At 42.8% G+C, this 60948-nt stretch overlaps 5 protein-coding genes across 8 annotated transcripts; 3 read left to right on the top strand and 2 right to left on the bottom strand.

Moving 5' to 3' along the window:
• Positions 1-1156: 1156 nt before the first annotated feature.
• On the top strand, positions 1157-7228 carry skic8 (SKI8 subunit of superkiller complex). Of its 2 annotated transcripts, none has more exons than XR_014534307.1 (11): positions 1157-1281; positions 1547-1608; positions 2302-2329; positions 2965-3070; positions 3956-4128; positions 4350-4498; positions 4880-4973; positions 5552-5645; positions 5791-5883; positions 5984-6281; positions 6340-7228. XR_014534307.1 is itself a non-coding variant. In XM_083546491.1 (11 exons), the coding sequence occupies exons 2-11, from the start codon at positions 1597-1599 to the stop codon at positions 6988-6990; spliced, it is 918 nt and encodes a 305-aa protein (XP_083402617.1). In that variant the 5' UTR covers positions 1157-1281; positions 1547-1596; the 3' UTR covers positions 6991-7228. The 2 variants fall into 2 exon arrangements, 1 of the variants encoding a protein (XP_083402617.1); XM_083546491.1 differs by having other exon boundaries at positions 5984-6062; positions 6901-7228.
• Positions 7229-7940: 712 nt separating this feature from the next.
• On the bottom strand, positions 7941-17237 carry slc25a44a (solute carrier family 25 member 44a). The gene is made up of 4 exons (XM_083546482.1): positions 16947-17237; positions 11085-11777; positions 10244-10371; positions 7941-9275 (listed from the first exon to the last, which is right to left on the bottom strand). The coding sequence occupies exons 2-4, from the start codon at positions 11716-11718 to the stop codon at positions 9084-9086; spliced, it is 954 nt and encodes a 317-aa protein (XP_083402608.1). The 5' UTR covers positions 11719-11777; positions 16947-17237; the 3' UTR covers positions 7941-9083.
• A 106-nt stretch (positions 17238-17343) lies between these two features.
• ireb2 (iron-responsive element binding protein 2) lies at positions 17344-40976 on the top strand. 2 transcript variants are annotated; one of them, XM_083546238.1, is made up of 22 exons: positions 17344-17477; positions 26399-26494; positions 28705-28870; positions 28946-29083; positions 29167-29394; positions 29878-29947; positions 30054-30237; positions 31144-31283; positions 31361-31532; positions 31650-31750; positions 33202-33318; positions 33418-33577; positions 34003-34138; positions 34661-34745; positions 34820-34976; positions 35062-35186; positions 36782-36886; positions 36985-37127; positions 37621-37768; positions 38276-38398; positions 38506-38691; positions 39232-40976. In XM_083546238.1, exons 1-22 carry the CDS (start codon positions 17453-17455, stop codon positions 39343-39345), a joined length of 2919 nt encoding a protein of 972 aa, XP_083402364.1. In that variant the 5' UTR covers positions 17344-17452; the 3' UTR covers positions 39346-40976. The 2 variants fall into 2 exon arrangements, with proteins under 2 accessions (XP_083402364.1, XP_083402363.1); XM_083546237.1 differs by lacking the exon at positions 17344-17477 and adding an exon at positions 17708-17848.
• A 1644-nt stretch (positions 40977-42620) lies between these two features.
• psma4 (proteasome 20S subunit alpha 4) lies at positions 42621-47150 on the top strand. 2 transcript variants are annotated; one of them, XM_083546681.1, is made up of 9 exons: positions 42621-42688; positions 43694-43719; positions 43858-43900; positions 44079-44241; positions 44853-44930; positions 45021-45109; positions 45197-45327; positions 46484-46607; positions 46863-47150. In XM_083546681.1, the coding sequence occupies exons 2-9, from the start codon at positions 43717-43719 to the stop codon at positions 47015-47017; spliced, it is 786 nt and encodes a 261-aa protein (XP_083402807.1). In that variant the 5' UTR covers positions 42621-42688; positions 43694-43716; the 3' UTR covers positions 47018-47150. The 2 variants fall into 2 exon arrangements, with proteins under 2 accessions (XP_083402807.1, XP_083402808.1); XM_083546682.1 differs by lacking the exon at positions 43694-43719 and having other exon boundaries at positions 42621-42701.
• Positions 47151-48840: 1690 nt separating this feature from the next.
• Positions 48841-56711, bottom strand: oaz2a (ornithine decarboxylase antizyme 2a). The gene is given in 6 exon segments (XM_083546679.1): positions 48841-49865; positions 49948-50033; positions 51334-51506; positions 52646-52726; positions 52728-52794; positions 56444-56711. Coding segments are annotated over 6 exon segments (648 nt in total). The 5' UTR covers positions 56554-56711; the 3' UTR covers positions 48841-49734.
• Between the last annotated feature and the right edge of the window lie 4237 nt (positions 56712-60948).

The raw sequence follows: 60948 nt of genomic DNA, 5'->3' as shown, positions 1-60948 counted from the left end.
CCACACCTGATAGTAAATGAAAATAAAAATAATCAGATTTAAACAGGTCGAATTTGGTGTGGACTTGTAAAAATAAAAAAATAAATAAAAACAGCTCTGGTATAGAGACACTAATTCTTTATAGACACATTCTCAATTCTCACTTGTTTATAAACACATTCTCAATCCTCTATAGACTCATTCTATATAGTATCGACTCCAATGTATGTTTTATAAATCCAATGTATGTGTAATACTTGTTTTCTTTTTTGACAAACTCTCTAATAAAGTAAAACATTGACCCTAATAAATGCTGTCAATTTTGAATACTTTTTTTTAAATACTGAAAATAGATTTTTAATATGAAATTACTTTCAAGAATGTGGCTGTTCTTCCCGTGGGCTCACCACCTGCAGGAGGGACCGTAAGGGATGGTGCTGTAGAGGATTGGGCAGCAGTCTAAGGCAGGGGCCTGCTTTGACTGCTGCCCCCGCGACCCGAATTACGGCTAAGCGGGAGAAAATGAGTGAATGAATGAATGAATGTGGCTGTTTGTGTCCTATTACATATATTTTTTATTTATTAAATTCCATTGATATTTTCTGTATTAATTCATCATTATTTATTTCGGAGGTTCAGTTATTCCATATACAGTATAAACTATTAGTTTAATTATTTTTTGTATATTATATTTAGTAAAAGGCGCACATTCATATGACCTTCACTATATAATATATATAATATATTTAAGAAATGTATTTATTTATTTTTTCTTTTTTTACAGATGACGTTTGTAATGGGGTGATTTTTGTCTATATTCACAAAGCCCCGCCTTCCGGACCTATGATTGGCCCGTGGAGCGTCTCTAAAATGATTGACAGGAGGCGGATCCAAACCACAACAGAGCAAGCACTCAATACAGGAAGTCTTGTTTCCCAATAGGTTTTCTCGTCTTTTTAACTTAATTATAATTATTATTGTTTTGTCCGAAATATCTTTACAACTATAAATAATTGCACCGATTCATTTAATGTATGAATTTATTTATATATAAAAAAATTATTTTATATCTTGATCGTTTAAATATTTGGATATAAAGCAGATTCAAACAACAAAACAACACAATTTACTTTTTTTTTCTTTAAAGTGACCTAAAAAACAAAACGAAACTGAAAAAAAACCGAGATTTTAATTGAAAATAAAGCGATGCAGTGAAACCCGGAACTACTGAACCGTGCTTATTTGATTCACCCAGAATGCATTGCGGCAGCCATCATGGCGGCTTACTGACAAGGAAAAGCGGTGAGTATCTTTTCATCAATCATGATTGTTTTATTTATTAGTCAGCTTTTTTCTGGTTTATTTCAGCCTCAGGTCAGTGTGTGTTTATTAGTAGTTAATAAAAGCGAGACAGATGGTGAAGATTTGCAGCTCAGTGTGAGGAAGAGGTTCAGAAAGCGGTATTTATGTCCTGTGGATTCTCCTGTATCCTGATTACAGAGGGATGATTTATATGTTCCTTTTCTGTCTGAGCTTTATTTTAGAGTTTCTTTTTTATTTCATACAGCAAAAAGACACATATAAGGCGGATAAAACACCAACCCTCGAGCAGAAACTATGAGCACTCAGGTAAGTGGAGCTGTTTGTCTCTGTGACACTGAGATTTTATATCAGTCTGGAAAAAGTTTAACACTGTGGTTGCAAAATATCAGGAATTTCCCAAACTGGAAACTTTCTATGGAAATAAACGGGAAATTTACCAAATAGCAGCTTTTGCCAATTTCAGGGAACTTATAAATATAGTTAAAAACAATCCTGCAGGATAATTTTGGTTAAAACAACCAGATCAAATGCAGTTCAATGCATTTTCTCTACTGCATATTCATCAATTTCTCCATCGCATAACATTTAATTTTGTCGATCCTGCACAGAAAATCGTCCAAATATTCACATAAATTGCATGAATATAAAAAGTGTTTAAAACCTAATTGTGCTGTGAGTAAGCCAGTGTGCAACAAAATTCTACTAACAATTGTCAAAAATTAAATAAGATTTTTTATTATTTGCATGCATGTCCGCTTATGAACAAACAAAATGTTTGTTTGTATATGATTTTAGTTTTGATCAATTTCCCTAAATTCCTGGTAAGTTTCCAACTTGGTATATTTCCACAATTCCCTAGATGAAGTGACCGTGCAAAGATTCCGGAAATTTCCCGCCCCTTTCAACCCTAGTTAACACCATGGTTTGTATTTGTCCTGGCTCTGAATGTGATTTCTTGTTGTGTTTATTTTTATTTTTTTATTATTTCCTCTCTTACAGTACAGCATTCTGTTCAAGCAGGAGCATGGTGAGTGTTTTCTTTCTTTTTCTTTATTTATTTTTTAATAGGAAATCCACCCTGAAACATCTATATATGCATGATGATGTGTTTTGTGATTCTGCAGTTGATTTTGTTGAGGAATTACATTAATTCGAGCGACTGGAAAACCGGATCATTTTACTGACTTAGTTCTTTGAATCTCGTTCATCAGAATGAACAAATCGTCACCTGAGACATTAAGTTCATTTCGTTTCCTTAATCAGAAATAAAAATAACACAATGTTAGATTTTTAATAAGCAGTAAACATGTCTGCATACACCAACTTTGACTACAGACTTCCAATCACGTGACACAAGAACAAACGACTCGGACTACAGGACTCGTGAGATGATCTACTCAATTCTGTTTCCTGTACGTGCTCTATGGAGGTTTTGCGGCGCTTTGCTCATTCGCGTAGAAAATCAACATAAATCACATTCAACACTCGTTCAAAATGAACGGATCGCTCTCTGATTAAATACCTTTTCTCACGCTGTGAACGTGCACCACGTGATTCAATCTAATGACGTATAATAAAAAAATATATTATATGGTTCTACTTTTCCTTGATTTAATTTGGAAGTTGTTTCTGAGCTCCTGTTTGTCTCGTCTGCGTCCGTAGCCCATGACGATGCCATCTGGACGGCAGCATGGGGGAAAAGCGAGAAAGACGGATCCGAGACCATCATCACCGGCTCTCTGGATGACATGGTGAAAGTGTGGAAATGGTAACATCAAATAAAGATATGAAGACATTACATGCACGTGGATTCTCGGGGAAACCCTTCAGCACATACGTTAGAATCGATCACTTCTTCTAGGTCATTACGTGCTTCATGATGCAGCGCAGTGCATTCTGGGAAAATGGAAGGAAGTAGAGATTTAGGATGTGGATTGAAAACCATCAGGTCAAAAACTATTGGCACTGTTGGGTATTAATGTATTCACAAACTGCTGTCAGTTTAAAGCACTTGTTAAATCTTTAATTGTTTAATAATGTCTAAGTGCCGAGTCTCAAATCGAGCACCAAAATCTGCCGTGGCATGCACGTCCGGCGATTAAAACCATCCGTGTGGAAACATAGCAAAAGTTCCGTTCGGTGTCCCGATGATTTACGTCCTTCAAAACACCGTAGTTACTTTAAAACATTTGCAAAAATATTTAGTCTTCATGCTCCATGTCTAGTTTGATTTCACCAATAATAAACAAACATTTGTGTAAAGCATTATATTTGTTTACATCCGCGTTGATTGGAGTAGTGAACATTTAAAATACATTTTAATTTTTTAATTAAATCAATTGGCATCCATAATAATGACACTACTTGGGGGAGGAAGGTAGGATGGTTGCCTGGACACCAGCAAGACGTCAATTCTACAATTAGACGCATCCATGCTAATTATGTGCCATAAAAAGGATGATTTATTCAGAAAAGAACCTCATCCACATTGTTAAATGTGGTTGAGGATCTGTGTGATTCCCTGTGATTCTCTGTGTTTCCCTATTGGAAAATTGTGGTTTGAGCAAAACATGAACTTGGGACCCTGGAGGATCTGGAAAGATGTTTTATGGCTGGGCGATCTTCTCAGTGGGTTATTGACTGCCTTCTGCAGGTCCGATGAAAAGCTGGAGCTACAGTGGACCCTAGAAGGCCACCAGCTGGGTGTGGTGTCTGTGGACATTAGCCATAACGGCGCCATCGCTGCCTCCAGCTCTCTGGATGCTCACATTCGCCTCTGGGACCTGGAGTCTGGCAAACAAATTAAATCCATGGATGCGGGACCAGGTGAGGGTTTTCTTCGAATCATCTGGATCTGCCTTTCACGTGCTGTGATGATGGAAAAAGAAAAAGACCAGTTACTAAAATAATTCCCAGATTTCCTAGATTGTGAAATGATTATTGATGATTACAGATCGTGTTTTAAACGTAACCTATTTTTTCATTAAATTTTTTGATGAATGCACCGTAATTTTTTTGTTGTTGTTGCTCCTCCTCATGTTTCTTAGTCGATGCCTGGAGTGTCGCGTTCTCCTCCGACTCAAAATACATCGCCACAGGCAGCCATCTTGGCAAGGTGAACATCTTCGGTGTTGAGAGTGGAAAGAAGGAACACTCCCTGGACACCAGAGGAAAGTTCATTCTCAGCATCGCCTACGTAAGACCTTCCTCCACAACACACACATGAAACGGGTTTTGTTAAAAAAATGGCTGGTTTGAACGGTACTTGGCGATAACCGATTAATCAATTAAGTTTTTCTTTCACTGGATAGAACAAACTTCCCCATGTAAAATAGTTCTGGACGTTATTACATGAAAATTAAAAAACGGTACTGAATCAAAAAATGTGCCGAATTAAATAAATATGAATATATTCCTTAATAAATCTCATTATATTATTAATCAATTACGAATAATAATTATAATCCTAACGGCGTAAAAAAAAAAACCAAACAGCACGTAGTGTCAGTGACTAGCCTCTAGAGGCCGCTGTTGTAATGCCGTCTCTCAGACATCTCTCTGTCTCTTTCTTTCCCAGAGTCCAGATGGAAAATATTTGGCCAGTGGTGCGATCGATGGAATCATTAATATCTTTGACATTGCGACTGGGAAACTCCTGCACACGCTGGAAGGTAAAATGACTCCTCAGCTGGAGGACAGTGTGACTGAAAACCATGAAAATGAAATGTTGTGCCTTATACGACCTCAGTGCTGCATGAACAAACAAACATACAATACAAAGAGGTACATAATAGAGATTTATTTATTTTATTTTACAGATAGCTAAATCGTATTTGCCGTTAAACGATAAAATAAATACAAACAAACATAACACTCCATGTAGAATAGTACTGAACTTTAAAAAAAAAAAAAAAAAAAGAAGAAGAATATTATTTCAATTAATAAATATTGAGGAAAATAAGAGCATTGAAACTGGAAAAAAACACAGCACGTGGTGTCAGTGATCTGCCTCTAGAGGCCGCTGTTGTACTTTATAACGCAGCCCGGAAAATCTCTCTGTATGGATATTTGCAGATGGTTCGGACAATCAACTATCGGCGCCGATTTACCGGTTGACCTCTACTCCTGACCATCAGATCCACGTGTCCTTGATAACCAATTAGTTCTCTTTTGCTGTTTTAACACCCTCATCTTGGGGGGAAAAAAATTTCTCCTGATAAATTAAAATGCGTGTGTGTTCTCTCTCCAGGCCACGCCATGCCAATCCGCTCGCTCACGTTCTCTCCTGACTCTCAGCTGTTAGTCACGGCCTCGGACGACGGCTACATCAAGATTTATGACGTGTAAGAGTCACGTGATGAATTTGTTGGAGTCTGTATTATGCTGTTGATGTTTTGCAGTTTTTTGTTGTTGGTGGTGGTGTTTGTGTCCACATTTCCTGCAAAGAGATGGTGTGTGTGTGTGTGTGTGTGTGTGTGTGTTTTACAGACAACACGCTAACCTGGCAGGCACGCTGAGTGGCCACGCGTCTTGGGTGCTGAATGTGTCCTTTTCACCCGACAGCACACACTTTGTGTCCAGGTAAACGTCAAAACACAATCCGTGTCCCAATGTAGACAAATACACACAAACAAAAGTGTGTGTTGCAGTGGAACGAAGCATTTGTCCTTGTTCTTTGCAGCTCGTCAGATAAGAGTGTGAAGGTGTGGGAGGCGAGCACCAGGGCATGTGTGAACACTTTCTTTGACCATCAGGACCAGGTAATGATTGTATGAGAGGATCCTTTCAGAAAAGAGTATGAAAGAGAAGACACTGATCTGATACGATGAATTGGAGAATCATCTGCCCTCAATATCACATCATTACAAAAGTCTCTAAACCACATGATCATTATTAGTATCATTGTCAGGGGTCCAAGCACCAACGGTTATCCGTCATTCTACCTTTTCTTAATTTTTTATCATCTGGTAACACAAAATGTACGAAATTGAAATACACTCAACAAAAACACCGATTATACTCAGTAGGCATCTTCAGGACCATGACCTGGGACCTAAAGTTTGCTTGCCAGCACCACCTACTGATTTAATTGTTTCAGCAACAAGGTTCGATTGTACTTGCCGATAACCGATTCATTGATTATTAGCATTGAAATTTTATATATGACATTTTAAAAAAAGTGAAATTAAAACCGCCAGTAGGTGGCAGCAAGTCACCATTAATAAGTGAGTCATTGTGATTGAGCCGAATCATTTAAACGAGTGATTCATTCCGGAATTAAACACTTGTTTAGAGACACAAATCGGTGCTGTGGGATTATTTTTGATGGTGAAATCGAGCAATGTGGTGTCTAAAATGCGAGTCTCTTTCTATTAATTACTTGTTTATTGAAAATCTAAATCACATCTGTGAACATGCTGATTTTATAGAAAAAAAACAGCACTTTTTCTTGTGATCTTGATTAACAGTATGAAATTATATAAATGTACACCTTTTTCGCCGCCATATCTGATCATTCTATATGCAATTTAATAGACAATCATGCAGTGAAATAAGTTACTTTCGTCTATTCAGCAATTTTTTTCTTTTTTTTTTAAGGTCTGGAGCGTGAAGTACAACAGCACAGGATCGAAGATCATTTCGGCTGGAGACGACAGAGCCATCCACATATATGACTGTCCCATGTGAAGCACCTTTCACCATTCCTCTACCGTGCATCATACCACAGAGCTTCCTCTCCAGATTCCTCATGTCCCTGATGATGTTTTCCTCCACCAGCTCTAGTATCAACCTCATAAAGCTACATAACACACAAAGTCTGCACCCTGCTTCTGTAATCTAATCCTCAAACACACATGTGCAGGTATTGACAAGGCCGTGAGATTTGTTCATGCTCCACTTTCAAAACAATAAAAGTTTTTTTTTTTTAAATATGTTTTATTAGAAATCGACTTTTGTCTTATTTGTCTGGACATTGCGCATTACCCCCTTCTGCTGAGCTCTCATCCTTCTGAGCAGGGAGAACCGCAGGATTAACGGATGTGTAGCATCCTTGTGAGCTCATCTTAGCTCATTCCAAACGTGTGTTTCCTGGTTTTTGAGAGACACAAACTCTCCTATTGTTTCTATGAAGATTGACTGACAAAACAAATCTATAAATATCCAGATGTTCCAAAATCGTCCCTTAGCATGAACAGCTTTCCACACTCAACATCTGAACATTTAATTTCTCCAAACATCCAGATAAAAAACTTGCCAAAGTTGATCTTCACTAGTTGGAGTTTTCTTCTTGTGGTCCAGTTCATCCCAGAGCAGCTCAATAGGACTTGGGTGCGGTGACTGGGGGGGGGCGTTCCACATCCAGACGACTGTTTGCTCTAGAAATAACTCCTACAGGCTCATCGCCTTGTTGTACGGTGAAGTCGGGTCCAATGAACCGCAGTCCAGACGGAACTGCATGGTGTTGGAAGTGTGGAATGGGAGACGTTGGTTCACTTTCCGGAACCTTTCCTGCTCCAAAACAACCCCAAACCATTAAACTTCCACATCCATATGTGAGGATGAGGGAGTCTGATCACATCTTCTCTCCTGTTCTTCTGGTAGAGACACAAATGGATGTTGAGATAATCATAAGAAGGTTTGCAGTAATAGTAATTTGTTTAATCTCTCAAATAATTTTATACACATCATTATACATAAATCAAATGTATCCTACAGAAGGATATTTCACATTTACAAAACAAGTTTGGCCACACCCACATCTTTCTTTTCAACTAAAATACAAGGTGTGTCGGGAAGAAAAAAAAAAAGGCCACCGTTAACGACAAAAGTAGTTATAAAGGAGCCCATGCTCAGTTTCCCCTCATGTTCATGCCTTCTGATGCTTCCTTCATACATCCTGTGATCATCTGAGCTGTTTGTGGTTCAGTGCCAGCCATCTGATTCAGGCGACGGCTAAAGCCATTTAAAAAGTCACGTATCTCAGGGATTAACACGTCACTAGGCATCACGAGTCACAAAGGAACACTTTACGAAGATAAAGAAAAAGAAATCGTCACGCTTACAGTGTAAATACTGTACGAAAAAAAAGTACAGGGTAGCAGGTCACTGGAGACATGAGGAGACCCAGCTTAGCGTTTTCAAATCAAGTTATATGGTATTCATACATCCAGGTTTTGGAGCTGCATCTGCTCCCATCCAGATGATGATTTTTTTGAAGAGAGGCCTTGCATATTTCAGCAGGACCGCATACTGAATCCATGGCAAAAATACAACAAAGAAGACCCAGGACTGTTGAGCAGTTACAATCCTATTTTTTTATCTCATTCCGTCAACATGTCTCAAGCGGAGGCTGGAGATTTTTATTTACTGGAGACACCTTTAACCAGAGCAACTTACCTTTCTCATATTTATACAAGTGAGCAGCTATGGGGTTAAGGGCCTTGCTCAGGGGGCCAAGATTGGCAGCTTGTTGCAGCTGGGATTTGAACACACAGGGATCGGGGCTTAAATCTGTCTGTAAGATTGCAAAACTCTTGTGTGTGCTGTGAGTAACTACTTGACATTTTTGGCACCAAATAGTTAAACGTTCAGCTTCGTTTCCTGAAACCCTCAAAAAATATACTGTTCGTACGATCCGGTCTGGTCCCCGTCCCCAAATCCTGCTCATGCTATAAAACACACAGCCTTGACGTGTAAAACTATTAAAAAGGCAATGTTAAAAAAAGGCAGGAAGGCCCAACCGGCCTTGTGTGTGTTGCGTGTGTTTACACCCTGGTTTTTCACCAGTGTCTGGTGTGGACGAGTTCGGGTCGCAGGCTGAGCCTCTTCAGAGTCTCGTAGCCGATGACGATGAGGATGGAGGTCGGCATGGAGGAGATGATGCGAGCCGAGAGACCCTTGGTCAGGCCCCGTATGCCCTCCTCAGCAATGAGCTGCTTAAACGTTTCGATCACCGAAGAACGGCCTTCAACCTTGTGCAAAAGAGGGGAAGATACGTTTAGGTCAATATACAGAGTGGATAAAAAGCACCTATACCACGGGGCTTTCAACCGGTGGTCTGCGGCGGTACTGCAGGGGGACCTGCTAATTAATGCTGGAAAAAAGAAATTATAATAAATAAAACCATCAAAGATAAAATATTTAATTTTAAAAATATCATTGTTTAAAACTTATGTTCACATGTTAAAAAACACATGTTCTTTAAAACTTAAATCAGGGGTCCCTGCTCCATATCTCTATCGCCTTTTCTTCCATTTTTAAGCCGTTTTGTGACAATTTTAAAGATCTGCTAAGCATAACTCTCCTGCTAGCAACCAAATTTCCACCTTCTGGTTGATGCCATGTGGTTTTCTCCTGGACTGCACCAATCCCTTTTGCAGCAAGTACAAACCCATAAACATGACGCTCCCACCCCCATGCTTCACAGATGGGATGGGGTTTCTAAAAGCCTTTTTGCTAAATAAATAACGCTGGTCATTCTGGCTGAAGAAGAAAACACTCCACACTTCTGTTTTAACCTGGTCTTAATGATGGTGATACAGATGATTTTCTGGAACTGCATACTTTGGTTCCTGATACCTCATCAGCTTCTTTGGTCTTGACCTGAACCCCAAGACAACAACAAAGTCGGTTCGTAAAATCTCATTTAATGTTATTTTGCTCGTATAGGGGTTCTGGGTGGTCTGAAGATTTGGCTCAATATGTTTTTTTTTTTTTATTTCAAATCAATGTGTGAGAGTCCACAGTTTTGAGTGGTCTGAGTACAAGAAGAAATTATAACACGTTGAGGTTTTGCAGGGTGGGAATTTTAACATGAATAAATCTTTACTAACAGGAGGCACTTTGTCTTTGGCAGAATGTTTTTTTTTTCCAGACCAGATTTTGGTTTAGAGAAATGCCAATATTAATAGTGTGTGTTTTTAATAGTAAGAGTTTTTACCTGCACTCTGGCTCTCACTACGTCCATGGGGTTGGTGAGGGTGGAGGCGGTGGCAGCAGCCATTGGTCCAGCCACAGCCTGCAGGAGGAGGTGTGGGCAGTTGGATGGGGCCAGTCGGGACAGCTGTTCTGTTTCAGCACAAAACACACGCTGCGTTAGTCGTCGGCATGGCGACCAAATAGTTTTTTAAACGCGAACAAATGATGCCCTGGCGCCTAAAAACAGGATTCCTGGATTCCTTTTTTAAAGCTCTATAGTCTGTACTACACTCATCCGCTTTTGTGTAAAACATAAAACGACCCCAAACACACCGCCGTGATGACAACTGCCTTGCTGAGGAAGCTGAAGATGATGAAGTGGCCAAGAATTTCTTCAGACAAAGTATTAAAAAAAAGCTGTGAAAACTTACATGTGATTTGTTTAGATTTCATTATTATAATTTTTTTATAAATTTGCTTAAATGTATGTTAGATTTACATGGCAGAGGTAGAGCTGCATATTTCCGCTGCATCAGTAGCTGCTTCGTAATGTATCTGTAATGTATCGTAGGCTATGCAACGGAACGCACCGGCTTCATCGTCGTGCTTCATATTCTACAGCAACACCGTTGAGGACAATCAGAACGGATGAATGAAACCTTCAGATCCATCGTGATGATGATTTTTGAAAAGCGGTTATTAGGTGATGAATGAATGAATGAACGATGATCCTACGTGACCTTAAATAATCTGGATTTCAACACAACTCGCTTGTTATTCACTTCAGGCTCTTTTTTTTAGCAGTTAAAACCCCAAACACACAATAATTCCACTAAACACACCAGGTTTAAAGATAAGCGCACCTGCGTAAAAGTGATAAAAAGGCCACCACACTGCACTGTTGGGGATGTAGGTTAGAAGAGACGCCACATAGCCGCGGTAAAACCCCCGGAAACCGTCTGCCGCAAAAATCTGCACCGCAATGTCTCGGGTCTGACCGAAAGTCACTCTGGGCTTCGACGTGGCGACGGCCGTCTTGGACTTGAGCTTAAAGCGGGTGAGATGTTCCCCCTGGCCTTGCATCATGAGCTGCTGGGAGACCACGTCGATGGGCACCGTGATGCTCTGGGCCACCAGCGAGGCAGAGCCGCCAGCCACCAGCGACTTGAAAGTGTTGTTAGAGGAATACTGCGAGACGTACTTCCTGACCAGCTCGTAGGTGGTGATGTAGGCCTGCCCTGAGATCAGCGTGAAGGTGTTGACCATGAAGCCGCGGTAAAGTCCTTTCACGCCTTCAGCTTTGAGGATCTTACAGAAGGCATCGAAAGTGCCGTTATAAAGCGACCTCCCCTTCTGAACCTGCAGCCGGGTCCGGATCAGGGTGAAGGGGTAGATGGTGACACGTGTGCTCAAAGTCATGAACACGCCGATGGAGTAGAACTTCCTCTTGTCCAGGTCTTCCCATTCGATGATCCGGATGTTCCGTTTCTGCTGCATAGTTCCAGCTGACGGGTTCCTTTCTCCGACAGGCTCCTGCGCTGCACCTGCCCATCAACCTACAGAACCATTAAGAACAAGAACAGGTCAGAGAGAAGCATGCTGGGAACCATGCGATCAAGACAATCAATAGAGCCGCATGGGACTCCTTTAAAACAACATGGATGTGTTGAGGTCAGCAAAACTGCCTGGATTCAGCTCGTATGTTTACAAGGAGTTGTGTCTTCAAATGAACTTTGCTCACCAGAGCAATAGGATTGTGAGATGCATTTCTGAGACCATCGGTCTAAAGGGCAGTACTAACTAGCTATAAGGCGAGATTGCTGGTGGGGGCATTAGGGCTGTGTATCTGCCTGTCTGTCGGTATCACGATACAAGGGTAAGCAAGGCGATATTAGGTATGCGCGGTATATACTGTACTTTAAACGGTAGGATATCGTAATTTTGCTGAATTCAGTATTTTATAAGCTGCTGTTCAGAAATTCACCTGTAGGCAGCAGTGCTTCCCAAAATTGCTGCGAAACCAGTTCAAAGACTGAAAAGATATATATTTATATATATATATATATAAAAAAAAAAAAAACTTTCTAAATTTTTTTTTTACATAAACTATTAAGCATTAAGTTTAACCCAGCCATTAGGGGGGCACAAGCCAGTGCACTCTTAGTGCCGGTCCCAAGCCCGGGTAAATGGGGAGGGTTGCGTTATGAAGGGCATCCAGCGTAAAACATGTGCCAAATCAAATATGCGGATCACAAATGAGAATTTCATACCGGATCGGTCGAGGCCCGGGTTAACAACGACCGCCACAGGTATCGTTAGCCGACAGGGTACCGGTGGAAATTGGGCTACTGTTGGCCGAAGGAGGAGAAGGAGAGGAGGAAGGCGTCTACAGAGACGGCAGGAAAAGGAGCAGTGTAGGAGAGTAGAGGTTCGGGTTGGTACTTTAAATGTTGGTACTATGACGGGAAAAGGGAGAGAGATAGCTGATATGATGGAGAGGAGAAAGGTAGATGTGTTGTGTGTTCAGGAGACCAAGTGGAAAGGGAGTAAGGCCAGGAACATTGGAGGTGGGTTTAAACTGTTTTATCATGGTGTGGATGGGAAGAGAAATGGTGTAGGGGTGATTCTGAAGGAAGAGTACAGTAAGAGTGTAGTGGAGGTGAAGAGAGTTTCTGATAGGGTGATGATCGTGAAGGTGGAAGTTGAAGGGATGATGATAAATGTCATCAGTGCCTATGCTCCACAAGTTGGCTGTGAGATGGAGGAGAAAGAAAGATTCTGGAGTGAATTAGATGAAGTGGTAGATGGTGTACCTAGAAAAGAACGATTGGTGATTGGGGCAGACTTTAATGAGCATGTAGGTGAAGGGAACAGAGGTGATGAGGAGGTGATGGGTAGGTATGGTTTTAAGGAGAGGAATGTGGAAGGGCAGATGGTGGTAGATTTTGCTAAAAGGATGGAAATGGCAGTGGTGAACACGTATTTTAAGAAGAAGGAGGATCATAGGGTGACGTATAAGAGTGGAGGAAGGTGCACACAGGTGGATTATGTTCTGTGTAGGAGATGCAACCTGAAGGAGATTGGAGACTGTAAGGTGTTGGCGGGGGACAGTGTAGCTAGACAGCATCGGATGGTGGTCTGTAGGATGGTTTTGGAGGCGAAGAAGAAGAGGAGGAAAGTAAGGTTTGAAAGAAGAATAAGATGGTGGAAACTGAAGGAGGAAGAGTGTAGTGTGAGGTTCAGGGAAGAGGTCAGACAGGGGCTCGGTGGTGGTGAAGAGGTGCCGGATGATTGGGCAACTACTGCAGAAGTGATGAGGGAGGAAGCTAGAAAAGTACTTGGTGTGACATCTGGAAATAGAAAGCAAGACAAGGAGACGTGGTGGTGGAATGAGGAAGTGCAGGAGAGCATTAGGGGAAAGAGGTTGGCAAAACAGAAGTGGGATCGACAGAGTGATGAGAAAAGTAGGCAGGAGTACAAGGAGATGCGGCAGCAGGTTAAAAGGGATGTGGCGAAAGCCAAGGAAAAGGCATATGAGGAACTGTATAAGAGGTTGGACACTAAGGAAGGAGAAAAGGATTTATACCGATTGGCCAAGCAGAGGGACCGAGCTGGGAAGGATGTACTGCAAGTTAGAGCAATAAAGGATGGAGAGGGAAATGTGTTGACTAGTGAGGAGAGTGTGTTGAGAAGATGGAGGGAGTATTTTGAGCAGCTGATGAATGAGGAAAATCAGAGAGAGAGAAGGTTGGAGGAGGTGGAGTTGGTGAAGCAGGATGTAGATAGGATTAGTAAGGAGGAAGTGAGAGCAGCGATTAAGAGGATGAAGAATGGAAAGTCGGTTGGACCAGATGACATACCGGTAGAAGCGTGGAGATGTTTAGGAGAGATGGCAGTGGAGTTTTTAACCAGATTGTTTAACAGGATTCTGGAAGGGGAGAGGATGCCTGAGGAATGGAGAAGGAGTGTGCTGGTACCGATCTTTAAGCATAAGGGAGATGTGCAGACCTGCAGTAACTACAGGGGAATTAAGTTGATCAGTCACACCATGAAGTTATGGGAAAGAGTAGTGGAAGCCAGGCTGAGAGAAGAGGTGACCATCTGTGAGCAACAGTATGGTTTCATGCCGAGGAAGAGCACCACAGATGCCTTATTTGCTTTGAGGATGTTGATGGAGAAGTATAGAGAAGGACAGAAGGAGCTGCATTGTGTATTTGTGGATTTAGAGAAAGCGTACGACAGGGTGCCGAGAGAGGAGTTGTGGTATTGTATGAGGAAGTCAGGTGTGTCAGAGAAGTATGTGAGGGTGGTGCAGGACATGTATGAGGACAGTGTGACGGCAGTAAAGTGTGCAGTAGGTACGACAGACTGGTTCAGGGTGAAGGTTGGACTGCATCAAGGATCGGCCCTGAGCCCTTTCCTGTTTGCAGTGGTGATGGACAGGTTGACGGACGAGGTCAGACAGGAGTCTCCCTGGACTATGATGTTTGCAGATGATATTGTGATTTGTGGTGAGAGTAGAGAGCTGGTTGAGAAGAGCCTGGAGAGGTGGAGATATGCGCTGGAGAGAAGGGGAATGAAAGTCAGTAGGAGTAAGACAGAGTACATGTGTGTGAATGAGAGGGAGGGCAGTGGAGTGATGCGGTTGCAGGGAGAAGAGGTGGAGAAGGTGGAGGAGTTCAGGTACCTGGGGTCAACAGTGCAAAGTAATGGAGAGTGTGTTAGGGAAGTAAAGAAAAGAGTGCAGGCAGGGTGGAGTGGGTGGAGAAGAGTGACAGGAGTGATTTGTGATAGAAGAGTATCTGCAAGAATGAAAGGGAAAGTTTATAGGACTGTGGTGAGACCTGCGATGTTGTATGGATTAGAGACAGTGGCATTGAGTAAAAGACAGGAGGTGGAGCTGGAGGTAGCAGAGCTGAAGATGTTGAGGTTTTCGTTGGGAGTGACGAGGATGGACAAGATTAGAAATGAGTTTATTAGAGGGACAGCACATGTAGGATGTTTTGGTGACAAGGTGAGGGAGGCGAGATTGAGATGGTTTGGACATGTGCAGAGAAGGGACATGAATTATATTGGTAGAAAAATGCTGAAGATGGAGCCACCAGGTAGGAGGAAAAGAGGAAGGCCAAGGAGGAGGTTCATGGATGTGGTGAGGGAAGACATGCAGGTAGTTGGTGTAAAAGAGGCAGATATAGAGGACAGGGTGGTATGGAGACGGATGATCCGCTGTGGCGACCCCTAATGGGAGCAGCCGAAAGAAGAAGAAGAAGATTAAGCATTAAGTTTAACACCGGCAGATTCGGTGCCCATCATATTATGTGACTTTAGAGGGCGCCATTGCTCAAATAAGTATTTCATGTACAGTTCAATTAGAGTGTCTGATTCTCCGCAGCATGAAAACAGACTGTTGTGCAAACAGAATGTGCAAGGTTCTCGCACGGGCAATTCATGACCAGAAGCCGGCGATGTTCGAATTCACGCTGTTAGCGTAGCGAAATTCTGATTTGAGCAATGGCGCCCTCTATTGGTCACCGAATCTGGTGCAACACTCGTAATGCACCTTTAAGCTAGTAGTAGAAGCATGTTCTGAGCGCTAACTAGTGTTTTCCATCTAAAAGCTACAATCGTAAGGAAGGCAAGAAAATAAAGAGTAAGAAAGACATATTTCTTCTATAAAAGGTAGACAATGCAGTCAGGGAAGGAAACAAGGACATGTGCTGTACTCGTGCAAAGAAAATAAAACCTTCCCCTAAAGTGCCCCAAGGTTTAAAGCACACAATCCTGTACAGAATCTGTGTGTATTACAGTTTCACCTTATTTTGAGCTCCTAATCTGTTCGAGCATGACAACACCTCCGTGCACCATGAAGACACAGCTTGTGCAAAGTGATTAAACACAAGGAATGGACATAAGATCAGTGGTCTGATTAGTCCACATTTGAGAGTTTCTAACTACCGTGTCTTTGACAGAAAGGACGTTCATGAATGTGGGGTTCCCAATGTAAAGCATGAAGGAGGAGGTGTGACAATTTGTGGGACCTTTGTTTGTTTTCCAACAGGACAACGACCCCAAACACACACAACTTAACAACAAATTATGAGTGATGAAGCACTGCATAAGATGACCCGGCCTCCACAATCACCAAACCAGTTAAAATGGTTTGTTTGGAGTTGGATTGGAGAGTGAAGGAAAAGCAGCCAACAACCACTCAACACCTCTTTTGGAAAACCATTCCAGGTGACTACCTTGTGAATCTGACCGAGATAATGCCAAAAATGAGCAAAACTTCTAAGAATCAAAGACATAAAACTGGGTTCCGGTGATTATAATTCTAAATGTGTTTTTTTTATAGTTTGGAAATCTTCATTATTAATGTAAACAAAAAACATAGAAAAATCATTGATGAGAAATTGACAGGTCCTGCAACAATCATTTTGTAAATATCCTTTGCATGGATTTTAATGTTAAAGATGATACTATAAACGGATAGAACATGGGTTGGAATTTGACCTCGTCCATGATACAGGAGGCAGTGAGCTCCAACCCCCTGCTCCCATCATCTCCACCATGTTTGGGTTATTCTGACATTTTTGTGTTGTTTTTTTTTACTCGCTGGTTAAATAATCCGCATGACAAGGAACGTCACGGGATCCAGCTGTGGCTTCCGCCTTGAAAGGAAAATAATGACAGTGGGTTTGACCTCCCTGTGCACAACATCAACTTACCAGCTTTAGCTCGCCATCATTTCCGCCTCCCACATACTCTCAACATAACTCCCGCTGCTGCTGCTGCTGATCGCCATATCATTATTAAAAAAAAGAAAATCTAAATAAAAGTAATATTATTCTTTTTAAACATCTGATCTTTTCGAAATCTCCATGTTTTAAAGAAATGGCATGCCGTCCAAGCATACTGGTCCTCCTCTTGCTACTTCCGGCGCACGTCATTACGTCACCACGAGAATGACAGGAGAGAGAAGGGCGTGGCTTGTTTCGCTGCCGTCGAACGCTGCGTGAAGGAGAAGAGGGCGTGGCTTGTTTAGTGGTTGTCTGTATGGTGATTGGTTGTCTCTCGGTGGGTGGGTTCCACTGCCGCAGAACGCTGTGCGAGGAAAACCTAGAGGGGCGTGTATTGCTTTGACAGTTGTTTGACAGTTGTGATTGGTTGGTTCTCTGAGGGGGCGTGTCCTTGTTGTATCGCCATTGGAGTCGTGTTGGTTTCGGGAGTCATCATGGCGCTCGCTTGCGCGCATCACGGTAAGAGCCTGCGGTCACTCGCTTCATGGTGCCGCTGTCTTTTTTTTCTCTCCGGTTCGAGCAGGTCTTAATGTCCGGATCAAGCGCTTTGTTCTTTATATAGAGCGCGAGCTTAAAGGGAATAGAGCACGCGCGAGTTCGCGATGGACTTCCGCGGCCTTTTTCCTTTGAAGTTGAAGCTAAGTGGCTAGCGTGTAGACAAACTTAGAGCCGGCGGTTAGCTTCGAGCTAACAATCTAACAAACATTCAACAACTTCAATGTAAATAAAATAAAAAAAAAACCAGACACGGAATAAAGACCGGAATCTACAGCTCGCGGTTGTGAGAGAAATGTCAGAAATAAGGCGTGAGACAGGAGGATATTATACAGGTCTCACATCCTTTCTGTCTTATTCTGTGTGTGTGTGTGTGTGTGAAGGTGTGTGTACGCACGCATGTATGTATGTGTTTGTGTGTACGCATGTATGTACGTGTTTGTGTGTGTACGCATGTAGGTGTGTGTTTGTGTGTGTATAGGTGTGTGTACTCATGTATGTACGTGTTTGTGTGTGTATACATGTATAGGTGTGTACGCATGTATGTACGTGTTTGTGTGTGTATAGGTGTGTGTACTCATGTATGTACGTGTTTGTGTGTGTATACATGTATGTATATGCGTGTGTGTATACATGTATGTGTGTACGCATGTATGTACGTGTTTGTGTGTGTACGCATGTATGTACGTGTTTGTGTGTGTGTGTGTACGCATGTATGTACGAGTTTGTGTGTGTGTAGGTGTACGCATGTATGTACGAGTTTGTGTGTGTGTAGGTGTGTGTACGCATGTATGTATGTGTGTGTGTGTGTAGGTGTGTACGCATGTATGTATGTGTGTGTGTGTGTAGGTGTGTGTACGCATGTATGTATGTGTGTGTGTGTGTAGGTGTGTGTACGCATGTATGTATGTGTGTGTGTGTGTAGGTGTGTGTACGCATGTATGTATGTGTGTGTGTGTGTAGGTGTGTGTACGCATGTATGTATGTGTGTGTGTGTGTAGGTGTGTGTACGCATGTATGTATGTGTGTGTGTGTGTAGGTGTGTGTACGCATGTATGTATGTGTGTGTGTGTGTAGGTGTGTGTACGCATGTATGTATGTGTGTGTGTGTGTAGGTGTGTGTACGCATGTATGTATGTGTGTGTGTGTGTAGGTGTGTGTACGCATGTATGTATGTGTGTGTGTGTGTGTAGGTGTGTGTACGCATGTATGTATGTGTGTGTGTGTGTGTAGGTGTGTGTACGCATGTATGTATGTGTGTGTGTGTGTGTGTAGGTGTGTGTACGCATGTATGTATGTGTGTGTGTGTGTGTGTAGGTGTGTGTACGCATGTATGTATGTGTGTGTGTGTGTGTAGGTGTGTGTACGCATGTATGTATGTGTGTGTGTGTGTGTAGGTGTGTGTACGCATGTATGTATGTGTGTGTGTGTGTGTAGGTGTGTGTACGCATGTATGTATGTGTGTGTGTGTGTGTAGGTGTGTGTACGCATGTATGTATGTGTGTGTGTGTGTGTAGGTGTGTGTACGCATGTATGTATGTGTGTGTGTGTGTGTAGGTGTGTGTACGCATGTATGTATGTGTGTGTGTGTGTGTAGGTGTGTGTACGCATGTATGTATGTGTGTGTGTGTGTGTAGGTGTGTGTACGCATGTATGTATGTGTGTGTGTGTGTGTAGGTGTGTGTACGCATGTATGTATGTGTGTGTAGGTGTGTGTAGGTGTGTGTACGCATGTATGTATGTGTGTGTAGGTGTGTGTAGGTGTGTGTACGCATGTATGTATGTGTGTGTAGGTGTGTGTACGCGTGTGTGTGTGTGTGTAGGTGTGTGTATGTATGTATGTGTGTGTGTGTGTAGGTGTGTGTACGCATGTATGTACGTGTGTGTGTGTAGGTGTGTGTACGCATGTATGTACGTGTGTGTGTGTAGGTGTGTGTACGCATGTATGTACGTGTGTGTGTGTAGGTGTGTGTACGCATGTATGTACGTGTGTGTGTGTAGGTGTGTGTACGCATGTATGTACGTGTGTGTGTGTAGGTGTGTGTACGCATGTATGTACGTGTGTGTGTGTAGGTGTGTGTACGCATGTATGTACGTGTTTGTGTGTGTGTGTGTACGCATGTATGTACGTGTTTGTGTGTAGGTGTGTGTACGCATGTATGTACGCATGTATGTGTGTGTGTAGGTGTGTGTACGCATGTATGTATGTGTGTGTGTGTACGCATGTATGTATGTGTGTGTGTGTACGCATGTATGTATGTATGTGCATGTGTGTGTGTAGGTGTGTACGCATGTATGTGCGTGTGTGTGTGTAGGTGTGTGTACGCATGTATGTACGTGTGTGTGTGTAGGTGTGTGTACGCATGTATGTACGTGTGTGTACGCATGTATGTACGTGTGTGTAGGTGTGTGTACGCATGTATGTACGTGTGTGTGTAGGTGTGTGTACGCATGTATGTACGTGTGTGTGTAGGTGTGTGTACGCATGTATGTGTGTGTAGGTGTGTGTACGCGTGTGTGTGTGTGTGTAGGTGTGTGTACGCGTGTATGTGTGTGTGTAGGTGTGTGTACGCGTGTATGTGTGTGTGTAGGTGTGTGTACGCATGTGTGTGTGTACGCGTGTGTGTGTGTAGGTGTGTGTACGCGTGTGTGTGTGTAGGTGTGTGTACGCGTGTGTGTGTGTAGGTGTGTGTACGCATGTGTGTATGTGTGTGTGTAGGTGTGTGCACGCATGTGTGTGTAGGTGTGTGTACGTGTGTGTGTGTAGGTGTGTGTACGCATGTATGTACGTGTTTGTGTGTGTGTGTGTGTACGCATGTATGTACGTGTTTGTGTGTAGGTGTGTGTACGCATGTATGTACGTGTGTGTGTGTAGGTGTGTGTACGCATGTATGTACGTGTGTGTGTGTAGGTGTGTGTACGCATGTATGTATGTGTGTGTGTGTAGGTGTGTGTATGTATGTATGTGTGTGTGTGTAGGTGTGTACGCATGTATGTGCGTGTGTGTGTGTAGGTGTGTGTACGCATGTATGTACGTGTGTGTGTGTAGGTGTGTGTACGCATGTATGTACGTGTGTGTACGCATGTATGTACGTGTGTGTAGGTGTGTGTACGCATGTATGTACGTGTGTGTGTAGGTGTGTGTACGCATGTATGTACGTGTGTGTGTAGGTGTGTGTACGCATGTATGTGTGTGTAGGTGTGTGTACGCGTGTGTGTGTGTGTGTAGGTGTGTGTACGCGTGTATGTGTGTGTGTAGGTGTGTGTACGCGTGTATGTGTGTGTGTAGGTGTGTGTACGCGTGTATGTGTGTACGCGTGTGTGTGTGTAGGTGTGTGTACGCGTGTGTGTGTGTAGGTGTGTGTACGCATGTGTGTATGTGTGTGTGTAGGTGTGTGCACGCATGTGTGTGTAGGTGTGTGTACGCATGTATGTACGTGTTTGTGTGTGTGTGTGTGTGTACGCATGTATGTACGTGTTTGTGTGTGTGTACGCGTGTATGTACGTGTTTGTGTGTGTGTGTGTGTATGTGTGTGTACGCATGTATGTATGTGTGTGTGTGTAGGTGTGTACGCATGTATGTACGTGTTTGTGTGTGTGTGTGTGTTTAGGTGTGTGTACGCATGTATGTACGTGTGTGTGGGTGGGTATGTATGTATGTATGTATGTATGTATGTACAATGGTGTGAAAAAGGTTTTCATTATTGAGGGAAAACAAAATCCAAAACTGCATGTTCCTGTGTGAAAAAGTGTTTGCCCCCTGAACCTAATAACTGTTTGGGCCGCTCTCAGCAGCAACAACTGCAATCAAATCGAGTCTTTTCTGCGCTGTGGAGGAATTTTGGTCACTCGTCGATGCAGAATTGTTGTAATTTAGCCACATCGGAGGGTTTTAAGCACAAATCCCCTTTTTAAGTTCATGCCACAGCATCTCAATAGGATTCAGGTCAGGACTTTGACTAGGCCACTCCAAAGTCTTCATTCTGTTTTTCTTCAGCCATTCAGAGGAGGACCTGCTGGTGTGTTAAGGATCAGAACGCAAGTTCGCTTCAGCTTGAGGTCACGAACAGATGGCCGGACATTCTCCTTCAGACTTTTTTGGTGAACAGCAGAATTCATAGTTTCATTATTCACAGCAAGTCTTCCAGGTCCTGAAGCAGCAAAACAGCCCCAGACCATCACACTACCACCACCATGTTTCACTGTTGGGATGATGTTCTTTTTCTTGAAATCTGGTGTTACTTTTACGCCAGACGTAACGGGACACACACATTCCAATATGTTCAACTTTTGTCTCATCAGTCCACAGAGTATTTTCCCAAAAGTCTTAGGGATCATCAAGATGTTTTCTGGCAAAACTGAGACGAGCAGACCATTATTGCCGAGTCTCTTTCTTATGGTGGAGTCATAAACTCTGCCCTTAACTGAGGCAGGTGAGGCCTGTAGCTCTTTGGATGTTGTTGTGGGGTCTTTTGTGACCTCTTGGATGAGTCGTCGCTGTGCTCTTGGGGTCATTTTGGTCAGAAGGCCACTCCTGGGAAGGTTCTCCACTGTTCCATGTTTTTGCCATTTGTGAATAATGGCTCTGACTGTGGTTCACTGAAGTCCCGAAGCTTTAGAAACGGCTTGATAACCTTTTCCAGACTGATAGATCTCAGTTACTTTCAAATTTGTTTCTGAATTTTTTCAGATCTCGGCATGATCTTTTGGTCGACTTCACTTTGTCAGGCAGGTCCTATTTAAGAGATTTCTTGATGGTGAACAGGTGTGGCAGTAATCAAGCCTGGGGGTGTGGTGAGAGAAATTCAACTCAGGTGTGATTAACCACAGTTTTAACAGGGGGGCAAACACTTTTTCATCTGGGGCCATGTAGTTTTGGATTTTGTTTTCCCTCAGTAATAAAAACATTAAAAGACTGCATGTTTTGTTCACTTGTGTTCTCTTTTACTAATATTTAAATTAGTTTGATGATCTGAAACATTAAAGTGTGACAGACATGCAAAAAAAACCCATGTGTGTGTGTGTGTGTGTGTGTGTGTGTGTGTGTGTGTGTGTGTTTTGGGGGTTATAAAGAGTCACACAGTATTTTAATCTTTGGCAGACAGACAGGCGTTTTGGAGTGGCAGTGATGAGGGTGCAGAGATAAGAAATAGAAAAAGAAAAAAAAACGCAGTTTCCTCCTTGTTCGTGGGATCAGGGGGAGAAGCTGAAGGGTCCGATTTTTTGTTTGTTTGTTTGTTTTTCCTAAACCAGTTCATGTGTTGAGCTGTGTTTCTCATTGTTGTAACTTTTTTTTGTTTTCTCTCTTCTTTCTGTTGTAACTTTTTTTTGTTTGAATTTTGATAGTTGCATAATTTGTTTGTTTGTTTGTTTGTTCAGATCAGTTCATCAGTCAGTCTTGTGTTTGTCCTGGAGGAATTGTAAAAGCCCTTGTGGATGAGTGAGTTTGTTTGTTTGTTTGTTTGTTTTGTATGTAGTGCGTTTCCTCTGGGCGAAATCCTTTGGTTTGTTTGTTTTCGTTCTTGTTCATTGTAACTAGTTCCTGTGCTGGACTTGTGTTCGGCTTCTCTTCCCCCCGGCAGAATGCAGAAGTTTGTAAATTGCTTAGTTTGTTTTTCATAACCCAGTTCACATGTCCTCTGTGGGGACTAAAACCTAAAAACCCTTGTGGATAAGTTTTTGTGTTTTCTTTGTTTTAGCGGTATGCTTTTTTTGGATGAATAGAGAAGCGTGTGGATGTGTGCAGTGTTTTTTATTTATTTATTTATTATAACTAGTTTAGCTGAAGTTTAGGTTTACAAGCTGGTGTTTGGAGATAGAAGCTGGTGTTTGGAGATAGAAGCTGGTGTTTGGAGATAGAAGCTGGTGTTTGGAGATAGAAGCTGGCGTTTGGAGATAGAAGCTGGCGTTCGGAGATAGAAGCTGGCGTTCGGAGATAGAAGCTGGCGTTCGGAGATAGAAGCTGGCGTTCGGAGATAGAAGCTGGCGTTCGGAGATAGAAGCTGGCGTTCGGAGATAGAAGCTGGCGTTCGGAGATAGAAGCTGGCGTTTGGGTTTACATGCTGGCGTTTGGGTTTACATGCTGGCGTTTGGGTTTACATGCTGGCGTTTGGAGATAGAAGCTGGTGTTTGGGTTTACATGCTGGCGTTTGGAGATAGAAGCTGGTGTTTGGGTTTACATGCTGGCATTTGGAGTTGGAAGCTGGTGTTTGGGTTTACATGCTGGCGTTTGGAGATAGAAGCTGCAGTTTGTATAGTTTGTTTGTAGTTTTATAAGGCTGTTTGATTCTGGGCAAAACTTGTGGATTAATTTAGATTTGTTTTCCAATAACTACTTCAGGCTTTTTCTGGAGCACATGTAAGTTTGTGAACGTCTGTTTGTTTTTCCGCACACACACACACACTGTGTAATATGCCTTGAGTACGATTAGCATCACGTCGCTGTTTCACTGCTGTCGTATTCAATATACAAGCTGATATCGGTTTATTGTCGGTGTCTCGGGTTCGGAGATTTCTCTGTTTACACTCATGTTATTGGAGATGTTAAGTGAGGCAGCTTGAAACCAAGGCCATTTTTGTTAGGAGAACCCTGACACAACCGGGTTCTAGTCCAGAAAGTTTTTGCATGCTCCTCTGTCCCAACCCAGATCTATGAAGACATTGTGTGCGTGGAGTTCGGAGTGAAAGGCATCTTCCCTCGTCACACCGAACACCTGATGGAACCCCAGGCCTCCATATCCTCACTATATATATGACGTGGATGAAATCACAAATCTTCACGCTTTAGAATCTTGTGGATCCCTTTCTAGATTGGATTGTAGATTTAAGATCCGATCTTTATTAAAGCTGAGCGATTACGAATCACAGAGGACGAACTCGGCCCTCGATCTCGATGCTTTTGTAATCACTCGGCTCTAATGGAGATCAGAGCTTAAAGTTTAGTGCCTGTAAGTTTATTCCTTATACATTTTGGGGAATTCCCAAGACTGGACACTTTCCATGGGAATTTACCAAATGTCCCTTTATTATAGTTCCATTGTTGTTGATGTTCAGTGATGGATGCAGAACTATTCATGGTCCTGATCCATTGCAGTAGACTGTTTATATTTATTACAATCCAAATCCAGTCTCAAAAGCTCTTCAGTTGCTCGGTATATAAGCCGATAAGTTGTGTTTTTACATGCGCAAGTTATGTTTAGTTCTGAAACTGTATAGTTAAAGGTTTTCTCACCACCTTCCCTGAAATCTGTATTTGTGGAAAAGTGGCTCATTTTCTCCTAATTACCGTCAACATATAACGTAACGACCGCCGCTGCTCGTCTAATGACAATGGTGAAGTTGCTCCAAAACTCGTGCCAGGCCCACACACGTCTTCCAACACCACGAAGAAAAGAGAATTCTTACAGGGTTTATTTTTTGTGCTGAATTAGAACTTTTAAAGCACATTTCATGAGCCCTGAGTGAGGCCCCTAAGCCCATAACTGCTCAGTTGTATGAATGACATAAATGTAAGTCACTCTGGATAAAAGCATGGTGGGAAGCTGGAGTTTGGGGATGGAAGCTGGAGTTTGGGGATGGAAGCTGGAGTTTGGGGATGGAAGCTGGAGTTTGGGGATGGAAGCTGGAGTTTGGGGATGGAAGCTGGAGTTTGGAGATGGAAGCTGGAGTTTGTGTTTAAATGCTGGTGTTTGGGGGGTGGAGGCTGAAGTTTTTGGTTGGAAGCTGGAGTTTGGGTTTAAATGCTGGTGTTTGGGGTTAAAAGCTGGAGTTTGGGGATGGAGGCTGGAGTTTGGGGATGGAGGCTGGAGTTTGGGGATGGAGGCTGGAGTTTGGGGATGGAGGCTGGAGTTTGGGGATGGAGGCTGGTGTTTGGGGTTGGAGGCTGGTGTTTGGGGTTAAATGCTGGTGTTTGGGGATGGAAGCTGGTGTTTGGGGATGGAAGCTGGTGTTTGGGGATGGAAGCTGGAGTTTGGGGATGGAAGCTGGAGTTTGGGGATGGAAGCTGGAGTTTGGGGATGGAAGCTGGAGTTTGGGGTTAAATGCTGGTGTTTGGGGTTAAATGCTGGTGTTTGGAGATAAAAGCTGGAGTTTGGGGATAGAAGCTGGAGTTTGGGTTTAAATGCTGGTGTTTGGGGATGGAGGCTGGAGTTTGGGGTTAAATGCTGGTGTTTGGGGATGGAAGCTGGTGTTTGGGGATGGAAGCTGGAGTTTGGGGATGGAAGCTGGAGTTTGGGGATGGAAGCTGGAGTTTGGGGATGGAAGCTGGAGTTTGGGGATGGAAGCTGGAGTTTGGGGATGGAAGCTGGAGTTTGGAGATAAAAGCTGGAGTTTGGAGATAAAAGCTGGAGTTTGGGGATAGAAGCTGGAGTTTGGGTTTAAATGCTGGTGTTTGGGGGTGGAAGCTGGAGTTTAGGCTTCCTCGTGTAAATTGCACACTGTACACATGATATTTGCATATTGGTTTTCTCTGCATTTTCCATACTGTAATTTTGTACATTTATAATTTTTCTTGTTTTCCATTATAATTTATTTAGAGGTTGCTGAGAGGATTTACAGAGTAAGAATTTAATTGTATGGTACGACAGAGCGAATCCTGCACATCATAAACAGAGCATAATCTCTTAAATCTTAAACTAAAACGTGGTTTGTTTTGACTTGACTGGTTCACACAACTTGGTCACATGACTCGCTCCACACCGCATTGTGAAAATTGTGTTCAAAATCGAATGCCTTTTGGATTGTTTTCATAGCATGACGTGTTAGATTTGAGATTTGACATCGTGAGACTGTATTTCACATTGGGGTATTAGCTCTTAAACCCGTTCTGCTCCTAGGATCTAAAATGGTTTACTAATCTTTCTGTTGTGCTCTTTTTTTTTTTGCAGATCATCCGTTTGGCCATTTGATTGACACTATACCAAACGAGAAAAATGAAGTTCGGAAATATTTCAATCCACAGAAGCTTGGAGATCCCAAGTATGGTAAGTAAAGGGAAGAAAACCAGACCTTTTTGGTCTGAGCTGTTGGTCAGAGCAGACAGTAAAGATGGCGTAGTGATCGACAGCTTGGTATCGTAGCCAGGTATCAGTTGGAATTTTGGAAATTCTTCCTGCAGTTATTTTGGCAGTGTATAATAAAATCTAGCTCAATTATAAAGAGCCTGTCAAAAAAGTCTTTTATGGTTTTTGAGAGACTTTTGTTACTATGCAACAAACTCAGTAATTTAATGATCTAAACATTGACTTGAACATTTCAAAGTGTAACAGGGCCCCTGGAACATCGCACAAAAACCAGCAGCTGAACTTCACTTCAATAGAAGTACAAACAGCTTCATGTTTTGTGGTCAAATAAGAAATAGAAACGCGACCTTTAAGATATTATCTGTAATTACTCTGACATCATTGCACAATCAGATGTAATCTTACCTCACTCGGACCTTATTATACACTCGGACGATATCTGTAGCCACTCAAATGTCAGCATATACGCAGGCGTTGTCTTCATACATATTCAAGAGCCATTATACACAAGACGTCGTCTTTGTTTATATATTCAACACTCAAACGTCTTTACGCACCATAACAAATAGATTAGAAGAATAGCTTTCTTTATACCGTCTACATGTTCAGGCATGTTTACATACAAAATAAAAACCTTGAGCATTGCTAAAATACACTGTAAAATATGGCTTTGGTTTAGTGAAGATTCATAGCGTCATGAATCTGTTTGTGTATCAGGATATTCCAGCCTAAAGCCCGGCTGCCTCTTCCAGGAGGTTCAACCTGTCCATAGACAGCACCTTTTAATTAACAGAGTCATGTGCAAAATAAAACCGATGACCAGCTCATTCTCTGGGTTTAAACCCTACTGAATTCTTGCGAATAAAAAAATTCCCATGCATGAACCTCAATATAAATTGTCCCTCAGGAAAACGTGGACCCGGATCTTTTTGCAGGGGTCTTCACCTTATCGTACATGAAAATGACTCTGTATTCATGGTTGTTCTCTCCAGGGATGCAGACACGCCTGTAATTTCATACTGATTTCCTCTGAAAAACCAACCAGAGCTTTCTAGGCCAAACGAGGGCTTCTAAAATGGCACCAGGGCTGTGGAGGTGTTGCATGACAGGAATTACTAAACCAGAAGAGTGTGTGTTTTCAGAACCCCTTCAAACTGGTTGTGAATGAATCCAGGAAGTGGTGATATTTATGCAAAACTGCAACAAAATTCAAAAGGCTTCTGTAGTCTGCTCCGTCACAAAGAACTTCTGCTGATTGATAAATGGAACCACCAAGAGTTTTGGGAAGCACTTTGATATTTTTTTATTTATTTACAATACGCATCAAAGAATCATTTAAATTATAGCCCCAAGTTCTCCCCAGTTTGCCCCACCCATCAGCTAGCTCCTTCAGCTCCAGTTCTGTCTTGCCTCATGAAGATTTCGGACCTTCAGAGAGAAGATGCCGACTTCACAATGATCACGAGCCATCTGCAGACGTGTCCTCATCCCACTTTGTGAAGATTTCAGACATTGGACTTAGCCTATGTATAATGCTATTGATTGTTTCCCCTTCATTAAACATTTAAAGGCCCTGGCATGATGATTGATCTCAGGCGTTGAATTATTTAGGAGCACCTGGTTGTACAACTCCTCCTGACCGTATAAGACATTTCACATAATCATAAATAGAAGTAAATTTATTTAGTATTTCACCTTTTCTTTAAACACCGATAAGAACGCACCGTCTGCCCCCTTCTGCATACCTGAACTCTCAAATGCATTTGATTGGCTGGTGCCACTCCGATTGACAGGCTCATGTTGGTTTTTGACTCATGTTTACTGGTTTCTTGGGACGTCAAGTCTTGCCTCAATAAACCTGAAAAAAATACCCAAATAAATAAGTGCAGAAAGGTCAGACAGGATTTGTATTTAACGTGTCTGCAAATCAAAAATCGCTGCAAAGAAATCAACATTGCTGCACCGAAAAACTATCAAAAAACAAATTTACAGTTTCAGTTTATTTTCACATTATTTATGTTATAATGGACTGTACATCCTTCTATCGACGCATCGAATCCTCCACTATTCGGGGGTTTCTCTGAAATGTTAGCCAATATTAGTAGATAGTAAACATTAAAACATAATCAGCGTTGTCGTGAGATTGCTAATCCGTGATCCTCGTGCTCCAGAGCGGCTCCCGTACGCCGTCCGCGTGCTGCTCGAGGCTGCCATCCGGAGGTGCGATGGCTTCTACGTGAAGCAGGAGGACGTGTACAGCATCCTGAACTGGGAGGAGCGCCAGAACGAGGTGGAGATTCCATTCCCCCCGGCGCGAGTGCTGTTGCAGGACTTCACGTGAGTTACTTTCCACGTGGCGCTTATTTCCATCGTGTCTCGACGCTGACTGATTGAACGTGCCGTTTCTCGCAGGGGCATTCCCGCTATGGTGGACCTGGCCGCCATGAGAGACGCCGTCGCCAAGATCGGCGTCGACCCCGACCTCATCAACCCCAAATGTCCTACTGACCTTATAGTAGATCACTCACTACAGATTGACTTCAGCAAGTGGTACGCTACATCAGGAGATTTTCATTCATGTCTCATGAGAGGGATCATGTTTAATTATGTATTTTCGTTGATTCTTTTCTCAGTTCCATTCAGAACGCCCCGAATCCTGGGGGAGGGGATGGGCCGGGGCCCCGCTCAGTTCCTGGGCGTCCAGCTCCACGAGGGCATCACGCCAGCAGCAGTGGTCAGTGTGGAGGACAGAGAGGAGGCTGCTCCAAGGGCTCCTGCTCCGACCCTCCAACCAGAGCCACCGCAGTACAGATAGAGAACACACCACTTCTGTGCCCTTTCCACCTAAAGCCTGTGTCTGAGTAAGACACACACACACACACACACACACACACACACACACACTCTTCTGATCTCACTTTCACATGGCGACTTTAGTTTGTAAAACAAGTGTGCATGTGTATATCAATAATATATATCTGTGTAACTGTGTGACCAAAAGTATTTTGATCCAAAAAAGTACACCCGCATTCTCCAGCCAGTGTGTGAGTGGGATTGAGAGAGTGAGAAGTGTGATGGTGAGTAAGAGTGTGATGGTGAGTAAGAGTGTGATGGTGAGTAAGAGTGTGATGGTGAGAGGCTGTGTGTGTATATATGAGTGTGTGTGTGTCGGGGTGTGTGTGTGTGTCGGGGTGTGTGTGTGTGTGTCGGGGTGTGTGTGTGTGTGTCGGGGTGTGTGTGTGTGTCGGGGTGTGTGTGTGTATGTATGTGTTGGTGAGTGTGTTCCTGTCCTAATGAACAGCTGACTTTAGGGATAACGGATCTTTGTCTCTGTGTGTCTGCAGGCCGGAGACGGCTCTGAAAAACCAGGAGCTGGAGCTCATACGCAATAAAGAAAGACTTGAGTTCTTTAAAGTGAGTGTCTGCGCTGCTCTGTCTGCGCTGCTCCGTCTGCGCTACTCGTCTCCCTGCTCTGTATTGCAACGTGTAATTTCTTATTTGACGTGTTTTTCCTCTACAGTGGTGTTCAAAAGCGTTTCAGAATGTCAGCGTGGTCCCTCCGGACATTGGCTCGGTCCATCAGGTGAATCTGGAGTACCTGTCTCGCGTGGTGCATGAGAGCGAGGGGTTCGTTTACCCTGACAGCGTTGTGGGGACCGATTCACACACTACCATGATCAATGGTCTCGGCATACTCGGCTGGGGTGAGTGGATTCGGATCTCATCACAGACGCACCTCATTACTGACAGTTTCACACAGTGCCAGTTCAGTAGAGGATTCATCCTCTATAACCTTAATCCTTCCGTCCAAACCGAGACTTGATGAAACCTGAGCTTTTCATTTTCTAAAGTTGTGAGAAAGCTCAGATATGCAGTAGTCACGTGACCCCGTTTAACTAGACACACACAAGAATCAAATAAACAAATTAGAAAACAGAATAACAAATCTGAAAGCAAAATAACTAATCCGGAAACAAATAAACAAATCCGAAAACAAATAAATAAATCCGAAAACAATTAAATAAATCCGGAAACATAATAACAAATCCCAAAACTAATTAAAACATATTAAACAAATGAGCAAATTAACCAATCAGAAAGCAATATAAAATAATATGAAAAACACACACAATTCGATGCTGCAGCCTGCTCCTGTTTGTCTTGTATGAAAGATGTCTTGTCCAATGAGCAGTAAGTATTCCATTCGTAAAATAGAGAAAAGGCTTCGAGTTGATATTGAATGTGCCGAATTTTCATTCACTAATGGAACTCTACTACCAGGTCCAAAGATGTGTCTTCTGCAGAACTTCTCCCAAATTATTTCTCCAAAACCCTGCATGAAGATATTGTGTTGTATTCTCATAGACTAGCTCAGTGATTTTTAAAGTGTAAGGCGCTCTCTAATGGGGAATAAAGATTGTTGTTGTTCATTAACATTATGTTCATCTTATGTTCATGTGATTTCATTATCATTTTTTTGGGGTGATGAGGACAGGTTGTGCAGGTGGTGCCTGAAAATAGCCTTTTAGTAGCCAATGGGGAGTGGCAGAAAAAGTTTCAGAACCACCGGAATGTAAATCCTTCTCTTTCTCTCTCTCTCTCTTTCTCAGGAGTTGGAGGTATAGAGTCCGAGGCGGTAATGCTGGGTCAGCCGGTCTCTTTCACGCTGCCACAGGTTGTTGGCTGTAAGCTCATTGGCTCAGTCAACTCTCTGGCCACATCTATAGACATCGTCCTTGGCATCACAAAGGTTCGGCAATAACAATAGCAAAACGAATAGATCTGAACATCTGAACCCAGTGTGTAACCTGATTTGTGTCCACACAGCATTTACGGCAGGCCGCAATCGCTGGGAGGTTCGTGGAATTTTTTGGTCCAGGTGTGACTCAGCTCTCTGCTGCGGATCGAACCACTATAGCGAACATGTGTCCCGAATACAGTGCCACAGTCAGCTTTTTTCCAGTAGACGACGTCACAATCAAGCACTTTAAACAGACCAGTAAGCACAGAGCGGTGATCCTTTAATAGATTCCTTAAGGCCTTGTTCTTGATATATTTGTATATTTTAAATATTCACTTTATTAGTTTTTTTTTGTTTTTTTGTTTGTTTTTTAAGACTTTACAGAAGAGAAACTAGAATTTTTGGAGACTTACCTTAAATCCATGAAGCTGTTTCGAGCCTCTGCCGACCAGTCAGAAGATCCGCATTATACTGAGGTACGTTTACGTTGTCATGTCAGTCCGGTATTTTCTTGTGTACTGCTCAATGAACTGGAACTGTGTTCTGTAACAGTCACAGCGCTTTGCACAGTGTCTCAGGACCAGACGTGTTCAGGATGCAGGGGTTTACATGTGACCAGCTGCATTTCTGAGAGTATGAGAGGCAGACAGGGAGGCAAAAAGAGACAGAAAGACCAGGAGACAAGCAGAAAACGAAAAGCAGAAGATGGAGACAGGCAGACGACGAAGGACAGGAAAACTGGTTCCTCAGAAGTAAACATCTAAGACTTAAGAAAAATCTACTGATAAAAGACTAAATAAATGTTTTCAGCCTTAACTTGAACACTGATTAGAAGGTTGTCCCATAACTGAGAAGAACTAAAAAGAGAAACTGCTGTAGTCTACATTATTTGAGGTACCAACAAATAGCCTGCACCTTTTAATCTAAGTAGGCGTAGGCATAAAGGATCCTACTGGTACAGAAGTTCACTCAGATACTGCGGCGTGAGAGCGTTAAGTGCTTTATACCTCAGTAGTAGTATTTTATAATCAGTGTGAGATGTAATTAGGAGCAGTGTAGATGATTGAAACAGGGCTGATGTGATCATATTTTCTAGATCTACCATATTTTTCGCTACTTTTTTTTTTTTTTACACACACGCAGTAATACCGGGAGTTTTTACCAACATGTTACACCAAGTAACAGACAGTCTTTTGTTAAAGCCTGTGTAAAGTTCATTAGTTTCATTGTAGACAGGCTTATACACAGGTGCGGCTTATTTATGTTAAAAATAAAAATATTTGTAAAATTTAGTGGGTGCGGCTTATATAAGGGTGCGCTTTATAGTCCGGAAATTACGATAATAAGGACTCTTGCTGCTGCATTCTGATCTAACTAAAGCTTATTTCTGCACTTACTCCAACACCCAGAATACCATGTTTATGTATAGTTTCACCCAGAGGCAGCACGTATAAAGAGACAAGCAGTGGGCCTAAGACAGATCCTTGTGGAACACCGAACTTACCTCAAAGTGTGGAGAACTCACCATTTTCTATTCTAGCAAGCAGGATAGTATGATCAGTGGTGTCAAAACCTGCACTAAGGTCGAGAAACACAATTGAAGAGACACAATCCTGATCAGAGGCCAGTTATGGGTCATTTACCACTTTAACCAACGCCGTCTCTGTGCTGTGATACGTTCCATAAATGTTTTTCCTAAGTAGATGTGCGCAGAAATGCTGTGCTCCAACCTTTTTCTAGAATCTTGGAGATAAAGAGGAGTTTTAATATTGGCCTGTAGATGGACAGCTGACATGGGTCAAGTTCAGGTTTCTTAGTTAGGTGGTTGATAACTGTCAGTTTGGAAGGATTTAGGTACATAACCAGACTAACATATTCTTGCGTTCACTGAAATCTTTCCTATTTTATTGTATGCGCTTCTGTCCAGGTGATCGAAATAAACCTGAGTTCCATCGTCCCGTACGTCAGTGGACCCAAACGACCACAGGACCGAGTTTCAGTCACCTGCATGAAGGACGATTTCCTTAACTGCCTCAATGAAAAGGCGAGTCTCTGCATGAAATCAGCCCGTATTGATCTGAAGTGTGTAAACATGACAGCCTCTTTGGGTCTAGAACTGTTGTCTTCTGTTGCTTCTGAGCAGGTTGGTTTTAAAGGCTTCCACATCCCGAAAGAAAAGCAGAATACCGCAGTTCCGTTTCTGCACGCCGGCACCGAATACTCGCTTTCTCACGGGTCGGTCGTCATCGCCGCCGTCATCAGCTGCACCAACAACTGCAACCCTTCGGTCATGCTCACTGCAGGTGAGGGAACTTATCTGCTAACACAAAGACTTTAAGGAGTAACGGTAACACCAGGGTACAGCTATTGTTGTCACAATACCAACATTTTGACTCGTACGATACGATAGCTACATTAAATATCATGATACCAATGCTAAATTTAATAGTATGGCAAATAAAACACTCACGTTCACTGTGGAACAGAGAATTTAAGATTCTTAAATCCACTAAGAAATTATTTCTATATGAGAAATGAAAGAAGGAAAAACGGGTAAAAAAAAAATAAAAATTTATTGTGAAATCTTTGCGCCTATTTCACTGTAGGTGTGTAAGGAACTGGAGGTCTTTAGGAGAGTAAATGCTTAAACAAATGTGCGTGTGCGTGTGCGTGTGTGTGTGTGGTGTTTCGTGAGAAGAGTCACAGTAATGATGTCTTGTGCTTGCAGGTCTCTTAGCAAAGAAAGCAGTGGAGGCTGGTCTTTGTGTGAAACCATACATCAGGACCAGCCTCGCTCCAGGAAGTGGCATGGTTACACACTACCTCAATGCCAGTGGAGTGTTGCCTTACCTCAGCCAGCTTGGGTACACACACACACACACACACACACACACACACACACACACACACACACACACATACCTTTCATGCAGTCTTTTAGTCAGCAAATCAGATGACGGCAGCACAATCCATAACCCATCCAGATACATGTCACAAGCTTGAGTTAGAACCTTCACATCTTTGCACATGGAAGGGTTGTGGGTTGCCAGATTGGTGGGTTTGAAAATTCGAAATTGCTCACACAGACAGAATGGTACAAAATAAAGAAAAAACGCTTACACACGGTTCTAATAAAGTGGACAGTGTTAGGAGTCTAAAGCAGTGTTGGAATTTTTACCTCCTGGAGCTTCGAGTTTTCATCGATGATTAATGGTATGTGGGAGCATCGCTATAGATTTGCGTTAATGTGGCGTTTGGTCGACGCCCTTCTCCAGGGCGACTTGTTCTCATATTATAATACATTTAAGAGTTAAGATTTGAACTCACAACCTGCCGGTCTTCACTACTGCTTTTTTTTTTTTTTTATTGCTGTATATTTGTTTCAGGTTTGAGGTGATCGGTTATGGGTGTGCCACCTGCGTAGGAAACACGGCACCTTTACCGGAATGTGTAGTAGATGCCATCAAACAGGTATGAAGTCATTACTATCTTCGTGTATCAGCGTGTAACGTTTTTACAGCGACGTGTCACTGTCTGCCTGTCAGGGGGATCTGATCGCCTGCGGAGTGCTGTCTGGGAACCGGCATTTTGAAGGCCGTCTCTGCGACTGTGTCCGAGCCAACTACCTAGCCTCACCCCCTCTGGTGGTGGCATACGCCATCGCGGGGACGGTCGGAATCGATTTCAAGAACGAGCCGCTCGGTAAGGCCCACGTTCTGCCGACGTGCACCGAGATACGCGTTTCGACTTTGACGTTCGCGTTGTTGTGCTGTACTTGTGTACGTAGGTGTGAACAGTGAAGGTAAGAAGGTGTTCCTGAAGGACGTGTGGCCAACTAAAGAAGAGGTGCAGGACATTGAAGAGCACAAGGTCATCGCCTCGATATTCACAGAGCTCAGGAGCAGAATGCAGGTGAACACCGGTGCTGTCGTTGGTTCTAGATGGGTTTCTTTCATTTAGATGGCCTTGGGGGAGATCCTTGTTAGAGATCAACACGTAAAAAGGATTGCATTGTACATGTACCTAAAACCCCCTATAACGAAACGGTTCACTATGAATACTTGTACCTTCTTCAAATGATATTTTTTGACAATTAAGTGAATCTTTTGAAACATTTACTTGAGGTTTTTAGTGATTCAGTTCGTCCGCTTTTTTGCTTTAATGGTTCAAATTGACATGGACTCTACAACTGTGTGTAAAACCGTTTAATTTTTTTTAAATGTTGCAGTCTCCCAGATGAGGACGGGTTCTTTTACCTGTCTGGTTCCCTTTCCAGGTTTCTTTCTCAAAACCATCTGAGGGAGTTCTTCCTTGCCAGTGTGTCACTTGCTCGCTCATTAATAATAAATTACTAATAATAAATAACTCATCCCCGAGTTACAATGGAGATGCAGAGATCCGATGACCTCGTCGTAACTTGAAAATATGCCAAGTCGAGTTTTTTCCTAGCCTACCCAGAAGTCTTAAAGGATGGTGATCAGTATGGGGTAGTGTACTGTAATTTATCATTTAATGCATTACAGAACATAACAGACTTAGAGAGACTTACACTACTGTAGGGTGGGGTTTTATTTTTTATTTATAGTCATTGCAACAAAGGCAGAATAATTAAGAGACAATCTCGTCTCGCCACATGATGGCGCTCCTGATTCACAAAAGTCTAATGCGAAATATACCAAAAGTCTGTTACAACCAGAGGCAGAAATTTGTTCCAGCATCTGCGACAAAGTCACCAGGCTGAATGGAAAAAACCGATCAAAGTTTAGAGCCAACACTCAAAATGCCAGACGACATTAGCGGTATTGTTTTCTAATGCCAAAGAACATATGCCAAGCATAGCTTCCGCAAAGAGATTGAACTACAGGATTTTATTTTTTTTGCATTTATTTACACTATGTTGACTACTTGATTTGACACGCCCACTAAAAATACAACAATCCAAGAAACCAGATGGTTTTGCAAATGACTAATAAAGGGAATGTGACTTCAGTAGTGTATTGTAATTGTGTTTTAAGTTGATTATGACATTCATAACATTCTGAAATATTCTGTGTTTTTTGCTATAACACCCAGCCCCACTGTAATCTATAAACTCTACAGTATATAAGTGTGTGGCAGTGGACACATGGATTGTGAGTGGAGGGCGGAGCTTGCTTCCTGCGTCAAAATATGTTTACGGGTTTTGTCGCATCGCTATCATCGTAAGATTGAAGTGGAACCGTAACTCTGGGACTTTCCTGTATACAGTTAAAGGAGTTCTACACAATAGAATTGAATGACCTTTTGTATAAAGCAGTGTCCATGATCACTATTACTTCTTTACTCACTTTTAAACAGGGACCTGTATGCAGCGCAGAAGACTAATTCCACTGAAACCTTAAATAAAATTAAATACAAAACAGAATTTGACCTCGTTAATGCTGCAAGTGTGTGATCAATGCAATATACCACATCTGTAAATCTTCATTCTTTTTTTTTAATTTATTGATTTATTTATTTATTTATAGAAAGAGAGCACGTTTTGGAACAAGTTGGACGCTCCGGACGCCGTGTTGTTCCCGTGGGATCCCAAGTCCACGTATATTCGCTGTCCTCCGTTTTTCAACAAACTCGTGAGTCACTTTCATCGTTCCGTTCCGACATGAGCCGAGCGCCCGAGCACGACCTCGGTCCTGAACGTGTCCCCCGTGTCTCTGTTTTTTTCCCTCAGTCTAAAGACCTTTGTCCTCCCGGGTCCATCGAGAACGCTCACGTTCTTCTGTTCCTGGGAGACAAAGTCACCACTGACCACATCTCTCCTGCAGGGAGCATCGCTCGGGTCAGCTCTGCCGCCAAGTACCTACAGAGCAAACGGTAATCCGCATTTACACACAGACACCAGCATTTACATTTAGAGCTTTTTTTGGTTTCATGTGAGAAAAAAAAGTTTGTCATTAGTCACATTATTGGTAAATGATTAGACTGTATTTTCCAGCTAATGTACCATTGAGGCTGTTCCATGAGCAGGATAATGTTAGTTAGTACAGACGTCCTAAGAGGCCACGCATTATAATGTGTTTCTTTCTTGTTTTCTGGTGAACTCAAGAGGGTGTTCTAGAGGCAGCATCATCGTTGCATCTCACATAATAAAAATAAAGTTTTGTGGCAGCGGGCACACAAACGATGCCGCATCTAGAACACGCTCTAACGCTAAATACAGAGAAAAACATGAAAGAAAAAAAATAACGAATTAGGATCTCTTAGGACTTTCGTAGATTAGCCAGTCCAGTTGAATTTTTTATATTTGTTTTTGTTTTTTCTCGTGTTTTCTGACCATAATAATACCCTTTTTGGACGCGTCTCCCAGCCTGACCCCTCGCGAATTCAACTCGTACGGCGCACGGAGAGGGAACGATGCTGTGATGACTAGAGGAACTTTCGCCAGCATCAAACTCCTGAACCTTCTCGTTGGCAAACCCGGCCCCAAAACCGTGCACGTGCCCTCGGGACAGACGGTGAGCCTCAGCACGCCTTCACGCAAGACTACAAGCGTGTTAGTAAAGTCAGGTTTTGACGGGGGTGAGGGGGTGCAGTCAGCATGAAAACTTCATCCCAATAGGGTTGGCGCTCTAAAGCAGGAGATCATCCACTCCAACTATTTAAAAGCAGATCTTCATGGAGCTGGCTTTTGAGTATTGTCATGCAGTAACAGGTTTGGGTCTCCTAGTAAGTGAAGGGAAAATTTCCTGCTCCTGCACCCAGTTACAATTGTGTGCCTTCAACGTTGTGGTTAACAGTTTGGGGAAGAACCACATATGGCTGGAAAAGCTGAGTGTCCCAATACGTTTGTCCGTATAGTGTAGTGTTGAATTGTGTTTCAGAATGAAGGATTCTCAAATGTGCACGAGACAATTTTCCATTTTTATTAGATTTTTTTTTATTCTGTTCACACCCAATCGTTTTTTCAGGATTATTTTGACCATGATAACATGCCGTAACTTTGTGTTTGGTCTGGGCGTTAGCTGGACGTGTTCGAGGCGGCAGAGCGCTACCAGAGAGAAAGCATTCCGCTCATCATCCTGGCAGGGAAGGATTACGGCTCGGGCAACTCTCGAGACTGGGCAGCTAAAGGACCTTACCTACTGGTGCATCTCGCAGCTGCTACACACACACACACACACACACACACACACACACACACACACAGGTTTATCTTTGTAATTATATAACAGTTTCCTGTCTGCGATTGCAGGGAGTGCGAGCGGTGATCGCCGAGAGTTTCGAAAGGATGCACAAGAACCACCTGGTAGGAATGGGCATTGCTCCTCTGCAGTTCCTCCCCGGCCAAAGTGCTAAAAGCTTGGGGCTCAGTGGGAAAGAGCGATTCTCGATCCCCATCCCGGAGCAGATCACTCCTCAACAGGAGCTGACCGTGCAGGTAATCTTCTAAAAGATCTTCTAGCTTAAGTTACAGGAAACTCAAATAACGCGTCTTTTCTTTAACCACAGTGAGAAGCTTCATAGGTGATTCCGTCTTATATCAATAAATTATTATATATATATATATATATATATATTATTTTTTTTTTGCAACTTAACAATATTTTCATGTTACAATGGTGTCATCAGACTGCGTCTCCCGCATAAGACTACTGTACCTGTACACGATCGTCTTTGTTAAATATCCTCCTTTTATCCATTCATTAGCGAGTTTAAATTTCCACTCAGAGCTGCTGCTTAGTTCAGTGCCTTTAAGTTTGTTCCTTGTAATTGTTTCTTCCTAATAAGCGAGACAGTGGCAACTGTGCCAAAGCAAAACTCCCTGAGATGTTATAATTAAGAAACCCTGAGAGGAACCAGACCATCACCGAATGTCCATTCGTCACAGCATCAAAATGATAATCAGATTCGCCGTCAATTCGTTTCATTTTTCTGCGTCACCATGCTGACATTCTGAACCATGCGGTTTGTGTTTCAGACCAGCGCTGGGAAGAGCTTCAGTGTGGTAACTCTCTTCGAGAACGAGATGGATGTGGCCTTCTACAGACACGGAGGGGTTCTGAAATACGTGGCTCGCAGTACGCTAAAGTAACGCCTCCCTCTCAGATGATCCACGCGGTCCATCTCTGGAGAACGTTTGAGTTCAGACTGCAGATCTCCATCACCTTCACCTGCAGATCCTCAGCTTTTTCAAAGGGCCGGCGTCGTCCCGGCAACGGCTTTTGATGACACTTTTTTTTAATACCTCAGATTCTGCCGTGCCTGTTTTTCTGCTGTTTCACTATTCCTTAAGTCTCCTGGAGGATCTACATCTTTTCGTTTCCTTTCTTTCTTGCACTTAACAATAGCTGCGCTGTTTTGTTGTCAAATCCTGCCGTCCCACAGAGATGCGAAAGCTGGTGCATGTCCGCAGTTCCTGCTAAGCACACGTTGTTTGGGGAGGGGGGCGTGGGGGACTGGTGCTAGGCTCTCACACAACTACATGATGTCCAGTGTCCACACACACACACGCGCACACACACACACACACGTTGGTGCTTTAGCGCTTGCAGGCCATTACACTGAGATTCTAGCGGGTTTTTTTTTTTTTTTAAACAGACGATAGTTTGAGCATACGACGTCAGGCACACACACACACACACACACACACACACACACACACACACAAAAAAAAAAAAGGGCATATTACATATTTCTTTTCGATCTCATCCAAATCATCGGTTTGTTATTTCGGGTCACTGAAGGATCCTGGATGTAATGATTGAAATAAATCTGGGATCATTACTGTTCCTTCAGTGGTGCATTACAGGAGAAGGCACTTATTAACCGTTCGAGTTCAATCACAGAACAGAAAACCAAACTTCGAAAAACTTAGCCAACGAAGCTTTCGTTCAACTCGTAATTCCACGTTCGGAATCACACCTAGCGACACACATTCATTCCTGATTCGTAAGTACTATAACATGAGGACCAGTGGGAAAACGGCCGTGATAACGAGAACAGCCGGAATGTCGAGATCACAAGAAAATTTATGTCGAAAATAATAAAATGGAAAATGTTTTCTTGTGATCACACCTTCATTTTTTTTCACAACAAAATTAAGTCGCGATCACGAAAAAGAAAAGATATTCTAATGCACGGCGTCTTAGGACTTCTGTATACAAGTCCTTGTTCCTGACATCCAAGTTTTTTTGTTTTCTTTTCAAATGAAGCTCACGAATTTGGGAAAAGCAAGCTTCCGAGTGCACCAATAAACTTCGTCTACACTCTTTATTCAAATGTTCTGAGGAGCCAAAAAGCCAATAACATCCAGGACAGTTCTAATAATAACTGCTCCTTTTATGACCAAAGCCATCTCGAGTCTCAGATTGCTGATGATGATGATGATGATGGTGGTGTGATGGTGATGCTTATTTTGCCAAACCAGAATTAAAGCTATCATTTTGTCTTCCCCTTTTAATAATGTTAAAAAAAAATATCTGCCTTGAAATCTTTATTTTTCTTTTTTTTATGCATCTAAAACCATACACCAGACGTGTTCGACTGAAATAACCGTGTCGAGCAGTTATGGATGTAGCGCTGTTCCTACAGGTTTTGCGTTTGTAGATGACAGTATGCAGCCACACCTGATTATTAGAGACAATTGTGGGAAAGATGGAACACAAAAAGAATTGTTGAGTTTTGCTGTTGTAAATCATTTTTAATAAACATTATCAAGAATGATGGTGTTGCTTTGTTTTCTTCTCCCAAATGCAAAAAGGAAATCTGATTCCTTCCTGATCACTGTGGTTATTTTGCTATATAGTTTTTATATTTTTACTAGTTTATTAGAATCTCAGATCATTTTAGTGACTTTGATCTTTTTTGTACCTTTGATGAGAAATTAAATAATTAAATTTTTTATAAACAAACATCCTCAACACTACACCAACTTTGACTCTCTCTCTCTCTCTCTCTCTCTCTCTCTCTCTCTCTCTCTCTCTCTCTCTCTCTCTCTCTCTCTCTCTCTCTCTCTCTCTCTCATTGAAGAATCATTGAGAAATGACCAGTCACTAGCACTAATACACTTTCTTAGCTGTCTGAGTGTTAAATGCTTAGTGTTTAACCAACCTTTGTGCTTTTGGCAGTGTGAGCATGAGCCAAATTCTGCCAAAAAAAATGAAATCAGCATCTCCATAAAGCTGGTCAGCAGAAGGAAGCATGAAGTGCTCTAAAATTTCTTGGTAAACGGGTGCAGTGACTTTAGTTTTCAAAAAACACCGTGGACCAACACCAGCAGAAACGAAACACTGGACTTTAAGCAACTTGGGCTGTGAGCTTCTCCTCTGCCACCCCTATGAGTGAATCTTGCAGTGGAAAAAATACATTAATGCCATATAGACATACACACGTGTTTGTGTGTTACAGAATGTGTATACAGTATAAGTACAATAAGTATACAGTACAATGTGTATAACAGCACAGTCCACACTGGTGGATCACATCCCTGTTCTCAATAAGAAATGTTTGAATTGTTTAAGACACGGTTGATCTACAAATATTTGGCTGTACCGTCTGTCCCGCCTCAGCCATTGTGAGGCCTTTAATGACAACATGGTCCACAATAGTGGCTCTAATTTCATCGGAAAAGTTTCTGCTTTTTCTTCTATTTTGCCTCCTTACCCTTCCAGCATGCATCATTATTCTTATTGCTGGATCTTGACCATGACCATGACTTTGATCTGTATACACTGTTTGTATGCAATTTGACCTGTTTTAGAGAACGAGTCGATCGTTGGTTGATCTGATGCCTCTTATTGGCGACATTCAAGATTCATCTGCACATTTCACTAATTTTAGATTTCTGCAACTGTAAAAAAAAAAAAAGAAAACACAGTATATTAGTATATATCGGTAGAAGAATGTTGACGATGAAAGAAAATAGGAAGGCCAAAAAGATGGTTTATGGATGAAATGGTGGAAGACATGCAGGTGGTTGGTTTGAAAGAGGCAGATGTAGAGAACAAGGTCGTGTGTAGACGGACGATCCGCTGTGGCAAACCATAACAGGAGCAGCTGGAAGAAGAAGAAGAAGGAGAAGATTTGGTATCATGTCTTGCTGTTGTTAAATGTTGCCCGTGTTTGGCTCTTTGCTTAGTCCCAGGATTTTTTTTTATTTGGGGTATGACACCAATGTACCTGGATATGCGAAGAAAAGTATTTCATTGTCCTAAAATGATTACAATTCAAATCAGTTGGGTTTAAAGTCCAGGTCTTCTCTTCAGGGGTTTTGTATGTAACGTAGTTACATACAAAAGGCCTGTAGTTTAGCCTCCGGCCGCTGGATGGCGCTGTAAGCTGTGCGTGTGAGAGTTACAGCTGTAATGTGCAGCTTCAGCGCCGGTCTAGAGAGGACAGGAAGTGTGTCTGGCGAGAAAAACACAGCGCTCCGTCAGGTAACTCACTCAGGTTTATTATAAAAAAATATATAAAAATTATTTCTACACCAAATAAATACAGATATATGTGAAGCTGGCAGCAGTTTAGCGCTGTGTGTGTGTATGAGAGCGGGCGCGGAGTGTGTATATATATATATATATATATATCCCCCTCGTGCCTGGCGGATGAAGTAAAAGTTGCTGCTTCATGCTCACTGTTAGCTTCCGTTTGTCTCACTGACTCTCCTCCAGTCTTCCCGTCCGAACCCCGGCATTAGATTACATGTGCGTTAGAAGCAACTGAGCTGATCGCGCGCTGGGTTTTATTTAGCAGTGTTCGCTCGCTAGATAGTAATTCTGTTTACGGTTACAAATGCTAACTCATTAGCTAGCCGAGTTACTTTCTGTTTCTGTTTTCCTCTGATTCCCCCCGTTTCCTTCTAAATCACTCTGATTCTATCTGATTTCCCCCCTGGTTCCACCCCATTCCCCTCTGAATCCCCTGTTTCCTTCTAAATCACTCTGATTCCACCTGATTCCCATTTGATTCCCCTCTGATTCCCATCTGACTCCCCTCTATCTGTGTAAAGCTGCTTTGAGACAATGTTCATTGTTAAAAGCGCTATAAAAATGAATTGAATTGAAAAAGAAAATTATTCCCATCTGACTCCTCTCTGACTCCCCTCTGATTCCCATCTGACTCCCCTCTGATTCCCATCTGACTCCTCTCTGATTCCCATCTGACTCCCCTCTGATTCCCATCTGACTCCCCTCTGATTCCCATCTGACTCCCCTCTGATTCCCATCCAATTCCATCCGATTCCCCTCTGATTCTTTCCGATTTCCCACTGGTTCCCCTTTGTTTTTCCTGATTTTCCGTTTCATTCTGCTTCCTTTTGATTTGCCAGGTTTCCTTCTATTGCCCCTGATTCCCTGTTTCCCTCTGATTTCCTCTGACCCTCCTGATTTCTTGATTCTTATTCCATCTGATACAACAGCTTCTGATTGTCTGTTTTTTTGCAGGTTTTTTATAAAAAGAAGTTACAATGGTGAGTATCAGGTCTGACTTATTTGTTGTTTACTGGCCAAATAAAAAAAGAATAATTTTCCTTCTCTGACTGTATATCAACTAATAGTGTGTGTGTGTGTGTGTGTGTGTGTGTGTGTGTGTGTGTGTGTGTGTGTAGTCTCGGAGATATGATTCAAGAACCACCATCTTTTCCCCTGAAGGTCAGTATCATTTAATATATATATATATATATATATATAAATACACACACAGTACAAGTCAAAGGTTTGGACACACCTTCTCCTACAGTGTTTTATGTTTAATCTTCACTCATCATCAGGGTTTTGAATATAAACAGAATTTAATGGTTGACCTGCTCGTATCTTCTGCCTTTAACAGGGCGTCTGTATCAGGTGGAGTATGCTATGGAGGCTATCGGCCACGCCGGGACCTGTTTAGGGATCTTAGCCAACGACGGTGTGTTACTGGCAGCCGAGCGGAGGAACATCCACAAGCTGCTGGATGAAGTGTTTTTTTCTGAGAAGATCTATAAACTTAACGAGTAAGTTAAGACGCAACGTGTGCATGTATCTTTGTGTTTCCTTTCTATCAATCCCTCAGTCCTGTCAGGTGACTATTCAGATGTCTCGAGTATGTTCTATTATGTCAGTTTTAGCTGACTGTTTCAGAGTGGAGGGGCAAAAAGCCTGAAATTGACCCAGTTCTAACCCTGATAAATATTAGACTGAAACTTCCTCTCACTACACAAGAACTTCAGAAACGCCCATAAGAATAGTGAGCCGATGAGAACAGAATCGAGTTTCCTATAATGTGGTTAGTTGTGTAAGCGTGCACCATATCAAACACTGGCATTTTACTGCGCAGTAACCAATCGAACACATCCTTTGTTCACCCGAAAGGGGGCGGGGCTTCACACAAAGTGTTTAATGACATAGCAGAGTGGAAAATTCCTGCATAGACCATTCCAGATTCACAAAAAGAGAGAGAAATCCTGTTCAGTTACAAGGAGAAATTATTTGTAAAATAATATGTGCGATTTGAAGTTAAGAACATGCTAATAATATTCCCAAAGTCTCGCCTGCACATGCGTTCTGGATATGGTGTAGAGATGACCGTCATGCATGGTGCGTGTTTTTTCCCCCCATGCTACAGAGACATGGCGTGCAGTGTAGCGGGAATCACGTCCGATGCCAACGTCCTCACTAACGAACTCCGGCTAATCGCTCAGAGGTGAGACAAAACATCACGAGAAATGTATTTTCGAGGGTATGAGGGACGAGTGATCGTGATTCACAACGCGAACATTGTGTGTGTGTGTAGGTATCTCCTGCAGTACCAGGAGCCCATCCCTTGTGAACAGCTGGTTACAGCTCTGTGTGACATCAAGCAAGCCTATACACAGTTTGGAGGTATCACCCCACGTTCCTCTTCAGGCCAAGCGTTACTCTAGAGGAAAGCTCGAGGACTGAACGCTGCTGCTGTGTTTGTGTTTGTAGGGAAAAGGCCGTTTGGTGTGTCTCTGCTGTACATGGGCTGGGATAAACACTACGGCTTTCAGCTGTACCAGAGCGACCCCAGTGGGAACTACGGAGGCTGGAAGGCGACCTGCATCGGCAACAACAGCGCAGTGAGTGCATCTCCATACACTGCATCTCTTTACACTGCATCTCTATACACTCCAGCTGTATTCGCTGCAGCTCTGTACACTGCATGGCGGCGTGGTGTAGACAGGAACAGCAGACATTTACAGGATAAGTCTGCACGTGTGTTTTGGGAAATATCGTTAAACCGGGGAGGGTGGAGCAGCCAAAAACTTGTACGCGCATACACACACGGCAAACTGCTAGATTATAAATTCATCCATTCTCCATCTGCATCATTAGTGAGAATACAGATTCCCTCTTTTCACTTCAGATCTAATTGAAACTCATTGGATGGGTGTTGAGTTAAAATTATATATCACACAGAATATGAACTAAAGTATTGGGACACCTGACTTTCCCAGTGGTTCTTTCCCCCCACGTCTTTGCATGCAGGGGCATGAAATTTCTCGTTCACTTACACCCAAACATGTTCCAGCATGACGATGCCTCTGTGCACGGAAGCCAGCGCCATGAAGATCTTATTTCCATGGATTGGAGTGGAAGATCTTCTACTATAGAGCTTTAACCCTATCAAACACCTTTGGGATGAATTGGATCTCTGACTGCACCCCAGGAACCTCCTCACCTCCTCACTTTTGGCAGTAAAGTGTATGTGGATGAATAAAACAGTAGAAGCACATTTTCGATCTTGTGGCTGTTCCTGCAATTCTTTTAAAATGATGCATTGCCTCCCAGATTTGTATATTTGTACAGAATAAATTTAGAACATAATATACCCTTACAGAACCTCCCAGACTATTAAAATCCCCGCCACCGAGACGCTCCTGTATCAGTGACGGATCATGGAAACTGAAATCTGTTACAGGGGTGGCGGATTTATTCACGCACGTAAAAAAATATGTTCGTTAAAAGCTGCATATATATATATATATATATATATATATATATATATATATATATATGTATGTGTTTGTGTGTGTGTGTGTGTATGTATGTGAATGCCGACTTCATAAGTGTTGGCCAGTAGGGGGCGAGTGAGCACCAGCGATGCCGGTCAGTGTGTTCAGGAACATTCTGTCCTAACAGTGGACCCCAAAAAACATGACTGATCCTGAAAGCAGTTTTATTATATAAATAAACTAATACAATTGCCTGTGTGTGTGTGTGTGTGTGTTGTAGGCTGCTGTGTCGATGCTGAAGCAGGACTTTAAAGAAGGAGAGATGTCTCTGTCTGCAGCTCTCGCTCTCGCTGTTAAAGTGCTCAACAAGACCATGGACGTCAGCAAGCTCTCTGCAGAGAAAGGTGTGTGTGTGTGTGTGTGTGTGTGTGTGTGTGTGTGTGTGTGTGCGTGCGTGCGTGCGTGCGTGCGAAACAGTGGAATGGAAAATACACAGACACCCTAGACTAGTTCATCAAGATGCCTGAGAATTCATTATGCATAGCCGAGTCTGAACCCCAGAGGTGTCGCAGTGTCCCGGGTGTAAACCACTCGTTTATTCTCGCCTCCGTGTTGATCCCCCCCCTCATTCCACACCTCCCCCTTTGTTGTTTTTCCAGTCGAGATCGCCACACTGACACGAGAGAACGGCAAGACCAGAATCAAAGTTCTCAAACAGAAAGAGGTGGAAGAGTTGATCAAGAAGCACGAAGCGGAGGAGGCCAAGGCGGAGAAAGACAAGAAAGAGAAGGAACAGAAAGAAAAGGATAAATGAGAACCCGGCACTTCTTTTATTCTAAAATACCAAAACAACAACAGGGGTTTGATATTGTAGTGCTCCACTCAGTTTAGTCTGTATGTCTGCTTTTTCTTCTTCTTTTTTTTCTTTAATAAACACAACACGGTAATTGGTGTTTGTATGCGTCATGGCTGCCCTGAGTGTCGCGAGGCCGATAAAAGGAAAACGTAAAAGGATTTAATATAAAAATCTAAAAGCAGCATGTGACATCTGGGATTAGTAGGTAACAGAACGTCATGTGCAGAACACGTTTGTAAGGAATAATCTTTACAAAGCAAAATTGGGCTCATTTGCATAAATAAACTTCTCCTCCAAATTATCATGTATAGTGTATAATTGACCATCATGATCATAGTTTACCACAAATTACCATGTATGGTATAGAATTGACCAAAAAGGCCCAAATATAGGGTGTAGTTTGCCATAATTACCTCAATTGAACACAAATTACCATATCAGACCCGTTTCTTGTTGAAAACCCCAAGTGAACCCACTCTGAGCAGCCCGTCTTAAGTATCCAAAATACTATCCTTTATTACGGGTATAATTTTCCTATTATCATTTTAATCACAAGACTCTTCACTTAATCAACTTAATGTAAAAAGACTCGAATGTGACTCTCAGCACACTGATCTATTAATAGAATGATATTAATGACTCAAACACTGATTTCTGTTAAAACTATCATGAGCACAAAACCTTAATTTCAACTACTGAAAAAAAAACACAGAGGTCACGTGTGTGGTGGTGAGTTTGAGTCCGGAGTTTCTTCATCATTTATTCCTCTAAATGTTCTGCTGTTGAACTGATGCTGAACTGTATGTTGGTGATCAGTAGATGCATCAAGCGCCAATCAGAACAAAACGTTGGACCCTGATTGGTGACTTGCTGCGTGTTTGACCAGTTTTTATCCTCATAAATATGAAATACTTTGGTAAAGTACAGATATGAATTACATTAGTTCACCACTGCCAGTGAGTAATCTCACGTTAGAAAGGAGGAATCGGATCAGTGAAGGTTGAGAGTGGTTTTATTCGGAACACAGATTGAGTGAGGATTAGACACTGATTCTTACTGTCTCTCTCGCTCGCTCTCTCTGTAATCGAAGATGTTCCTGAGAAGAATGTGACTTTCACAGTCCAAATCTGATGAAAATGTAAAGATCAGATGCTGCGCACACACACAGTGTCCATACCTAGAAACGCAGACGTTTGCACAGTAACCCGGCAACGCGAGTTCAGCATGAAGTAACTGGCGTAAGTGCTGGAGTTAAACAGGACTCCATTAGAACAACAGCCGGTCAGACCAGACCTGACCTGACCAGACCAGACCAGGCCTCCTCTTCACCTGGTAACCAGGTCACGCACACGCCAGAATCAAAAGGTTAAGCATTTGAAATGGAAGGCATTCAGCACAGGTGCCTGTCCAGCGCTTCTAAAATAGCAAGATCAGAGGCCCAGGCTTGGAGGAAACCACAGCTCTGTGTGTGTGTGTGTGTGTGTGTGTGTGTGTGTGTGTGATCTGATTCAATGTCCATGTGGTCTTCTTGCCAGGAGATGAGAGGCAGCAGCGTGTCCCCTCGCTTTCATAATCTCCTGTTTTACAAACCCGGTGAGCGCAAAATTGTGTTTTGTAATAGAAAGAAACGTTTCTAAAGAGAACAAGGTCACAATTTACAATTTATTAAAAAAAAAAAAAAAAAGAAAGTAAAGGAGTCTGGGTATATGGATGGATTTTCAAAGGTTGTTTTAACCGTAAACAAACTAGAAACACAATTAAATCAATTGATGCAGACAAACTTTTTTTTTTTTTTTTTTTATATAACAGCTTATTGTCATGGCTCAAAATGAACTCTATGAGTGTAAGATACGTATATACACGTGCAGAATCCCAGAGATGGAGCCCGAGCACTTGCTCTCGGCGTCCGCAGGCCCGACTTGAGCGTGTGCGGGTCAGAAGATCGGAGCGGTCAGAGAGCTCCAGCTGCGGGGAATGTGATTAGGCCTCGTCTACTGTTTAACGTTCGTGCCCGAATAACGCGGCTACTCGTATTAAAGGTGAGGAAAACGCGTAAGCTTTATAGGGAGGGTTGGGTGGAGGGGCCCGAAAGCCATCTTAAAAGAAAGTATTCTGTGGGGCGACGTACGTTCGCGTGCACACATCTTAAGATCCTGGGTTTATTTCGCAAAAAAAAACCTTAAGACTGGAGCAGAATGAAATTTACAGCCGGTAGACTCACGAGCGCCACGTACGTTTTGAATCACGTCTCAACTCGGCCTTAATCCTAAACGGGTTGAAGCATCATATCCATTTTCCCCCTACTTTTATGGAGCACCATAGATGAATAAATAATTAACTGCGGACAGCTTCAAGCGATACTACGAATTATTGAACACAAATTTTTAGGATTTCTTATGACTGCCGGAAACGCAGGGGGCGAGTTTAAAACTCGATTGTTGTGTGAGATCTACTCGAAAAAAGGAATGGTGACCAACAGATAAGTGAGAAATCGGAAAAAACAGATAAAAGTCGTCATTCCCGTACTGCATTATGACCCTCCATCTATTAAGCAAAGTCTTTCCCTTGTACGATGCTGAAAACGGGGTTAAGAAGGCAAATTTGTGTACATGAAGGAAAAAGAGCGAGAAGGTCTAGCTGGGACCGGTTGGGCCTGTGGCCACAGAACGAAGCGCTCATTCTTCATCAGAGCTGCTGCTGTCCATAGAGTAGACCATGAAGAAGAGATCGGGCCGGGTCTGCACCAGAGCGTGATCGGGTTTCACGACCTCGAAACCCATGTAGTGAAAGGTCCTGGTTATGGACACTGCAAGAACACAAAGAACGGTTAGGATCACGCGGCATGACGATCGAGTAAAACACGCAAGAAGATTTTAAACTCGTCTTACTTCGATCCTCTCTGGTTTTGTCGAACCACAGGAACACGTAGCCGACTTTCAGAGTCTCCTCTGCAAACTCCAGCAGACTGGTGAGCCTGGAAGGGGAGCACACGGATGACGCACCGGCAGCTTTTACATAATCCCCCCTCTTACATAATGCACAGGCAGCTGCTGCAGCGTTTTTAATTCGGCCCCTCGCTAACCGATCAGAGCCTCATCAGCTGCACAGTAGCACTAAAGGTGATCGTGAACAATGGATCACTGCTGGACTCTAATCATGACCTCGTCAGCAAGAACGTTCGAAGCTGTGTGACTCAGAGAGCTCAGCTGAATCCTGGAGCACATGGCACTTAGTCTTCCCTGTATATTTCAACCCTCAAAAACAAGCAGACACTTCCTGAGACCGTTACAGACCGTGATGAAGGAACAAAATTTAAACATTAGACCTACTCCGTGAGGTGGTATCAAAAAGTTTTGTTTTGTTCTAGCTGTCTCTTTCGCCGGATGTCCTTCCTTAGACACCAAAAAAACGGTAGTAGAATTGACGCTGTGGCCCCTGGGGCGAATGTCGAAAAAAGACGATGAGTACGCACTTGGTCGAGCTGCGTACCTGCCTCGCCATTTCTGGAGACGATGGGCTCTTCCACTGTGAAGACTGTTGCTTCATCTCAGGAATTTCATGGGTAAAAATACTCAACATGAAGGACGACCCAGGAGAACTCCGTCAGTTTGCCATGAACGAACCATCCTTCATGTCAGTCTTCACAGTGGAAGAGCCCATCATCTCTATGACCCAAAAAAAAGGCGAAGGCAGGTCCGCAGCTCGATCAAGTGCATGCTCGTCGTCTTTTTTCGACAATTGCGTCTCGAGAATTCATCCCCAGGGGCCACAGCGTTAATTCTACTGGGGACAAACGTGGCAGCAGCACGGTGCATGTTGAAATCACATGTGAGGATCGCCCGGACTGTTCCGTACGACACAGCGTGGATCGTTCTCCTACGATCATCACGCACAAGTTGCCTAATAGTTTCAATGTTTTCGGGGGCTGAGCTCGTCGATGGTTTTCCCGATCTCTCGTCGTCTTCCAGTGATGTTCTAGCGCTCTTGCGTAAACGCATGTCAAACGTCTCTTTGATGTCTCAGTTTTGCGCGCAATTTCGCTCTTTGTTCCGAATCGCTGTCTGTGATGAAACCTGACGTGGTCAGAATACCGTAAATTGGCACCCTGACTTATGAAGGTCGGTGCTCCCCGTGACTGTGCGCGCAGCCTAGTGCTGCCATCTGTTACAAAACTAAACGTTTTGATACCACCTCGTACGAATGATTTTGATACCCATTCTATAAAGGGGCTTAAAACAGCTCGAGTGTGTTGGTGCAAGTGTGTTCGTCCGTACCCCTCTTTGCTTCCCTCTGGCAGAACTCCGTGTGGGATCTCCAGATAAAGGCAGTTGGTTGCCAGCACCGTGTCCCAGCAGGAGAAACGGCACTCGTTCAGCTTGTACTGGAAGTGAAGGATCGACGGGGATCCAGTCACCGCACCCGACCGGGTCACCGTCAACCTGTCGTCCTGAACGGGCAGAACAAAACCGTAAACCTACACTGTCACTGTGAGAACATCTTCCTACAGCAATTTCCTACACACACACACACACACACACACACACACACACACACACACACACACACACACACACACACACACACACAGTACTGCTAGAAGAGGCTTTTCTTTGGATTAAACTTGTCAACATATATATATGATTAAATGAAAGACACTTTCACTGGAAAGTGTGTGTGTGTGTGTGTGTGTGTGTGTGTGTGTGTGTGTGTGCGTGCGTGCGTGCGTGCGTGCGTGCGTGCGTGCGTGCGCGTGCGTGCGTGCACAAGTGTCAGTCACAGGTGTATATGAGCACTATGAGCCTGTTGCTCTGATCACCCCCAGCCCAGTCACATGTCTGACCTACAACCGTGTATTAATACACACACGTGACGGTCTCACACACACACACACAAATCTGCAAAGCATGTGCAATCCCCTGTGGTGGTCATGGTTAAGGTGTGTGTGCTGAGCTGGGAAGAGTTTTGTGGTCACTTGGATGACCAGACAGGAGTAAAATGAGGTTCTCTAATCAGGTATCTAATAAGTTTTCGTTTAAAAAACGCAGATTTTTCTTTCTGTTTTGGTCTTCCGTCCACACTGAGGCGCCGTTTTAAGTCAACAAAAACGTAAAAAAAAAAAAAAAACGTATAAATTTGCATTTTCATGTCACAGTGTGTGAAAACGATGCCGCATTTTTTGAAGTCGTGCGACGCCGGCCGTCCTCGACATGTTTCAAAGAGCCGGAAAGTTAATCTGCGCAGGAAACGACGTGGGTGTGAAGCGTTCTTTTGTGGAACAACACTAAGTATTGATATCTATGTAAACTCAAATACATGCATTAATGTACAGAAGTGATTGTATAAAGCCAACCACACACACACACACGTGTGTTTAGTAATTAATACTCAAGTCAGTTCAGGACATGCTGATTGTCAAAAAATCATGAACATGGACTCTTCCAGACACCTATGTTGCTAAGTGAGAGTTGGAATGTTCCAAACTTATTTACAGAAACCCACACTTTCTATATATGAACAATGAAGGAGTTTGAGACTGGAAGAGCTCAGGATGCTTGGTGTATTGTCTCTATTGTGTGTGTGTTTTACTTTGTGAAGAGTTGCGCTGAGAGGGAGATCCCTTCCGGTCCCTCGCCCACTCGGGATCTTCGTTAGTGGGTGAGGGGCATCAGGAGCACCACAGAGGCCCTGGAGCCTGCTGCCTGGAGCAGTGCAGTCTTGAGGCCACTAGAGAAGCGCTGGAGAAATCACACAGGATGATTTTGCTTTAACATTTTAAATACACTATCAGACCAAAAGGTTCGTGGACACCTGTTGCCCAAGTGATTCCTTTGCACAAATGTTCTTCTGACTTCAACACCCAATATAAATAACAAAATCTAGTGGAAAGTTTTTTAGAAGAACGCAAATTAAAAAAACAAACTGTCATTTGATGTTCATTAATCATATAGACGTGATTGGCAGGTGTCCACACACTTTTGCCCACACAGTATAATAACAGTGTTAATGAAAACAATTCTTTAGATTCGGAAAATTCTGATTGGTCAGGAGGTGTTCATTCATTGTATACTGTATATTATCATGTCTACAATAAGGAAGTGCTTCCTCCTAGACACACGTAGCAATCTTTTAATTTTCTATCACAGACAGAGCGCTATCTGCCCTCTTCCACATACACATTAAAAGATGAATGCCATCCCTCGTCCGATTCATCGGTTTCGTCGTTTAATCGGTCTGGAACTATCGGCAAAAAATCCACACGGATAGTTTTTCCGGGTTGCGTTATACAGGATGAGAGCGGCCTCTAGAGGCGAATCGCTGACTTTATGCTGACTTTGTGCTGTTTATTTGGAGTGTCTTATTTCTTTATTCTGGATGCAAGTGTTTTTATTTATTTGGAGCGCTTCTTTGTTGTTTCAGTTCGAATAACTTTTCTTTTGCTCTACGTTGCTCTTCCTGGCTCATGGACGTGATGATTACATTACTGGAGAATCCCCATACTGAGGAGCCATGCTGTTTATTCAGTAAATAATTTTTTTCTTACATACAGAAAGAAAGAAAGAAAGGCTGGTATGGAAACTACCGATTACAGCTGCTCGAACGCTAGCGCTAACAGGACTTAACATGCTTCATGGTCGATCCAGAGCATGAAATCGAAACTAAATGTATAAATATCTGCAATCGTTCTTGCAGAGCCTGTACAGACCCAGAACAGCAACCTGACCTTCACGTATCCTGCTGGAATTCCTCTGCATTCAGTTTTTACAGTCCCTAAATTTCCTCCCAGTTCTTTTTTTATTAGAATCGCTTTCTCTTCGCTTGAGCAATCGCTCCGATGCCCACTGAACAAGTTACATGCACAGTCCGACAGAGTGAGCTGAAATAACTGGATAACTCGGACATTTTGGCTAGAAATCGAGAAACCGAGTCATGTAGGAAACAGGAAGAACGGCAGGAAGTGGCGCTACAGAAAATTCGTTCTCAACACGGAGAGGTTTAATCCGATCCTCAGCGGGAGGTTTGACTCTCACCTCGTGCTCAGGTGCTCAGAGGAATTGAGAGCCGGGGTTCGGTTGAGACACACAAACAAGCGCAGGCATGTGATGTGTAAACAGGTCTCGGAATTGCAAGCTGCCATGGTGGTATGGGTTTCAGCTCAACTCGGTTTGTTCGGGCTGAAGCAAAATAGCTCCCACTTTCTTTTCCACCAGATGCTTGTCACAGGTCACTCAAGAGCTTGTGAGAAAACCAAACCCATTACAGATCAACCTGACACTTTGTCGTTTGGTGTTTGTTTTGGAGGAACAAAAAGGGAGGAGCCGAATGTGTGTACCCGGCAACGGGTGGCCAAGGCGACCCCGTGAGCATGGAGAAGAGAAGAAACTGGTGAGGTGGAAAACAAACCTATTACACCATGGAGCATCAGCTGATCTCTTAAACCCTTCTAATTGCCTCAGTGTTTATTTAGTGATTCTCGTCCCGCTGGGTAATGCGAGGAGAAAAAAAAAAAACGTAAAAAAAATTTTTTCACAAGAAGCCACGATGAGATTCGAGCACCTCATTTGCACCGTTTTTCCATGTTGCCTATTATAGAGCTGCGTGTGGCTGCGACTGAAATGGCAGCTTGTTTTGAAAGCCAACACTCCTCACCCTCTGACATTCCGACTCCCGCCTTCCTCTTAGGCTCAACAATTTCGCGCGGCCTTGTTACGATAGAACTTTCGGCTTCGATCCTATGCGCGCTGTACAGCAGGAAGTGAGGCGGCAGGAGAGATATCGGGTACAATAAGATTCCGAGATGTTTTTATCAGGGGAGACGCGTTTTATCAGTAGGCAGGAAGAGAATTAAACGCAGAGGTGAGGTCATGCAAACTCCCCGGCTTTAAAACGTTTCTGCTTTACTGACCGGATCGAATGCAAACCGAGGACTCTTCGTTGTTTGTGCAGCGATGCCATGTACACAAGAAAGAAAGAGAACGGGCTTGACAGACAGCCAGGAAAGGTTCAGCTCCAAAACAGGAAGCCCAAAGAGTCTTCCAGGAAAACGGGACTCGAGCGCAGTCGCCAACCTCCTTCTCTAACTGTGTTTTTAACATACTCGCATCCCCCGCATTGAACAAACGCGTCCTCCTAATGCAGAACCCTGAACTCAAAAATCTTGGGAGATGCAGGACTGACAGGAGCGCTGAACCCTTGATTTACAGAGCTCAGGAATCGGGCCAAGTCACACGCCTGTGCGAAAAACTCAGAATGTGCTCTGTGTGAAGGAACTGGATGGAAATGTGAACCATCTGTTATGACCGGCATCAGAACACGTCTCACTCCGAAATGCGGAGGAACGTCTCACAAAGGTGTCAAAAGGCTCAAATCCTGTTAAATAACGGCCTTTCGATTTTGTTGGGGAAAAAAAAACTTACAATTATATTTTAATGTCTCCTTGCTAAGGAGTTGTATCTGCAATACAATGGTACATCTTCTGTACTTCTGTAGAATTTCCGAACATGCTTTAAGATACATCACTTGGACATTACAGAGTAAATTAGACTGGAGACGGGAAAAATCTAACGCACTCCGAGCAGGAAAACATGTCAACCTCGGACGCAAGATCTTTGAGCAACCCGTGTTGTGAGAAAGTGACAGGAGAAAAAAAAAAAAGCCAACCCTCTCGCACCTGTTGGAAGAGACCAGACACGTCCAAATCTTGAATTATAGCGTGGTCTATTAAGACACCTGTCTGTCTGTCTGTCTGTCTGTCTGTCTGTCTGTCTGTCTGTCTGTCTGTCTGTCTGTCTGTCTGTCTGTCTGTCTGTCTGTCTATCTATAACCCAAGGTTCTGGGTTTCAAGACATCTATCTGCCTACAAACATCACACATTCCCAGTAGAGTTTTCAAATAAAGAAAGAAAAACACGACGCTTTCGTGAGTCACCTATGAGCAAAGACTGCATCTGGTCTGATGTCTATCTGTCATTCGGAAGCTGAGAATAGCACCAGATGATCCTCGTCTCCTCTGCAGTCAGCACAGTCCTGTGCTCCTCCTGCTTAAGGAGCATTAATCCAAAAGCAATCCCTGACATCTCGCTGTCTAGGGACGAGATTACAGCGCGAGCCTGGGAGTCAGAAGATCTTTCTGTTCCAGGGTTTTTTTTTTCATTATACAGTGAGACATAAATGAGAGATTGTACACATTATTATCATTCCTAAAATTTGATGCTCTTTTTTTAATGGATCGGTGATCATGATTTGTCATATTTGAAATGACATCACTAACAATTCCTGCAACAATCCGAGGCCAGGGTGGGAGATGATGATCACAACACACATTATAAATGATGTCAAACTCTGTAGAATAATCATCAGGAGGAAAAGGAGCTCCTGGTCTTCTCACCTCTCCTCTGTATCGCGCATGGTCACCTGTGACGTAACGAGGGTCCTGTCTTTTCTCTGACAACCAAAACAATAACTGTTCAGCAGGAGCTCCACGGAGTAATTCACCATCCGTATCCCAGTCCGAGCTCCGAGCGGTGAGGTGCGATGTGCACCGATGGCTTGTGATGTGTGCGCGTGCGTGTGCGCGTGTGTGTGTGTGTGTGTGTGTGTGTGTGCAGACCTGCGCACTGAGCAGCGCCGCACTCGCAATGAGCGGAGAGCAGCCGCGCGCGCGCTTTTAAAGTCCGATCCCATTGCGTCATATGTCAAAACCAGGGATGATAGAGGGCTTTTGCTTGGATCTCACAAAAGTGAGTGCACCCTCAGTACTCACAGCTGTACGTGGTGTAACCGTGCAAAGCCACACGTCCTCTTCATCATGTTCATGTTTTGCTTTAAATCCAATTCTTTCATACTGACCACTGGATGTTCAACATGGACCTCATGAGGATCTGAGAATTAGAATTGTTGCTCTCCACAAAGACGCCTCTGCTGAAAGAAGATCAGTATTACCCTGAAACTGAGTTACAGTACAGTGGTCAAGGTCATACAGAGGTTTTCCAACACGGGTTCCACTCGGAACAGACCTCACAAGGGTCCATCAAAGAAGTCGAGTCCTTATGCTCTTCAAAAAACAGACGCATGGGTGCTGCAGCATCGCTTTAGAAGTTGCAGAAGAAGAAGATCTGTTTGAAAGTTTAATTTTGGAAACAGGAAAAATTGGCAAGGATCTGATTTAGGGCCTTTTAAGTTTTATCTCGTACGCAATGGTCACAACCTGTAAAAAAGCGTCCGAGTCATTCCTGTCCAAGATTCATTCGTCAGCGAGTCCTATACAATGTGAGGATCAGATGTTTGTCCAGGTGGGAAATTTGGAGGCCAAATCAACACCTAGAACTCTGTCACATTCCTCAAACCATTCCTGAACAATATTTAAACAAATATATATATAACCACATAAGGAATGTGCTGTTAACATGCAACGTTCCTCCAACCAATAAGCCCATTGGTTTATTTCTCCACCCAAGGCTTATAGTGTTCTGAAGGGCCACCACTGGAGATAAGAACCCACCACATACTAAAGCCTATAATACACACAGACAAAATGAAGGATGAAGGAAATGATTTGCATGTGAGAACTTGCTGATGTAAGCGTTCCCTAAACACAATCTGAGCTACTGTATAATCCCCGATGCTGTTTTCATGTACACTTTCTGAAAATCTAAAGAAATCAAACTCTGTTCTTCAGTGAACTGGATGTGTAGTCTTTTCTTCATCACTCCTCCAGTCAGTTCATTGAAAATATTTCAACCAGTACTTTTTCACGTACCATGTAGGTGCTTCTTCCACGACATCTGTTACAGGAAAACCTTCTCCTGCATACATCAGCTCATAGACAGCCATGATTGCTTATTGTCTGATTGAAAGATTTAGAACAGACAGCTCTCTTCACCACTCATCCATGCATGGGTTTCTTAACGATATGCAACACAACCATTTCAATTCCATTTCAATTTCCATTAATGCAAAACAAGCTCCATGTGCAGATCTGGTTAATCGAATGCAAAACAGGAGCGACCTCACACACCCTTTCGTCTGCACCCTGTACACATGCATGCCCTGCGGTGTGCTTTTTTGGAAAGACAATCCTTGGCCTGCTTTCAGCACCAGCTCCAACCTGGCAGAGATAAAATATTCAGTAGTTCTAGGTGAAGAACAAAGCTAATGTAATTGGACGCAAGAGGTGGACATGTGCACATTGTGTCCCCCAGCAGACACACACATCAGGAACATCAGTGCTGTGACAAGATGAAGAGATACCCTCTCACTTTATTGATATATATAAGATATGCGAATGTCCTTCTCATATAGATTTAGGGTACGACGGTAAACAAAAATTCACGGTTCGGTTCGTACCTCGGTTTCGGAGTCACGGTTCGTGGTACAGTTTGTCGTTTTTTAACATCAACAGTTTACATTAGTTTTAAAACAATTTAAATTAAAATGCCTGCTTGGTTAAAGAATATATACAAGAATATTTTATTAAAAAAAAAAAAAAATAGAATGTATACAAATAAAACAAAAGAAGAAGAATCAAATTGTCACATTTTATTATATTGTTTAAATTGAGTAATCAATTAAAATGGCACAAATTAAATTGATTGCATAATTAATCAATTAAATAGTTTACAATTGTTAGGCCCCATTTGGGTAATACAGACATGTATATAAGTGTGTGTGTGTGTGTGTGTGTGTGTGTGTGTGTGTGTGTGTGTTTTACATTTAATTAAAAATTTTCTAAAGATATGATTTACTTATCTGTTCTACTTATTTCAGCATTAACTTGAACAAATGTCTTCATTCCTTTCATCCTTCATTCGTTCACTCCTTCGATATGTGGAATTGTCAGGATTTTCTCCTTTTAAGAGAAATTCTTAAGGCTGGACATAAAATAAACAAGAAACCGTATAAAAACGTTGGCAACGTGCTCCAAATCGTATTTCCAGTACGACAATGCGCTAACTTTAGTATCTTTTTGTATATATAACAATTGCGTTGTTGTGAATGTTGTCAAGTTTAATAATGATGATAATAATAATAAAAATAAACAGTTACTACACTCAAAGTGTGAGGCGGAGACTAAAAAAACGTCTGGTGCGCCACGTAATACATGACGTAAACTCAGATTGTAACTAAAAAGGATTGCGTTTGGTACACGTGTTCACCCAAAACAAACATTTTAAAAAGCCCTGTACCAAAAATGTTCAGTAGGAACATGTGCACCGTTACACCTCTAATAAAGATACATAGGAAGTTTATTCTGTATATTTTTTGCTTCGGACAAAACATTCGATACACAATCGACTTGGGATGTGATGATGAGATCAGTGACTTTCTTCGCTCTACATTCCCTGGGTTTGATCTAATTAAAGAGTCTATTGTATCTCTTCCCCTCTGGCTGGCCCTCATGTCCGGGAAATGTATATTTACAGCATCAGGTAATCACAGCAAACAGAAAGTGAGTGGGGCTCAGAGCTCATCCCTGCTGCAGATGGACTGACTGGGAGCACTACCTGGAATTCCTCTGACGCCACTTGGGCTGCTTTATTTTGGAAATACGAGTTCCTCCCAAAGCAGAGGTTAAGAGCAGCGTGGCCTGGAGTGAGAGACGGGCGAGAGAACATTGTGCTGAAGAAGATGTTTAGGATTTTTCACCTGTCTGGAGTGCAGAGGTTAGGAAAGTTTGTCATGCAAGCTTTGTTCTCAAGCTTTCCCTCTCACATCTCTCAACACACACACACACACACACACACACACACACACACACACACACACACACACACACACACACTCTCTCTCTCTCTCTCTCTCTCTCTCTCTCTCTCTCTCTCTCTCTTTCTCTCTCTCTCTCTCTCTCTCTCTCTCTCTCTCTCTCTCTCTCTCTCTCTCTCTCTCTCTCTCTTTTAATCACACCCTTCCTTTGCACGCACTAAAAAACAGACTCTCTCTTCGTCTCTGGCATGGGTAGAGGTGTAGAATCAGGTGAGAGCTTCCACTGAGTGCTATCACAGCTATTCTCAGGTGGTATGAGCATACCAAGGGTGTGAACAACAACAACAACAGAAACAGTAATAAACAACATTTTTTTTTATTAATGAAACGACAGGTCTACATCTACTTCTTACAGGAAGTAAAACATTAAGCTGATCGTCTGCTTAAAGTTTACATGGCTGGAACACACACACACTCACACTTTATTAGGTATATATACACATAATAGCTTGTAGTTCAGTGGTTAAGGCATTGGTCTCTGGATCGGGAGGTAATAGGGTCAAATCCCGGCACCACCAAGCTGCTACTGCTGGGCCCTTGTGCAAGGCCCTTAATCCTCAAATTGCTCAGTTGTAAGTCACTTTGTATAAGGGCGACTGCTAAATGCCGTAAATGTATATCACATTAACTCCGGACATTATAACTTGGTTTTACTATCAAGGATTTTCTAGATGCGGACCGTACCAATTCATAGATTTGACTGAGAAAAGACTGAGGATCTCCTTCTTCTTCTTCTGCTTAATATTATTATTATTATTATTATTATTATTATTATTATTATTATTTTTATTATTAGTGGGATTCAAGCCGAAGCTGATGATCTAATCAGGAAATGGAGACATGCGAGTTTAAAAAAGATGAATAAAAATAAAGAGAATTAAATAATACAGATGTGGAGCCTCTCAGAGCACAGAGATCTTCTGTATATACCCATTAAAGTGTCTGTTATTCCCAGGCAATGCTGTCAGATGGATCTGCTTTTATATGTGATCAGAATACGATATACAGCTCATTTGCAAGGGTAAAAAAAAAAAATTATTTTGGCATATTTGTGTGTCACATGATCCAGAGGTCGGATCATCAGTTGACTCTTGAAATACCATGAAATACTGCTGTCTTGGTGAAGCTCAG

Source organism: Silurus aristotelis (assembly GCF_946808225.1).
Source record: "Silurus aristotelis genome assembly, chromosome: 7".
In the NCBI taxonomy this organism is placed as follows: Eukaryota; Metazoa; Chordata; class Actinopteri; order Siluriformes; family Siluridae; genus Silurus; species Silurus aristotelis.
The sequence above is the reverse complement of the archived record's forward strand: the minus strand, read 5'-3'. Positions and strand labels throughout refer to the sequence as shown.

Coding starts and splice junctions, on each gene's coding strand:
- skic8 (XM_083546491.1), top strand. Junction 5,646..5,790: donor TACATCAAGATTTATGACGT/GTAAGAGTCACG, acceptor TGTGTTTTACAG/ACAACACGCTAACCTGGCAG. Junction 6,063..6,900: donor TCTTTGACCATCAGGACCAG/GTAATGATTGTA, acceptor TTTTTTTTTAAG/GTCTGGAGCGTGAAGTACAA.
- slc25a44a (XM_083546482.1), bottom strand. CDS start 11,718: ATGCAGCAGAAACGGAACATCCGGATCATCGAATGGGAAGACCTGGAC. Junction 10,372..11,084: donor TTTTTATCACTTTTACGCAG/GTGCGCTTATCT, acceptor GTGCTGAAACAG/AACAGCTGTCCCGACTGGCC. Junction 9,276..10,243: donor TAGTGAGAGCCAGAGTGCAG/GTAAAAACTCTT, acceptor CTTTTGCACAAG/GTTGAAGGCCGTTCTTCGGT.
- ireb2 (XM_083546237.1), top strand. CDS start 17,809: ATGTCAGAAATAAGGCGTGAGACAGGAGGATATTATACAG. Junction 30,238..31,143: donor TCTCGGCATACTCGGCTGGG/GTGAGTGGATTC, acceptor TCTCTTTCTCAG/GAGTTGGAGGTATAGAGTCC. Junction 38,692..39,231: donor AACAGGAGCTGACCGTGCAG/GTAATCTTCTAA, acceptor TTTGTGTTTCAG/ACCAGCGCTGGGAAGAGCTT.
- psma4 (XM_083546681.1), top strand. Junction 44,242..44,852: donor AAGATCTATAAACTTAACGA/GTAAGTTAAGAC, acceptor CCCATGCTACAG/AGACATGGCGTGCAGTGTAG. Junction 46,608..46,862: donor CAAGCTCTCTGCAGAGAAAG/GTGTGTGTGTGT, acceptor TTGTTTTTCCAG/TCGAGATCGCCACACTGACA.